The following is a 72,089-nucleotide window of genomic DNA, read 5'->3' as shown; positions in this document are numbered from 1 at the left end:
ATTGCAGTGTCTGAGCTAAAGAGAGGGGTGGTTTCATCTGCCTCTGGAAGAGGACAATGTAGAAAACCTTCAGTGGGATGGGTAAAGTGTGGAGCTGCCTGATTTGCTGTTGTGCCATGTCATGTCCCAAAATAAATAATTTCCAGGTTAAAACAGTCCCCAAATACCACCTCCCAAATTTGAGACAAGGATTTTCCTATATCAGAAACTCACCTGTCTATCACTGGATATTGATGTTCACTTGGAAGAAAATGCATAATAAGCCCCACCACACTTATGGTGGAGGATTAGATCTTTCTCTAATCCAATTGATAAAAGTAATGACTTCAGGTAGGTACTTATGAAAGCCAATCATTAAGAATGAAATCTAACCTGTTCATACTGAAGAAATCTAGATTGACTTCATGGGTAGAAATAACTTTACCATATATTCAAACCAATTGTAGCTGAATTCCAAGTATGTGTTCCTGTCTTAAGAATGCAACTTTTTAAGTTATGGCTCTCCTTTTTATAAAACAAATAAATTTCTACAGGCTGTGCTAACACTTTATGACAGATGAAAGTCAGTGTCTTTTTTTGCATAGATCCTTTCTTACATATAACACTGATCATTTTTTTTAAGGAAGTTGATCTGACATCAGCTCAAGGGTGAAATTCTTTTTATTAGTTGGTAGAAGTGTCCATGTGAGGACTCTAGACACTGCAACCAGAAGATCATATTTTAGATGAAGAATTATTTGGCATTTCTTCTTTCATCACACTGAGCCAAATTAATTATCAATTTCAGAAAAATTAATGGTTACTGAATTTGAGTTACTGTCAAGAGTTAGTTTTAAGTGGCATTTTAGACACGCTAACATTAACGAGTAAAGGACTTTTATGCGGTTTTCCAGTCTGCATCAGTGCAAAAGAGATTAGAACTGGATTGACGGAAGCATAGTTCCTTTTGAAGCACTGTGGTTTCTTTTTTGGAAGGCACTGGCCTTTCATTTGGCTACAACATGCAATAAATAAATCCAAGGTGCTTTGGCATTTGGCACTTGAAGTACATCTGAACATAGTAATGCATTAACATATCATGTTTTTGAGAAGAAGAACTAGCAGAGCTTAGTTTCCCATGGACTTGTGTCTTCTCAGCAGCCCATGCAGTGTGACCCCAGCCCCCATGCTTATTGCCATGCCCGCTGGGCTGGAGCTGTACCTGTGCTGTGCACAGTCAGGAGCTGGGAACAAGTTGACTGCCAGGCCATTAGCTATCTGCCTGTTGTCAGAGAGGTTACCTGTTCCCTAGAGGGATAGTGAACTGAGTCTTTCTTCTCTGTCTAGCTGCCAGTTTCCACAAATATTATCTGTACTATTTCTAACCTCTTTTCAACTTTAACAGAAATTGGCCAATGAATTCAAAAGCTCATAAAGGAGAGTGGGACTTATAGATGGACAAACAATGTGATGGCACAATTTATTTCCTTAGGACAACAGGCTAAATCTCCATAAGTGTAGAAATCTCTCCCAAGAGGTTGAGCCATTTTGTTTGTTTCCTGGTTTGATCTGGGCATGGAAGAAACAGCAAGTCAGCATATATTAAACCACTTCCAGTTCTGCCTAGGGGAGAGAGCCATCTGTGAGCAGTAGGATTTCTCAAAGCAATGACATTTGGTTAGAAGTTCCCCCTTTCCATCTGGCCCAAAAGAGACACGGAATGACCTTTGATTTGAAAATATTCTTGATGTTCAATTTGGATTCCTTCTGAGTTTAGTTGCTTCATTTATGAAACTCATTTTGTCCACATGTAGCCACAAGTACACAGAAGATGGTCTCATCATCAAGAGAGATGCAGTCCTGGTCCTAGTGCCTTGGTGATAGGGTTGGAGAGACTGAAGTTAGGAACAATTTCTAGACAAGGGAGCATTTTGTGGTGAAGCCCTCATTACTATGTTGTGGGCTCCCATGGCTTTCCAAAGTCACCATGCAACCAGAGGGTGTTGTGCTACTCCTTGGCTTGCCTTGTGCTCTTGGACTCATGTGGGAGGACACGTCTCCACTGCTCAGTCACTGTCCTTCAGTGGTACAGCCTGAACAACAGCAAATGGGCAGTAATTTTGTTTGCTGTAGCATCAGGACAGCAGCCATCCCATGACTTGGATCAATAAAGGTAAGAAAAAGATCATGTTGAACTCTAGTGGAACTGAAGAGACTTTTTTTTTTTTTTCCGGGCATGAACATCTGGGGACAGACACATTTCTTCTCCCGGTTCTGCCTTTTTAGGCTGATTTATTTCTCTGTTAAACTACCTCCTTGATGATGTCTCCTGCTCACTCTTCAGCTGTGGCTATTCTGTTTTCTCAGAAGAAGCATCTCCTAAGGAGAGATGCTTATCCCAGAAAAATTACCAGAGAAAAATTGGGGGGGGGAGGGGGGGGGAATGGTATTTGGAATATTGGAGAAAGTGGTGCAAATGACTTTTTTTCTAGTACTCATGGCAGCATCTGACTTGAAAGAAGAGGACAGAAGCATTTGGAGAAATTAAGCTTCATTTTTTCACGGGTACTGTCACCACCATGTGCCATTTTGCAAAGGCTGAGGTCCCCATCCCCGTGAGACATTCATCATACCAAAAGAGGCACCAAGCATGACGCTATGTGGGTTTTTGTTCCTTTTCTACTGTTTAGCTATCCCTGCTGCATATCACAGTGGAAACACTGGTTTGTTTTCCAATTGCAAGGATGGTCTGAACTCAAATACATTCCCATCACACAACTATCATACGGGCCAATGAAAGTAACGAACTCTGTACACAGGGAAGGTACAGGATGTGGTTGTACTAGCAGAGCCGGTGTGCAGGTGGCAAACCCTCTCAGCAGAGGAGCCAGGGGTCAGGAAACATGTGGAGCTAAAGGGGCGGAAAAGAAAGTAGTGAGCCTGGACTCTGTTTTCCTGATGACATGCACATCCAAGAGGAAGGCTAGAGGCTACAGAAAGTGACTTTCGCTGACTGCACCAGGCGAGTGTGGTAAATCTGCCTACTTATCTGTGTTCTCCTGGGCAGCTGGGACTGTACTTTGTAGGTCAAATGGATTAAGGAAGGGAAGCAGAATGCAAAGTTCTTTAATAGCTTTTAATCAGGACCTGCCATTTTTTTTCATACTAGCTAAAACACATATACCTATATTTTCCCACTTATTCCTTTAATAACTGGATAATGTTATTATATATCAGTAGGTGTGTCATTCTCCTAGCATATTTTGACATCCATAGCTTGGGTTTGCCTGAAATATTTTTGCACCAGTTCAATCAAAATATTTTCACAGGTTCACATGGAAAAAAAAAAAAAAAGTCTAGTGACTGAAATCATGACAAGAGGGTAGCAAATCCACAGTTAAACTGTGTGAATAAAGTAAATGGCATTATGGATGAGTCAGAGAGAAAGGAATGAGGAGACAGGATTACTCAACATAGCGACTGTTAATGCATCTGTGGATGTTAGAGAGATTCATTCTTCATTGTCTCCAGTTACTACATTTTCTGGGTTGAAAAAAAAATATTGTGATTTTTAAGAATTTAGAAATGGCAATTCTATGCTTAGATTCTCATCCTTTATAAAACAAATATTCCTGAGTTTCTAAGTCACCTAAAATAAGTCTTGCTGTCAGGTATCAGTGTCCCTGAGCTCAATGTCTTCCTTCCTTGAACTTCTCAGTTACCTTTTTCTTGGCACACGACAGTCAGCAGATGTCAAAGAATAAGGAGGTGTGTGGTGCCAACACTTTAGTGCTGGCATAGTATTTCCTGCAATAAAGGGTCTAATTTCAGGCTTATGGAGAATTCCTGCTGACTCTCGTCCTGTGGCATTTTATGGACAGAAGTCCAAAACCAGATAATCTGAAGTCCATGACAATCCTATAAGGTTTTCACCCTCAATGGTTGATTGCACCACTCATTTCTAATGGCGATAGTTGTGGCTGCAGAAGAGTCCTTCCTGGAGATTTGGCATCCCTGCCTGCTTTTGCACCTACATAGCTTACACCATGTCATTTTTGGACTCACAATTGCCATCTCACCTCTTTTCCATTGTGCAGCATTACTCTGCTAGACTCAGCTGAGAATGCTGCGGCTGAAGTATAACCTCTGCAGAGAAAGCAACACCCAGAGGACAGCCTGGCAGTGCTCCACCACATCTCCTCCTGTGTATCAGTTTTCCTGGTCTGTGCAGTGTTTTGTATCCAGGGCTTGCCTGGAAAATGTGATCCCAATGATGGAAAGAAACAGAACTGGACACTCTCCCAGGGTTGTTCCTCAGCTGAGAATGGGTCTCTGGGAAACCCTCAAGCCCCTGCCAAGGGTCTGGGCTTTCCTTAGAGCTTCCGTGGCCGTGTTAGACTTAATCAGTTCTCTCTTGAGTCTGGGCAGGAGGAAAGGAGGGTCCACATTGCTTGCCATCAGTGTTATAGGGAAGGGGCACCTTGTTTACTCCCACAAATGATAGGGTGTGAATGGTGATGCATGTCTGTAATTCAGTGGAATGAAATAATTTCAAAATGCTTATCAGCTATGTTTACTGTGTAGTTAATAAATGCTGAATTCCAGAAATATTCCTGACCTCCCACAAAGTATAGGAATATATGTATATATACACACATATCAGAGAATCACAGAATCATCTAGGTTGGAAAGGACCTTGAAGACCATCCAGTCCAACCATTGACCTAACACTGACAGTTCCCAACTACACCAGATCCCTCAGTGCTATGTCGACCGGACTCTTAAACACCTCCAGGGATGGGGACTCCACCACCTCCCTGGGCAGCCTATTCCAACGCCTAACAACCCGTTCTGTAAAGAAATGCTTTCTAATATCCAGTCTAAACCTTCCCTGGTGCAACTTGAGGCCATTCCCTCTTGTCCTGTCACTTGTTACTTGGCTAAAGAGGCTCATCCCCAGCTCTCTGCAACCTCCTTTCAGGCAGCTGTAGAGAGCGATGAGGTCTCCCCTCAGCCTCCTCTTCTCCAGACTAAACACCCCCAGTTCCCTCAGCCGCTCCCCGTACGACCTGTGCTCCAGACCCTGCACCAGCTTCGTTGCCCTTCTCTGGACATGCTCGAGTCATTTAATGTCCTTTTTGTAGTGAGGGGCCCAAAACTGAACACGGGAATCAAGGGGCGGCCTCACCAGTGCCAAGTACAGGGGTAAGATCCCTTCCCTGTCCCTGTTGGCCACACTATTGCTGACACAAGCCAGGATGCCATTGGCCTTCTTGGCCACCTGGGCACACTGCTGGCTCCTGTTCAGCCGGCTGTCAATCAGCACCCCCAGGTCCCTCTCTGACTGGCAGCTCTCCAGCCACTCCTCCCCAAGCCTGTAGCGCTGCTGGGGGTTGTTGTGGCCCAAGGGCAGCCCCCGGCATTTGGCCTTATTGAAACTGCTCCAGTTGGCCTCAGCCCATGGCTCCAGCCTGTCCAGGTCTCTCTGCAGAGCCTCCCTACCCTCGAGCAGATCAACACTCCCACCCAGCTGGGTGTCATCTGCAAACTGACTGAGGATGCACTCGATCCCCTCGTCCAGATCATCAATAAAGATGTTAAACAGGAGTGGCCCCAAAACTGAGCCCTGGGGGACACCACTCGTGACCAGCTACCAACTGGATTTAACTCCATTCACCACAACTCTTTGGGCCCGGCCATCCAGCCAGTTTTTTACCCAGCAAAGCGTGTGCCCATCCAAGCCTCGAGCAGCCAGTTTTGCCAGGAGAATGCTGTAGGAACTGGTGTCAAAGGCCTTGCTAAAGTCAAGGTAAACAACATCCACAGCCTTTCCCTCATCCAATAAGCAGGTCACCCTGTCACAGAAGGAGATCAGGTTTGTCAGGCAGGACCTGCCTTTCACAAACCCATGCTGACTGGGCCTGAGCATCTGGTTGTCCCGCCCGTGTTGTGTGATGGTACTCAGGATGAGCTGCTCTATCAGCTTCCTGGGCACCAAAGTCAAGATGACAGGCCTGTAATTTCCCGAGTCATCCTTCCGACCCTTCTTATAGATGGGTGTCACGTTGGCCAATTTCCAATCTGTCAGGACCTCCCCGGTCAGCCAGGACTGCTGGTAAATGACACACACGTATATGTATATATTATAGCTCCCATATATATATGAGGGTACAGTTATTTGTCTTTTTAGGATAATCTCAACACAGTGTTAATGTTGCAGTTACATGTGATCCTAAAATTCTCCTGGATAACATGCAGGCTCTGAGCCCTTCACCAGCTATTCACTGGCTCTAACTTCAGCCAGACTCAAGCTTCTAGTTAATATTCCTCTTCTCGTCTAGTAGAATTTGCACTTAATGACAAATGGTGTCCCAGTGGGCTCCCTGTGTGGCTTGCAGTTTTCAAAGGTCAGGCTACATGTACTAATATTTCCTTTTGGCCTTAATGATGATTCTATGAATTTTGTGCATGGCTTTTTTAGGTGTGCCCCTCCAGAAAACAGAGTGGAACATATTTTTTAATTTTTGGTTGGTGACAACATTTGGTGAGACAAACTCAATGGGGAATGAAGCCAGTGTCACAGAATCACAGAATCATTCAGGTTGGAAAAGACCTTTGGGATCCAACCATCAGCCCAACTCTACCAAGTTTTCCCCTACACCATATCCCCCAACATCTCATCCAAACGACCCTTAAACACATCCAGGGATGGTGACTCCACCACCTCCCTGGGCAGCCTATTCCACTGTCTGACCACTCTTTCTGGGAAAAAATTTTCCCTAATGTCCAGTCTGAACCTCCCCTGTTGCAGTTTAAAGCCGTTCCCCCTTGTTCTGTCACTAATCACCTGTGAGAAGAGACCAGCACCAACCTCTCTACAAGCTCCTTTCAGGTAGCTGTAGAGAGTGATGAGGTCTCCCCTCAGCCTTCTCCTCCTCAAACTAAACAGTCCCAGCTCCTTCAATTGTTCCTCACAGGATTTGTTCTCCAGGCCCTTCACCAGCTTCGGTGCCCTCCCCTGCACTCACTCCAGCACCTCGATATCTCTCTTGTATTGAGGTGCCCCAGACTGGACACAATACTCCAGGTGTGGCCTCACCAGTGCAGAGTACAGGGGCACTATCCCCTCCCTACTTCTGGTGGTCACACTGTTTCTAATACAAGCCAGGATGCCGTTGGCTTTCTTGGCCACCTGACCACACTGCTGGCTCATGTTCAGCTGCTTGTCAACTAGAACCCCCAGATCCTTCTCTTCCAGACAGCTCCAGCCACACCTCCCCAAGCCTGTAGCCATGCATGGGGCTGTTGTGGCCCAAGTGCAGGACCTGGCACTTGGCCTTGTTGAAGCTCATCCTGTTAATGTTGGCCCACTGATCCAATCTATCCAAGTCTCTCTGTAGAGCCTCCCGATCTTCATGCAGATCGACAGTCCTGCTGAACTTGGTGTCATCTGAGAACTTACTGATGATACACTCTATGTCCTTATCAAGATCATCAATAAAGTCGTTAAACAGAAATGGTCCCAACACCGAGCCCTGAGGAACACCACTTGTGACCAGCCACCAGCTGGATTGGTCACCACTCTCTGGGACCGTCCATCCAGCCCATGCTTGACCCATCAGACCGTTCGCTCATCCAGGCCATGGGCAGCCAGTTTTTCTATGATAATTATATGGGGTACTGTGTTAAATGCTTTTCAAAAATCCACATAGATGATATCCACAGTCTTTCCCTTGTCCAATAATTGGGTCATCTTGTCTGATCACATGATGTCCGTTGAAAGGTAATTTGCACCCCTGTAAATAGAATAATTTGATCAGCAAAAAAGCTGAGACATTCTCCTTGTTTCTTTTCAAACCTGATTAATTTGTATCCTGGAAGGGGAGTCTGAACAGAAGCTGAACTTGCCACTAGTGGAACAGTTCTTTTCTTTGTGACACATAATGGCCAGTATCTCATATAAGTGGGGATGAAGTAAAACAAGTAAAAAGGCTAACAGACAAATAGATAATCAGTTGTGGTGAACTTCTATACTTTGTGAGAGAAAGGCTTTTGGGACATGGATGTTAAATATCAGCTGTGTATTACAATTTTAAAGTCATTAATGACATTTAAGATATCTGCTGTGCAAATAAATTTTGACCATAGCATACTTGAGACAAGGCTTCCTCACTGATGAGATAAAAATAGTTCTTCAGAGGGACTGTGAGAGTCAAGGGTGGTAGTACTCCAAAAAGTCTGTAGAAGAATGTTAGACTGATGGAGATCCCTCCTGTGTCTGTAGCAGCCCTTGATGTGCCCTTTTCTGGACCTCATGGTTCTTTATCTTCTTACATCCCTACATTGTGGGGATCCTACATTGTGTCCTATAAGAGTATTCAGTCACCATCCAGTTATCCTGGCTGTGAAAATATTTGCGAAGAAAATTAATTACCTGGAAGGAAGCAGTTTGGACATTTCCCCAAATGCTGTTTAAATGGACTGGCAAGTACTTTAGCTGAGAAAGTAGTCACATGCTATCAACACATGCACTGTAAAATGCCATTGGCACTGATTTGGGAAAGTCATTTGACATCTTTTCAAATCATCACTATAAGGCACTGCTTGTACTTTGGCAACTATTGACACATTTCATAAGTCTTCATCAACTTGTGCTCTGAGGTGTCTCCCAGGAGTTCCTAGCTGGAACTAGGGCTGTGTGAATAATGGTTTGGAGATTGGGTGGGATTTATTCAGTTTTGTTGCTGAACACAAAAAAATGCCAACAAATCCACTCACACTCCAAGATACCTTCCAAAAAAGAAGTAGAAGAGGTATCAGTTCAGACGATCATATTAGTTTTTCCAGCTGAAAAGAAATACTGAAATGTTGTTGTAGGCTGGATGAAATTTTGCACTTGATGCAATAAATAAGTGCTTCATTTTTGGGCTGTTTTATTAAAGAACAAAACCCACTAATTGTATTCCTAACAATCATGAATATGTGGGACTTGAATAAACCTGAGAAGACTATCTAATACCTACTTCTACTGTAAAACAGAATTAAATTTCATCCCTGACAGAGATCTGTCAATTCCGATCTCAAACATCTCAACTGATGCCAGTTCCAGACTCCCCAGGCAACCTTATTCAGTGCTTAACTGCCCTGAAATTCGGAAAATGTTCCATGATATCTGAGATAAATCTCTTGCCCAGAAAATTAGACTGATTATTTCCTCTCTTACCCTTGAGCAATTGATCAGCGACCTCCAGCCTTTCCCCACTGGAAAGCTGTTATCACACCCGTCTGTCTGATCTCTTATTCTAGACTGAACTGTCTCATACTTTTCAGCTTTTCCTTGTAGGCTGGGTTTTCACAATTTCTGACAGCACTTTGCTCTCTTTTGAGCTGTCTCCAGTTTCAACTTCTAATCCTGTCCTATGAAGTACTGGCAGTTTTTTCCACTTGGTGTGATGTGTAAATTTTAGGCTGGTTTCCTAGGGAAATAGGACTTATCTAATCACGTTTATGTCTATCTGTTTATTTTTTCTGTCTACTTGACTCATAATTTTTTAACCTTCCTGCCACCTTCAAGCATACATAACAGTGGCCAAGTATCTCTAAGATATTAAGCCCATATATATTTGATTTTAAAAGTGGTAGGATGTAGGAGAGACACTTCCTTAGAGCCATCACCAGTGAAAGGCTGTAACTTGATAAAATCATTAGCAGACACCAAGGCACCCCCATGGCAGAAAGGTCCAACAAACAACCCAAGAGACTTCAGTCTGAGATTGTTTCGTATGTAACATGGGGGACACAAACCCTCTGGGAGCTGGGGTGCATTGCTTATACTCCTAATGTAATGACTTGTAAGAATACATTGGTTAGGCTGGCTTCCTGCCAGATACATTCACAATTTTTGTTTATTTCAAAACAAACCAGTAACATACATATTTGGTAGACTGTTTCCCAAGCAGTTAGACTTCCACCGCTTGTGGGAGGCTTGGCTTAAGGTCAGTAGAAAGCCTCAGGCACCATGCTATAGTGGATGGGCATTTCAGGATTCTTGACAGCGCTGTTCCACAACGAACAAAATCCTTCAGCACCTGCAGGCACGAGGGCCAGGATCCAGGCCTCTCCTCCAGGACCTTCTTTGTGAATAGCATGATGCTTGCTCCCTTGTTCTCCTTCTCTTTCGGTGAATATTAAGGGAATTGGCATAAAAATGCAGCTGTGTGGACAAAGCAACTGAGGATGATGCTTTCCATTCCTGAAGCATGGAGTTGAGGGTACACTTGTGAGATGCAAATCTCTCACGGGAGAGGATGCAGTGAGAGCATGCTGCACAAGTGAACTATTGAAAAAAGATTTTGTCCTCTTCTAGCAGTTCTGTCAACCTAGGCTTTGAGACTTTTCCCCAGACTATCAACTTTGAGCCCTCCCCCTAAAAAAGGAAAAAAGAAAAAAAAAAAGGAAAAAAAAATTACATTACATTTATTTATGTATAAAAATCTGTAACTTGTCCTTTTCACCAGTTGCCCATCTATTAGACTGACTGACCACATGTCCAGAGGCCCAGTCACTGAATTACCCTCTGCTTTCTGCTCAGAAAGTGATGCTTCAGAGCTGCTTCCTGCCACAAGTGGCAGAGACATTTCCAGAGACTTCAGCCACATAAACAAGGCATTTGTCTCTTCCGCACAAAGCCCTTGCCCCACATAGGGTTTGGTGGGGAAAACCAGCCTGGCAGGGAAAAAACGAACAGCTCCTTGAATGGTGGGTGTGTAGAACCCTGTTGTCCTGGCATGAGCAGTTATACAGAGTTTTAAGCCATGATGGGGGCGAGCAAATAGACAGTGAAAGAAATTGAATTTTTCAAATGTGTGTCCCCAAAATTCCACATGCCTTCAGCCATAATTAGATGCCTAGGAGTGAAAAGACATATCCAGGGCAAGTTAGACTAGCCTGGGCCTTGACAGCAATTAACCTGCTCCTCCAGTTTTGTTACCATTAGCATCCAGCCAAGCTAGAATAAAGCCACTTTGGGGATATCCACACATACCAAACTCCTGTTTATAGCTGGACATAGTCAAATACAAGACATGATCACAGATTCCAGCAAAGGTCTCAACATTTTTAGCATACTCTGAAAACCGGGTCATTCAAATCTTTACCTTTAGGCAACTCTGTCGGAAAATGAGTGGTTCTATGTTTTCTCATTGCTATATTTCCATGACTGTTCTCACCTGGAAGAGTTATTATTTCATTTCTAGCTGGAAGGATAGATTCTGTCCTTTGCAATGCCACTTGCAAACCAACGCATTTTCTGGGGTCTGCACATAGTGTATGTGTCATGCTAAATATATTTCTGATTTTGCATGTGGTTTTTATGAAAAGTCATGGCATTCAATAAATTAATGCCTTCTCCTTTTCTTCTTGTAGCAGCATCTTGAATGTGCTTCCACATCTGCTTTAACAAGGTTTAACAGTGTACTAGCAAAGCATGCCTGATGAAAGACACAGTAAGACCATACTGATGGGCTCTAGTGGTTGTTGCAAGGGTGCAGTCTGTTGCAATGGTGCAATCTACAGTGTAGACAGAGTTGAAGGTAGCTTTCACCCTTGCATTAAATGCTGAGGTGTTTGTAGCCCCAGCTGTGGCACAGAGATGTGACTGTGAGCTGGTCCGACCACTGGCTGCCGATCCCAGATGTATTCTGCATGGGATGTTGACCACTTGAAAACTCATTGAGCTACATGAACAAGGAAGCACATAATCAGTGTTCCCAGTGCCAGCTCTTATCTCCCCTCAGGTTGTTATTTGAATAATTAAGCAAATAAAAGACGGCCTGGCTGTTCCTGCAGCCATGGTTTCTCTGGCTGGGCTCTTGGGCTGGGCTGCCCGGGAGGTGCTGACAGAGCCGGCAAGACCAAGAGAGTTGTGACAGGTCAGGGAGGAGAGGGGAGGGGGTTGTCCGGTTCCTCTGCAGCTTTTTTGTGTCTTGTTTTTAATGAGCTTTTGGCGACCAGAGGAGCAGATGCATAAACAAAAGCTTGCTGGCCCTGTTTAGCCAAGGCGAGATTTCGTGCCTCATCCTGTTGCACAAACTTTTCCCAGGGACCCTCTATGGACAGTTTCCCCTGCACAGGGGCTGCAGCAGAAACGAGATCCAGGGAAGGAGAAAAATAACCCCAGGGGCTGGGAACACACTGATTTTAGGGTGGGAGGGCTCTGGGAGACGCTGTGTGAGTAGTGAATCGATCAGATGAAACGCAGAGTGGTGCACATGGTCTGATTGCATCCTGCCTGTTGGCTGCCAGCTCTCCTGCAAATCTCCAGGTCAGGTCCCACACTGAGCTGAGATCTGCTCAGTGTGGCATGAGGGATGAATGTTTGTGGAGCTCCTTCCATCCCCTCATTTCTTTACTGGTATTGTCTGGCCAAGGCAGGGGCAGACTTTTCTGAACTAAGACAGATTTGAAATGTCTTCATGGGCTTGCCTGTTATTTAAGCAGATGAGGGTGCTGAGATAGAGGGTGGGGTAGCTTTAGAAGCCATTGTATGTTGTTTTTGGGATCCCAGGAAGTTTCCCAGATTTAAACTGTGTCTGGGGAGGGAGAAATCCCACCCCAAACCCACTCAATAATGTGAATATATTTTGCTTCTCTCATGAGCTCCCCATAGTTCAGCACTGATAGTCTCTAGTGCAAGCTGGGCTATGCTAGATTCTTTACAAGTCTAAATGATGACACAAAGGCTGTGCAGAGATTACGGCCTAAAAGGCTGGATAAGACAGCTAACATCACTTGAATCACAGGGGTTTTGGTTTTGTAACCAGATATCTATAGTCCCATAGCTATCACGGTAGCAGTGTATTTATATGAATCTTTCACATGGACTTTAGGTGACTGTCTTCTGTGATCAGGTAGATTTTTCTCTCAGAGGTTCCCCATGGCATCTGCCACTTGAGAAAGTCCCATGAAAGTTCAAAATAGAAAAATCAGTGTAGCAAAGTACACATGATACCATATATCCCATGTTGGTAAAGGTACCTCGCATCTTTTCTAGCTCTCACTTTCCCCAGACACCTACCATTTCCAATGATTCTTGGCTATAGTTTTCACTTGATATTACTAGAGGATTAGGTCCCACCAACACCATGTATGTAAGTAATATGATTCAGATGAAAAGCCCTGCATCTGTAGAATGACTCTCCAGAGTAAAGTTATTCTTGTGCTTAAATGTTTACAGAGCTGAGGCCCCATTCAAATATCTGGAGTGTAAAGAACTTATCTTCTAGTTTGTTCACTGGTATCACAGATGTCCCTGGTACTATAGGGATGGCAGTTCATACAGTGAAGCATCAGTTCCTGCAGCATTATTCTAGTTAACGAGATTATACTGACAGTCAGGCAAAGCACTGAAGGATTGTGTCTCAATTAGGAAGCACTGTGTAAAGACTGACATCTCACTGGGATCACTCAAGGAGATAAAAACACTTTGTGCTTTTGAAATGTGCACTTCCCTGTGGATGACCAACATTCACATGTGCAAGCTCCTGACTGTTGGCTGCTCGGTTTGATATGTGCACTGACCAGCCAGGAGGTTAGTGTGTTTGAGGGGTCAGCCCCCCCCTCCTTTCCTTCCCTTCCTTCCCTTTCTCAGGACACTGCAGGGGAGGAGGCAGGGGACATGGCAAACGCCAAAGGGCTTGAGGAGGTCTAGCATTTATTTCTCTTTGCTTAGATATGCTTAGAGCAAACAGTGGGTATTTGTTCCCCTAAAGCATAGTCACCAAAATAATTTTCAACAACAAAACCAACCACCCCCCTCCAAACTGCTCACTTAATGGCAATGTCTGTGCTTGAAAACAGATCCTAAGCTGTATTGCAGTAAACTCCAGTTGCAAATTATCTGACTAAATTTCAGAAAAGTCACTTGTTAAAATCAATACTGTGTCATATTTTCTGCAGATTGCATTTTTGGAAGTTCATGTAAGAATGCAGAAAGCACTAAAGTGAGCTGCCAGTGATTTTACTGTGTTCCATGGGTCATGTAATAATTTCACGGGTGTATTTTTCAACTTAATTTTGTTTGCTTTGTTGACTAGCTAAACTGTTTTGGAGGCAAACAGTTCTTGCAGGTCATCCATCCCCTATCAGATTTTTTCTCTTTGAAGTCAAACCCAGCAAAACCAGCATCACCACAAATAAGGTGATCAAAACTGGCTCTTTAGCAGTAGGTACCCTTGGTTCTCACTATGTATTTATCACTACCACATAAACTCTATGTGCAACCTAGTCTCAGCAAGGGCCAGCTGTTTAGTAATCATTTCCAGAGTTCCCAAAATCACTTAGAAATACCAGTGACCTGACCTGCAGCACAATGGAGGTGGGGATATTAAGTGATGGCTACCAATTTTCTGGTTTAAGATCTCATAAGTATAGCAAGAACACATTTTATTTGCGCAATTGCACTCTTGAACCATATGAGTCGTCTTTGACTTTTCATGGATTTTATTGTATCTCTGGGAAAAAATCAGAATAGAAATTTGGCTTCTCCCACTCCCTGTATCTTTCTGTGAGCAACAGGGGTGTAATTTCAAAGGAAATTACACCCATCCGTCAGTACAGTAAAACAGCTTGAATTGCATAGCATGCAAAATGAAATCACTGCTTCATTAACTTATTCATTTGTGGACAAGCTCACATGCAGATTTGCAGGGAAAGAGAAGAATGTAGCATGTAGAAATACATATATGTATATGCACACATAGTTACATACATAGTTATGTGTTTGTATCTACCTGATCATCTACCTATTTATCTACGTATCTATCTGAACAGATGTATTTATGGTCATGCATATGGGTAAAGCATTAATAACCATGTGTTTATTTTTCCCAAAGGACTACCTCACACACTACTTTTTCAACAGTCACTAGTTAATAATTTTGTTTAAAAGGTATAGTTCCAGTTGGGGGGGGTTCTTTTTGGAAAAAATCAAACCTTTGGTGTGAGAGGGAAACGGTTAGTGCCACCGTGTAGCATCCTGCAGAGAGTGGGATGGGGCTGTTGGGTGGTGGGAAAGGCAGGTGTTGGGTTCCGTCGGGCGTGATGTGGACAGTTAGGCTGGCGGGCACATGCTACATGGTTCGGGGACTCACTCCCACGTTGTGAACACAACACTGACACCGCCGGAGACTTCAAACCCGGTTGGGTGAAGTCGCTGCCAGCTGCAAGCCAGCTGCGTCTCACTGCGTGTCCCCCAAAGGGTTGGTCTCTGCGGTCATTTCTGTTGCGGGCATTTCAAGAAAGCCCAGACACACGCAGTGTAAGCGCCAGACGTCTCTGAATTTCAGCGCTGACGGCCGCTGGGCGTGAGGCCCTCCTGCCGCCGAGCAGCGGGGAGAGCTCCCGGGGCCCCCCTCCAAATCAGCACCCCCGCCGGGCTCGGCCGCGGGGCCCTGGGGCGGGGCCGCGGCGCAGGCCCCGCCCCCAGACACAAGAGGGGCGGGGCTGCTCGCCGGGGTCCCGCATCCCCGCTGTGCGGTGCGGCGCGGCGCGGCTCGGCTCGGCTCGGCTCGGCTCGGCTCGGCTCGGCTCGGCTCGGCGGCCGGCCCGACGGCTTCGCGCCCCTCAGCGCCCGCGGCGGTGGGATGGAGTTCGGCGCGGCGCGGCTGCTGGCGGTCCTGCTGTGCCTGGCTCCCGGTAAGCCCTCGGGGAGCCCCGGGTGCCGCGGGTCCGGCTTGTCGGGGAGCCGCCGGGGTCCCGCAGCCCCACGGGGCCCCGGGGAGAGAGGGCGCGGGGATGATGGGGTACCAGGAGCTGCGCGGGTTTCCCTTGGGGGTGTCAGGGCTGGCAGAGCAGGTGAGGCGTTGCGACCCCCGGGGTGGGACTGGACGCCCAGCGCTGCGGGCTGGCTGGCCTCCCTGGCCTCTCCTCTCCCGTACCCCAGCCCTGCCCTGTCTGGGCGGCCGGTGCTGGCCCGTCGGAGGGGGCTGCCTGCCGTGGCATAGTGTCTTCCTCTCTTGGCTCCAGCATCATCGTTTCCGATAGCAAAATGTCCCTGAAGCCAAACGCGGGAAACTAGTCATCGGTGGAGAACCTGCTCGGCATGCCAGTGATTAAAGCGCGGGGAAATACTAAGATAGGGAAGGTCCCGGTCTGGAGGCACTTTCTTGTTGCCCGTCGTAGCTGGCCGAGCTGTCCCGGTTGGGGCTGCTGGCTCGCTCCGGTGAGGCGGGATTCCTGACAGTGATGGGAGCAGCCAGGGCGGACTGAAAATCTCTCCCTGTGGTACTCGCAAATGTTGTGCAACCCGGGTCGTTGCCTCAGACCATGTGCTGGCACCCAGGTCGCAGCCCTCTCAAGTGCAGGTGGCTCGGGGTGGGCACAATGCACAAATGAAGTCTGGTAGTAATAGATTTTTACCTAACTGCTTAGGAGGAAAGAGAGAACCTTAGAAAATCATGGGATAAAATAAGTTCATGGGATCTGGAATTTGTGACAAACTGTGAAACATTTTTTTCACATAATTCATTGGTCAGCAGTCCTAGAGAATATAAGTATATTCAATTTATTATAAGAAAAGTTGGTAATCCCTTTCCCCAGGGAGTGAGATCATCAGATGAAGGTTCACTTTGTTTCAATGTCCCACATCCTCTTGTTAGACCTTGAAGTTGGCAATGCAAGAAAACAGGAACTCCACCCTGGCTGCCTGAATTGTAGTGCTCTACAGCTAGCTCCTGACCATCTGCCTTTACTTCCTGTTATGACAGAGTTTTTGAACTTTCTGGGATGTGTAAAAAGTCATTATTTACCCTTCACTGCTAAGTAGGTGATGTGAAAGTGTCTGCTTAAAACACACTGCATATTCCTGTATATAGTGCTTTTCTGACTGAGTAGCATTTACTCTGTTTTATTGGGTTGATTTGAGGGTTCTTATACATGTTTTCACAGGTTTATTTATTTCTCTGGATCAGCCAACCCTTAGTATCCAAAAAGATGTCCTCACAATAACTGCAAATGACACTCTAAATATTACATGCAGGTAAGGGCCAATCTGTCCAGCATGATTTTGATGGTGGCAATTAATGTAGTTAATTTTTGTACAGAACCGCAGGTGATTTGGTCTCTCTCCTGTCATTGCTCCTGTTTCTCCGCACTCCCTTTGTGCCCCCTGCCTTACTTTTCTCTGACAAACTTTAGGAATAGTCTTAGAGGGTTGCAGCAAGGGAGCACGGGGCGGCTGGGAGGAGGAAGCATCAGCCTGGTCCTTGGGGAGCCCACTGGTGAGCTGTGCTCTTGATGCTCCTTTTTGGGTGCGGTGTCACTTAGATTCAGCAGAACATAAATGTCAAGTAGCTTCCTCATAGGTATTAACAATGGCTCAATTTGCGTGAATTTATCCTACATGTCTTGATGCTCCATGTGATGGGATGAAGCCCATTTCTCTCCATAGCTGTAGATACTAGCAGGGCTGGCGTTCACCACCTTGACGTTGGTACTAATGCTCACCACGTGCTTATGTTCCTCTAACATTTGCTTTCCCAGCGGTCAGAGACCACTGGAGTGGTCCTGGCCAAGCAACCAGAGCAGTATTGAGAAGCGTATCTCTGTGACAGACTGCAGCGATGGCCCCTACTGCAAGACACTTACTCTCCTCAAAGTCATTGGCAATGACACAGGGGACTACAGGTGCCTTTACAGGGACAAACAGGCAGCTACAACCATTTATGTCTATGTTCAAGGTAAGTGCTTACACAGCTCTTAGGTGGCTCTTCCCTTAGCCTTAAGAGAAAAAAGGGATATCAAGTATCTCAAAACAGTTTTGACATTAGAATTTACTAATCCTAGAATTTTTTATCTCATGAAACTGTTATTTTTCTTGTTTTCATGTTGAGTAATTACATGCCAGTGTACCAGTAGCTATCAACAGAAAAGCCTTTGTACCTCTAGTTTTGAACTGTCCTGCCATATGCAGTACTTGATTTCCTATGCTCTTTCTCCAAGAACTTAGCATACATATCTCTGCTGTGCTCTGAGCCTGTCCTCATGAATGCAGAGCTATTATTGACCTCGGCAGGAGTTTCATACAAGGGAGGATTACAGAGATTGTATCTTTATTAAAAACGACAGATCTGATCCCTTTTACAATTTGTACTACCTGAAAACATTCAAAAAAACCCTGACCCTAAAACATAAACTTCTGTACATTTTCTGACTGCGATGGTAAAATCTGTTTAGGCTGTAAGAGCTAAGTTTTCAAACTCAGGCTGTCAGCTGTGTTGGTAGCAATGCAGCTGAGCATCACAGACACTGCAAAGCCTCCAGTTATATATGCTCAGTTTAAGTAAGCTCATTCTTTGAGGCATCTTTTTACACTGATGGCTTCATACCCATTTTCTTACGCATCCTGTTTCCTTTCTTTTGGTAACTTATAGTTACCATTTTGGAAAGTGAGATGTAATTATGTACATGGGTTAGCTTGTTTTATATAAGATCAGGAACTTACTTTTTTTTTTGGTCTGACTTCGAAAAGGATGCTGCCGTTGGCAGAGCCAATGTAGCATGTCACTACTTTTAACTGATATTTCCTGTAATACTTATGCAAGGAAAGTCACACTAGGGTGAATCAGATTTTTGTCAGCACAAAGACTACAGTGTCAGGAAGCTATTCTCCAGAGTGCATACTTCTATTGCTAACTGTTTTGCAAATAATGATATTGTAAAGAAGGGGAGGGATCTGTCAAAATATGCACCCCCAGTCTCATTAGTCTCATTGCTTAAGTGTTTTACCACATAGAAAAGAATAAAACTGATTTGAGAAGAAATAAACAGGGAAAGAACAAAATTGCAAAAGTTTTCTCCATAATCACATGACAAATAATATGTTTACCAACTGAATTTTCTTCTAGATTACAGATCTCCATTTGTAACTTCAGTTAGTGATCAGCTTGGCATTGTATACATTACTAAGAATAAAACTGTGGTAGTGCCGTGCCTTGGAACTGTATCAAATCTCAATGTATCTCTACATGCGGTAAGGAAAAAGCCCGTTATTATTTTAAGAGTTACTTGAAATCACTGTGATAGAAACACATTTCTTGAAGTATAAATACGTTTCTTAAAAACTTCTTTCCATGCTTGGGAATTTTAAAGCCTGTGATTACGAGGTGCATGCTGTAAATGTACTCATCCATGATCCTGTCCTCTCAAAGTGTGGAGTGATTGCCTATAAAGTAGAGATTGCCAGAGCTGGGATTTTAAAACTAGGACTCTGTGGTTGTGGAAAATGTTGGACTTGAAAATTCAAGGTTATTTGATTTTTGAAATCTGACTATGTATTTTATCAATATTTCAAACAGAAATATCCAGAAAAGATATTTGTTCCTGATGGTAAATCAATTTCATGGAATAATAAAAAAGGCTTCACTATACCCAGTCATTTAATCAGCTATGCGGGCATGGTCTTCTGTGAAGCTAAAATAGATGATGAAAGCTACCAGTCTGTGATATACATAGTTGCAGTTGTAGGTAAGCCAAAATTTGTCTTTTCTCTATATCCAGTGACTTTGCTCACTACAACATACTGAACCAATTACATTTGGTTGGACTCTCAGTTACTCTATACTGACAATGCAGCTAATGCAAAATGTATGTTGTGATATATATATTACTATTCTTTTAAATGCAATGTATTGCGTTTTTTCTGGTACATCACTGGGATAAGTGCTTCTATTTTTAGTGTTTTACATAGATGCCAGGGATTTCTTTTTTTCCTGACAATGCAAGCCTTTTTCCTGAAATCACTCTATTCTGCACTTTATTCACTTATCCAGGATCTAAGTCATAGTTGAAGGGAACTAGAGGCAGGCAATCATCAGCAGCAGATGGAAATGAATTGCTCTGAGGAGGTACCAAGGGAATGAGAGATCTGAAGGTCACACTAGGAGCTAGATTTTCTTATTTTCTTCAGACCTAGGTCCTGACTCTCACAGGGGTTTAATGCTCTCCTGGTATATTTTGTCAGTTGTTCATCAATACTCAGAAATAACATGATGATTCTGTGGAGGCTCAAGCCTGAGCTGAAACTGCAGCTATTTCTCTTTTGGCTGAGGACACAGTGAGCATTTCAAGTGGCCAGATAGCACCAAGGCAGTCTCACCTTGCTTGGCAGGAAGGCATAGCAGCCCTCCACCCTTTACTCTCTGCAGCAGGATTTTGCTTCATCAAATTCATGAGGTCTTTCTCTGATTTGGACCAAATGCAGAATTTCTGCATTCAGAATAGTCTGTTTTGGAAATATTGCACAGAGTAAACTTTGAATAATTTTGCCAATGCCAGACAGTTATTCTTAACAAAGTTTGTGCTTACTGCTGAGGTGGAGGATATATCCCCATTAGTTTCAGGTCTCACAAGGGTAAGAAGGTGTAAGGCAGAGGAACTGTGTGGGTCACCATCTCCTGTGGGCTCCCACCAACACAGGGGCTCTGATCAAGTGTACACATCCTTCTGTGCCACTGTCTTGACGCAGCTCTTGGATGGGAAATGCTCAGGGCAGGCATAGCCCTTCCCTCCAGGCTCCTTTTTATGCCCGTCATCATGCTGCACTGGGGCATCGAGGGGCCTCATGGTAGCTGAGGTTTCAATGGGAGTCTCAGTGAATTCACCTGGAAAATTTGGTGGAGTGCTGTAAAGAAACTTCTTCTTACCCCGTGTTTTTTGTGTGCCTTTTTCTTCCTCTAGGATACCGAATTTATGACCTGACAATGAACCCACACTACCAAGTAGAGCTGGCAGTGGGAGAAAAACTTGTTCTCAATTGCACCGTAAGGACGGAGCTGAATGTGGGAATTGATTTTAAATGGGACTACCCTTCCATCAAGGTAAATCCATAATAACTTAAAGGTGCCAACATCACAACGACATTTGATTTAGATATAGTGTCACTCTCCCCTTTGTAATATTGACAAAGCAGATGATAATGCAGAAAGAAATTGCTAGTATGTACAGATGTGCAAAGGGTGACAGGAGGAATAACAATAAAATTCCCAAACACCTCTGTCTTCTATCTATTACAGGAAAAACGTGCCACCATAAGGGATTTAAAAACCACTGCAGGAGAAGTAAAGAAGTTTGTAAGCACTCTTACTATCGACAGTGTGTCCTTAGCTGACAAAGGTCGATATACTTGCGCAGCTTCCAGTGGTCGTATGAACATGAAAAACAGCAGTTACTTCATTATCCATGGTATGGCATCTTCCACTTCAGTTTTGTTGACTACTTCAGATTTGGGATTGATTACTGGGATGCAGAAGGCGATGAATCAAATGACAGAAATGAACCAAACTGCAGCTACAGTGTTTCTCTTGCACCCACTATAGGATTACTTTTATACCACAAGCTCAGCAATTGATAAGATTTTAAAGGATGCTATATGTTACTGACAGCTGTAGAATACCATAGGAAAATGGGCAGTAAAATAAATTGAGGTAATTTGTCAATCTTCTGTATTGACCTTCTTGAGGTCCTGTAAAACTGAATTTGTGTAGATGACTGTATAAGGGTTTCCTGTTCTCACTTCTAATTTAGGCTAGATTCTGGTGGCTCTGTGGGACAAGAGTCTGAGTTGGCATGAATTAAGCTAGGAAAATAAAACTTTCAGCTTTTACATTATGAATAGGCGAATCAAATGGAGTTTTGGTTGTAAGGAAATGATGCAAAGGAAACAAGTTTGTCTAAGTGCATAGATAAGTACAAGGCCACATCCTACAGCCTTTTCTCAAGCCCCTCTTGGGTACAGCCCCAGCGGCTCCACTGGCTTACTTTAGAAAAAAATTGTCAGCATGAGAATGACCCATTTTTAATCACTCAGACAGACAAAGGGGTTTATATTTTGAAAGTGACTGGTTTTCCTGAGGTCTTATTTCAGGGGCCAGAATATTAATGGATTTTCTTTTTCTTTCTTTTTTTTTTTTAACATTCTTGTTTTCTTTTTTTTAACATTCAAACTTATTATGTGGCACAGTGATTCCAAACAGACCTAATTTTCTCCTGGGTTCTTTCTACTTCTCTTCAGGAGCCAAAACAAGATCATGTGCTATAGTGAGTGTACCAGATATTTAGTCCATACTATCCAAAACCTTAGTCAAAAGGCTAATCACTGTCTTAGTCTGAATGCAAGTTTATAACTTATAACAAGTAATGTAAATTATTTCAAAGTATTCTGCGACTGAAATGGTTCAAATACATACTTGAGAAGAGGCTGAAAGTATCTAACTTTACAACATTGTAGTTTTGAATAGTATTATTTCCTGGATTGAGGAGATTGAGCCAGTTTTATGACACTAGGTCTGACAGTTGACACACCCTCCTGAGATCTGAGTCTTGTCTCAGCTTTCCAGAGCTTCTTGGTGGGGGAGCTTGTCCATTCCTCTGTGCTAGGGAAAGGATTGGGTTTTTATGGTGGGTGAATCTCTCCAGAGCTCAGTTTGGAGCCAGCTGTGCTTTACCAGTGGTGTTCTGTCACTGACCCCTATTTGTCATCTGCTGTTAAGTGGAAAGACGATCTAGTTTATTTTTTTTATTTTTCCAGAAAGTCCTTTTATTCATCTGGAGAGAATGGAGAATGTACTTGAGACAAGGCTAGGTGATACAGTCAAAATTCCCATCAAGTTTAAAGGATATCCTCCACCAGAGGTGAAATGGTAAGAATCAGGACATTGTGTGTTTGAAAGACTGAGCTATTCTTAGTCAAGGTAAATCTCTAAAGTATTCAAAGCACTCTATATTTTCTTCAGGTATAAAAATGGAAAAGCTATCAATGCAAATCATACAGTTAAACTTGGTTACACATTAGTGATCTCCGAAGCAACTGAAAAGGACGCTGGGAATTACACTGTTGTCCTTACAAACCCTACTAACAAGGTACAGAAGAGACACGTGTTTACCCTGCTTGTGAATGGTAAGTGGTGTACCAAAGGAGTACCTTTCTTTCACATGTGGATGTAGTGTATTACCATTTTTAGGACTAAATTAATCCCAGAGCTATGAAGATTTAAGTGGGCGTGGTGTCCAGGAGGATAGTACTTGAACCTCAGCCCTGGGAGGGCAGAGGTGGCCCATCTATCTTGGCTCCAGGACGTGCTGGTCCAGAGGCTGCAGGCTGCTGGTGATGTGGGGATGATACTTTGTGTGTGGATTTTTGTTTTCTGTATATTATTTCTTTGCCTCTGTGTCCTGCTCTCTTCCTGCCCTTCTTGCTGGCTGTGCTGCCAGAGACCCCTCCACCCTGCTCCATTCTGGCCCTGTCCCGCCTCACCCATCCTTCCTGCCCCTCGCAGGCTGTCCCTCCTCTTCTGCCCTGCCCTGTGCAACCCTCCTTCTCCTCCCTTCCCCTCCTCCTTTTCCTCCTCCTCTCTGCCCCCTAGGAAACAGCCTAGCCCACATGCTTTGAAGACAGCAGGTCTTGGAAAGGGCAGCAAGGCTACATGCTGTGGGATCAGGGGTGGGGAATAATATGCAGTTAGTGGTTGGGTGTGGTGGTGGGAGTCTGAGGGCTGCATTTTAAACCGGTGGGTAATGAAGGGAGATTTTACAGGAGATCCTAAACATTGTGTCTTAAGGGCCTGATCCTCAAGGTGTTGGGCAGGTTGACCTCTTCCCAACATGTCCTTGGAGATGCTCTGCATTGCACTCAGATGTGGAGCACGGTGTGAATTAGTCACTGTGGGTCTGATGTGTGCACGCAGTGACATTGGGGAGCTGTTAGTGGGAGGTGTAACCTGCTGCTCTCTCCTCCAGTCCCCCCCCAGATCGGCGAGAATGCGCTGCTGGCCCCTGTTGACTCCTACAAGTACGGCTCAACACAGGCACTCACCTGCACCGTCTACGCTGTCCCGCCGCCCGCCGCAGTCCTGTGGCACTGGCAGCTGGAAGAGGAGTGCACTTTCAGCCCCCAGTGAGTGCTAAACCCTTACCATCTTCTGTGGCTTACGTAGCTCTTGAGAGATGTGTGTATTGGGGTTTTTTTGTGTGTATCCCTTGCCCAGGCTCATTACCAAGTGCAAACCCAATGGCCAATGAAGAAAAGATTGTTGTACTTAATGGGCAGATTGTTGCAGGCAGACTCTGCCAATGTCATCATTGTCGGCAGAGGCAAGGGCCACCCACAGCGAGGAGCTGGCAGTGCCTGTTGTTGCCTTCATGCTTTCTTGAAGGGTATCTTGGCTTGAAAGGGGTTTCAAATGCAGCTATCTACGTGCCCTACCCTCAGTTCTCCCTGTGGGCTGCAGGCCCAAAACTCCATCCCAAACAGAGGAAATTTGCTGTTTATGCTAATTACAGATCCTTGTGCTTTTTTTCTTACGCTTAAGTGCTGAATGTGACGGTGCTCTTTATCTGTGTGAAAGTGTATCTTGGAGGAAGTGCACTGATTGATGTTGGGGCATGATAGAGAGAGTGCCTGACTGAGATTCACGCAGCTTCCCTTATCTGTGCCTGCCATAAGCCCAGATTTCCTTTTAAAAAAAAAAAAAAAAAGCCAGAGAAAAAAAAAAAAGCATTCTTCTTTCCTGTTGTTGTTTTTAAAATTATTTCCACTAGTTTCTTCCTTTGGTGCCTGGTTGCTTCCTACACAATGGCTACTGTCCTCAAGAAATTCTTGTAGGGAGTTCAGTGATTTCTATGTCTCTCTGTCTTCCTTTGAAATAAATTAACTTGAATCATCCATTTATGAATGGGGGTTTGTTCCCAGAATAGCCGCTTCCCTCCAAGCATTCTGATTGAGCTGACACAAGCAGATTAATTAGGAGATTCACCTTTAGGCTTGAGGGTTCCTTATTTTACAGTGCACAAAGATTTCAAAAGGTTATAGGGTTCAATTTAATAGAAGTGTTTCCAGAAACATACTCTTCCCTTTTAGATGCAAGCTTTAGCCGGTGATGCATCTGATTTATAGATAAATATCTGCATACTATAAAGAGAACACAAATCTGCTCTTCTGAAGGGCAAAAATTTGTCTTATGTAATGCATATGTTCTTACTTATATCTCAGGAAAGTTCGCTCAGGAGCCAATCCATATGCATGCAGGAAATGGAAAGTGATCTCGGAGAGAAAGGGTGGGAATCAGGTTGAAATTAAGCACCGAGTTGTTACTATTGCTGGGAAAACAAAGGTGAGCAGATTTTCTTTTCTCTTGGTTGGGGATGATTGGCCTCGTTCAGCGGTCCACATATCTGGAAATGTATCACTAGAGATGAGACTCTTTTCACCTATCGTTAAACTTGGGGATCTACACTCAGCTAGTCGTGCAAGTTCCTACTGAAGCCAATAGGCAGAGATACACACTTTCAAGTCTTTCAGGCCCTGACCACAGTGAGTCTCCATTGAGGAACATAACTTAGATTTCAGTGCTTACCTTTTAGCCGTCTGGAGTTAGGGGAGTTAATCTTGCCAATTAACAGTAATAGAGACAAGGTGAAGAGACTGAAGAGCAGAAAAAGTTGTGGGTGCAGCATGTATTAACACATATACCAAAGTCTGCTTTCTGGCAGGCTTCTTTTTCTTGTTTTCTTTTCCCTGAATGTTATACGCTTAAGGACAAAAATGTAAATGTCAGGAGGGGACTGTGCTCTTGCTGTGCCACGAATTTGTGCTTTGGAGGGGTTTTTGATTGTGTAGATACCTGCAGAGCACTTTGCTGAGCTGTTGGGGTGGTCAGGCTTATGTATGTACTTTAGCAGTGACGTAGTATGAAGTTGCATGGTTGTTCTTTTGTAGACTGTGAGCACCCTCATGATTCAAGCAGCGAATGTATCTGCTTTGTATAGATGTATGGCTACGAACAGAGCTGGGTCAAGTGAGAGAGTTATCTCCTTTCATGTGACCAGTAAGTATACCCTGTTGATGACAGACATGTTAAATTAATGTTATTTCATCTGTTTTGCTAATGATAGGCTTTTCAACACTATTGTCTGATTCCTGTCCTTTAGGATTTTAGATTTATCTAAGGCAGCCTTTGCAGTCACCACCTCAATTTAGTCAAGTGATTAATTCTACTGGCATCAGGGTAGTGATGGTCCTGTGAAAATGATGCAAAATGGGCACTGTTGTTTGGGGAGTGATTACTATTGGGCTTTTGCAGTCACTTAAAAGAGCCACAGAGAAATTATGGTAGTGTACAAAATGAGTAAAGGTGTACTGTAAAAGGTAGGGTTAACATTTTGAAACCAGTGGCAAAGAGCTGCTGTCTTCTTGAAAATCAGTCCCCTGTATTCACATGCTGAAATATTATTTTAATCCAAATCTAAAAATTAACTATAAGATAATGTTAAAAATCATCTTAGGTTGCTGTAAGTTTCTACAGGAAAAGGAACTGTATTCGTTATATAGGCCTTCCTTTGATCCATTTTAAATGTATTGCTTTTAATGAGATTGTACTCTTTAGATGATTGATTTTTTTCAGTGTTTTGTTTCCTTATTTACAACTGGATAAGATGAGGATAAGGCTATATTTGTAAAATATAGCTTTTTCAAGTTAATGTTGGCAACACAATGTGCAACCTAATAGGAGTTTTATTTTTTATCTTGCAGGGGGTCTTGAAATTAATCTCCAGCCTCGGAATCAACTCACAGAGAAAGATAACATGTCCTTGCAATGCACGGCAGACAAATTCACCTTTGAGAAGCTATCATGGTACAAACTCAGAGCTCACACTTCGCAGACTCCCTTTGGAGGGCTGCCCATGCCCGTTTGCAAGAACCTCAATGCTCTCCAGAAGCTGAATGCGACAGTTTCAAATACCAATGGTGAAAATGTCACCTTAGAGCTCATCCTCCATAATATCTCCCTTCAGGATGGAGGGGACTATGTTTGCATTGCTCAGGACAAAAAGGCTAAAACACAGCATTGCCTGGTGAAGCACCTCACTGTTCAAGGTACAGATCTCTTACTGGGAACCAAAATGGGTGGTTGTGTATGAAAATAAACGCAGTGGTATCTTCAGACCTCACATGTGTTGAGTTAATGGTGTGCTCGGTTTGTTAAATAGATTTAGACATCCATTAGTTATAACATGCAGGTCTGGGGCTTGTTCAGGCAGCAGGGTCTTACTATTTAATTAGTACCAGTGAGGAAACACTGAACGAGGCACTGTGCTGTGCAAGGAGATGAGTTCAGCTTTTGCACAAATAATGGTATGTGTTCAGCTCAATAACTTCTCAATTTTATTTTTCAAACATGTTTTTCCCTCTAGCTGTATATACATGTGTGTATTCATAGTATTAATGCTACTGCTTTGGGTCACTGACTTGAGTTTGAAGTAGTGTCTGTGATTTAAAACTGTGATGAAGTGATGCTGGTATTCAGGTGCAAGCAATGCAAGCTGATAATCAGTCAGCTTTTCACACAAGTAGTGAAGACTGTGCTTTGGGACCTAGATGTCTAGACTGATTGGGCAGATTCAGGAAAATACCTATGCATGTTCGTGTCCTGAATGGATGTTTGATGGACCAGCAGTATCAGACTTCTTGTAATGGAAATAGAAATGTGAGCGAAACAATTTCTCACCTATTCTCTCTTCCCTCAGCATCCAGTTAGAAATTAAACCACCTAAAGCAGGTTACACCAATACTGTTAAAATTTTCTTGGCTGTTATAATTCTTTCATATCATGTGGAATTTTTGCTATGATTTTAACATGAACACTGTGGCTGTTGCTGTTCTAAAAGGATTTGAGCCCTTGATACCGGCAAGCATGTAGAGTGTAATCAAGTGCTAGTACTGCAAAAACAGATGTTTTCTTTAATGGTCAGTAATTTTGCCATATTTTCAAACCAACAGAGCCCATAGCACCCACACTTGTAGGAAATCTGGAAAATCAAACAACAAACATTGGTGAAACCATAGAAGTGTCATGCATAGCAAATGGCATTCCTCCTCCAAACATCATGTGGTTTAAAAATAATGAAACCCTTGTTGAAGATTCAGGTGAGGATTGCTCCATTGTCATGAATATTCTATCACTTAAGGGCTTTCTTTCACGGGACTCATTGCTGATTTTCACCATGAAAAGTTTCATTTTGAATTTGTAACACAAAGTGGAATAAAAATAGCAGAACTAAGTATCATAATTTTTTCCAGGTATTGTTTTGAAAGATGGAAACAAAACACTAACCATACGTCGAGTGAGGAAAGAAGATGGAGGGCTATACACCTGCCTTGCCTGCAATGTCCTTGGATGCAGAAAAGCAGTGGCTTTTTTTTCAGTGGAAGGTTAGTGTTAGCTTCTCTCCAGATTATCCATGAAATCACTAAAAGGAAAATCTACTGGCTGTCCTGATCGAAGATCTGAAAAATACACCATGAGATTTATGAAAAGTCCTAACCATTCCTGTCAAGCTCAAATTTAGTGCTGTCATAACCATTGTAATCCCAGCTGTTGAGTCTGATGCTTTCTTCTCCGCAATGTTGTTTAGTGCTTTTCAGCAGAAGTTGAATCTATCTGTCTTGTGGTTGCAGAGAAAACTCTGCCAGTCTATATTACATGCAAACCTATACAACAGAGCCTACCTAAACCTGCAGATATCCTGGGACGTCTCTATTGTCTTGGTAACGTAATTGTCATGCTATGTTTTTTAACAGTTGTAACTTTTTAAACTATGTCATCGCTGTCATCTAAGAAACAGAGGGAAGACTTTGTGCAGTCTGTTGTGATTGCTGTCCCATTTCAATGATAGGATCAGGTAGCAGTTTTGGGTTAGGGGCCTCCAGTCTTAGTCCACCAAGCTCTGAAAGTAGTGTTTGAGACCCATCTCTCATTTGTTCCAGTCCTATTGTGGCACATGGAAATGAAATTCACAATGATAGATTCTAACAAGAGGTTAGTCTGCAGCCTGAATAGCTGCAACCGTGATGAACTTGCCACCAAGAGTTGCAATGAGAAACCTTGAACTAAAAGCTCCTTGTCCTTGATATTAGTACATTTTCAAAATTTAGTCACTGAATCCTTCACAAACCTCTGTCTTACAAGTTAAAGTGATTGTCCGATCTGTTCTGTTAAGGTAATTAAAGCAGTATCCTTTTATTCTTATAGGTCTCATTAGGATATTAAGATGTTGAGCAGTATGTTTACATGAGGTAGAAATTATCTGCCGCTGACATCAATGTAGATTTTAGCTGATGTGGTAAATATGGCTGGGGCATGTCTGTAAAAGTTGACAATCTGTGTAAGACTCACTGTTTCACTCCAATAAATTTATAGCACAGCTCATTGGGGTCATGCAATGAAGTGTGCTCCTGTGTAGGAAAATCTGTATGGTGCAAAGGATGAAATACAGGTGCATGATGTGGTGAACGGGAGCTGGAGAGCTGCTCCTGCACATTAATAGATGTTCGAGTGTTATCTGCTGTAGACTATTTTACTGGAAAAGGGATGTTGTAAGTCAGTCCTTATTTTCATGTGTTCTTGTAGGATTGTGTTTTTTCATGTTGTTGCTGAAGCATGTAAAGAGACAAGAGAGAGATTGTTCTCTGGGTCATTCTCACAGCACTTTATTTACTATATGATGGGGTTTTTTCGTTTCTGGGAAGTCATTCATTTTGAGTATTCTAAAACAAAGATTCCTTTTAAAAATGTGAGATTTTAGTGGTTTTATATGTGCCAAAGGTCCAGATACTGTCCTTGGAACAAAGCTGATGCTAAGAAATTGGGTGATGTGCAAAACAGCACAAAACCAAGCGTAATATTCCAACATAAAACCCCAAAATTTTTGTTTTGTTTTGCTTTCGTTTCCTTGCTCCATGTTGCACTTTTAAAATGAACCTTCAGAACAAGGACCTCCATTCTCTACTTTAATGAATGAACAAAACCAATATGCTTCCAACTATCACTCAGATATTCATTTATTTCTTCCCAGGCGCTGAAGAGAAAACAAATCTGGAGCTCATTATCCTCGTTGGCACTGCAGTGATTGCTATGTTCTTCTGGTTGCTTCTTGTCATCATCCTCCGGACCGTTAAGCGGGTAATGAAAAACTTCTCATACTGTCCTATTAGCACTGGTCTTGCATGACAAATGAGAGCTGACTTGAAGCCTTTTCTGTTGTTTCTTTCCATTGTTCTTAAATCAACAGACACATTTTTTCTCTCCATGCCATAACATTCTTGCCTGGAACCAGGGGCACAGAAATTTGTTTTTAATTGAACAGGCCCTCGCAAGAGAAAAAAATGTTTTGGCTGGTTTTGTTTAGTAAAAAAAAAAAAAAAAGGGCAAGTAATTAATGGTGATCACACTCACTGTGACATGGTGTAGGGAAATGGTAGGCTGGCATTTCTGGGAACTGGTGAAACACTACAGAGTGAGAAAATGGCACTTTGCCTGCTCATTGCCAGCCAAAAAACCTGTGCAACTTCAACTAATACCATTTTCCAGGCCAATGGAGGGGACATGAAGACCGGCTACTTGTCAATCATCATGGATCCTGATGAAGTCCCTATAGATGAGCACTGCGAACGGCTCCCATATGATGCCAGCAAGTGGGAGTTTCCCAGAGACCGGCTAAAGCTAGGTGTGCCTTCATTACACAAGCTGTTTAGTGATACTGCAGCCAGCCCTGTGCTGGGGGGTGCTTCAGGTCCTGGCTTGCCATGGGGCTGCCCTGGTGCAGGACCTCCAGGTGGGCTCTGTGGTCCTGTAGGATATAATGCATCCTCTTACCATTATCAGCCTTCTGTTATTTTCTGAGACATAAACTCTGTTTAGAGTTGCTTGTTTTTTCTGCATCTTTTGTCCACTGTGCCAAGCATATAAATTGGAGTATGTTCATGTTCTCACTTCAAGGTAAACCTCTTGGGCGTGGAGCTTTTGGCCAGGTCATAGAAGCAGATGCATTTGGGATTGACAAAACTGCTACCTGCAGAACAGTGGCTGTCAAAATGCTTAAAGGTAAAAATGATGACCAAAAATTCACCTTCAACACTGAATGTAGAGATAATTGCCAATACTGTAACCAGTAGGTAGAAAAAAATCAAAATTTTTGTACCAACGGTGTATGCAAGTTTAGCTTAACAGTTGGTGTCATGAAGCAATGATTAGGGAAAGTATATGCCTTGCCCTCATCAATAGCTGGAGTAATACTACTGTGGTTTCTTAGCCATTGCGTTATAGATCTACTCAGGTTCAGAATATAAACTTGCTCCTGCAAGTAATTTTCATGTGTCCATTTTTGCCTTATGTAGCCTGGCAGGGAGCTTTCTGCAAGTCTCAGACAATGGCTTAGGCGTGCTCCAAAATGAGTCGTAGTTTTGAACAGCTTTCTCCTCCCTTTAAATCATATTATAGTCCCTTGTATTTGCCACATAAGAGTTGAAAGCTGCGGTTCCCAGACACAATGTTCCTGAAGAGGGCGTAGCTGGGGTGGCAAACTGGGGCTGCCAGCAGCCAGGGGTGGTATCCCAGCCCTTTGTTGTACTGGAGGAAGGGTGGGAAAGCTGGGGGATTTCTGACAGTACAGTGTGAGCAGTTGCAAGCACAGGCGAGACCTGTTGTAGGCTCGTTACAATGGGAGGACCATACAGTAATGACATTAAAAATTGGAAAGCCCTGTCCCTCCAGTTTTGCAGTGCTCAGGCAGCCTTCAGAGAGCTGCCTTCTCTGCCCCTCTCTCCCCACTGCTTCAGCTCTTTCTGTCTTCTATCCCTTTGGGATGAGGACACCAGCCATGTCTCCAGACTTTTGGTGAGGCTGCAGGGTCAGGCATGTTTGGTCCTGTCCCTATCTCCCCCCAGTCTGTGGACCCACTGAACCCTTAGCATAGACCCCAGCAATGGCTATGGGACAATATTCCTAGCTCTTCTTGGCTGGGAGGGTGAATGGCAGAGTGCAAACTGCTCAAAAGGTCTGTAGGAAAAAAGGTGTTTGCTAATCTGGATTGTTTATGTCCCTGTTCTGATGTACTGCCCTTGGCAAACTTTGGACAATGTTTAAAAGCAGAGGAAAACCAACGCTGTCATGCATGTGCCTAGCTTTCATCAATGTCCTGCAGCATAAGCGATCCAGGCTACCAACCAACAGGACTTCTCACTAGATGTGCTGGAAAAATAACAGAAGAGAGTGCAGAGGAGGGGAAAACCTTTCTGTCTGTGATGCTCCTGATCTGTGTTGTTTTACCTCTGCAGAGGGTGCAACCCATAGTGAGCACAGAGCACTTATGTCAGAGCTGAAGATTCTCATTCATATTGGCCATCACCTCAATGTTGTCAATTTACTTGGAGCCTGCACAAAGCCAGGAGGTGAGTAACTTCTCAGTGGGTGAGAAGGTGCTAATGAAAACCCCATTTCTGCCATTTCTCCTGCATAGAAAATTGAGTTTCAAAATTAAGGGTTGGAAGAAATAGTCTATTTAAAAAAAAAAAAAAAAATTCTGATAAGAGTGAGTAGAACCAGAGGTGGAATAAGGGCTGAGAAGCCCTGAGTTCTACATCCAGCTCTAGCCTTCAGTTTTTCTCAGACTTTGCTTTTCTGTACTTCAGATCCACTTTTCTAGTGGGCACTCCACACATAACAAGTTGATCTTGTTCTTATCACTGTCTACAGTGTTGTTACTTCCCTCCCTGGCTTTGGATGGGCCGTGGGTGCCTCTGTGTGTGTGTAGGAGGGGAGATTGCAATTCGGAGTCAAGTTCTGGGTGGATGAATCTATTTTACTTTATAATTGGGGACAGATGTTTTGTTTGACAAACCCAGTACTGCACTCTTAATTTGGAAGAAATTCAGTGTAAAGTATCTTAGTAATAATTTTTCAGGGAAGCTGACTTGTTGGCTTACTATGGGATCAGAATTTAATTTGTAAAGTTCCATGACAGAAGTGCAGTAGTTGAGGGAAACATAATCCATAAATATTTCTTTCCTTGTTTATTCCGTAATAAAATATAGATGGCCAGTATCTGGAACCTAGGATGGAAATTTATTATTGTAGCATATGATATATGAAGCAATCTGACCTTGAAATACCACATTTGGACTGTACATTAAGGCATCTATGTCTGAAACCAAGATTCCTGTCTTAATTTTTTAGGACTTAAAATGCCTGCACAAAAATGCATGGATAATCACATGTGTACTTTATTGCAGATCGGTGGTTAATTGCACTGAAGTTCACTCAGATATGTTTGTCACATCCTTACAATGTCAATTAGTAGAGATTGGCACTTTTAAGTATGAGCACACCATTATACATTTTCACATATGAAATTAGGCTCGTGATTTTCAAAAGTATGTTCTTGCTTTTCCTTCTTTATACAGCAGAAAGGAATCATATCCCTACTTTGATTAGAGCTTTTTTATTTACCAGTATTTAAAAAACCTCTGGGTAGTAGGATGCTTTTTGAAATGTATGTTTCTAGCCAAAAATTATGCTGAGAGGTAAGGTGGGATATAAATGATCTTTATAAGGAATTGCTCTATGTGTTGTATAGGCCCACTCATGGTGATCGTGGAATATTGCAAGTTTGGAAATCTGTCAGCTTACCTACGGAGCAAGAGGAGTGAATTTGTCCCGTACAAGGTAAGGAGTCAAGGTTAACCGCATAATGTTTGATTTGGTGGGTTTTTTCCACACATAATGTTTCTGTTTCTAGTGCAGACTGAAGTGGCAGTCCTTGGGGATGCTGAATATCTAGTACTTCTCATGGGAACAAGAGATGGCAAAGACATCAGAGGTCATCTAGTCTTTCCCCTGGCCCCTGCAATGTAGCTGTTTTGTTATTGTTAGCTTAAAATGTGCAAAGGAACTGGGCTTCCACTATTTCCTTTGGCAGATTATTCTACACTTGGCCGTGTCTATCAGGAAGTTTTTTCTGATTATCAGCCGAATTTTTTCCTTTCTTAGTTAAGGTCCAGACCACCTTAAATAATTTTACTCCCTGCTTAGTGTATATATCCATCCGATATCCGTAGGTGTCTTCTATCATGTGATTATCCTTTCCACTATCCCCTTGGCTCATTGCTGAACCAGGCTATACATTATTTTGCTATTAGTCATTTTGTATTATGGATGTATCTCATGAGTTTATGTTCAGCTTTTCACTTCCCAAGTCCTTTGCTAAGGGGAGCTCCATCACAGCACCCCCTCTTTGCACTCCAGTTTGAAAAGAGGGGCAGGATGGAGGCTGGCATTTTCAAACTCATTTCTGGATGCCTCTGAGAGGGGGTCTGCTTTCTGGAGAGGGTTGGTTGGGAGGATCCATCCCCTCCGAGAGTCAGGTTGCTGGATGAAGACCATGGCTGTGTATACCCAGCACTGAGCATCATGCTCGGGACCCTACCCTTTTTCACCTGCAGGCAAGAGGGAGGCCCCTGGGCTGTGCTCTGCCATCCTGGTAGACCTGAGTCTTCCTGCAGCTGCCGTGTTTAGATCAGAGCTGCTTCAAACTGCTTGTCAGTTTTCCAAGGGGTCATTTTTCTTCATCCTTGGAGTCATTGTTTATGATTTTATATTGACAAAGGCAACTCACTGCATCCTCTTGTGAGGTAAAAAGGATAAACAAATATCCGAGAGGCCTTGAAGAAAGAGGCAGGGTTTCACAAGGGTGATGACCCTTGCTTACACAAGCGGTGGGGATGGGAATATGCAATGGAAAAATCCAACCCTGCCAGGGGAGAAAAGTCACCAAACCAAAGCAGGAGAAAATTGAAATGTGGTGGAGAAAGCCTGAGGAGCCAGTATCCTCCTTAGAAGCATTCAGTGGCTTAGGGGAAGAAGGAAGTAGGTCAGATTTTGAGGGCTGCTAGGGTTTTGGCCAAGGTAAAGGTTTAGTAAAAGGGCCTTTGCAGCAGTGGGAGGTAAATCCATAGCAGTATGGAGAGGCTCGACTGTACAAGAGGTGTTGTGGGAGCTTGTGCTTTAGAAGTGGTGGGCACCAGGGGGCTGAGAAAGCCAGCTCCTCAATGTGCATTTATTCCCCAGCATGTGGAGATGTTGCTGGGAGGTGGCTGGGAGGATGTGGGAGAAGACTAAAGCCACGCTGTGGAGCGTCAGAGGGTACTCTAGCTGATAAGCCTGTGTGGCCATGGGTTGGGGTTTGCTGGTGCTGTCACCACACCAGCCTGGTGCCCCAACCAGAGCTGACTTGGAGCAGAGTGGCCAGTCATGCCAGCACTGGGCTGCCCTTTCTGCCTTCAGTGGTGTCCATGGCACAGAATGTAGGGAGTGTCATTGCCTCTCCCGAGGAAGCTTCTGGCATGCTTTCTGCTTCTGATTTCACCCACCCTTCCTTCACATTTCTAGAATAAAAATGCCAGGTTTCGGCAGGGGAAGGAAAACTATGTTGGTGATGTCTCTGCGGACCTGAAGAGACGGTTGGATAGCATCACAAGCAGCCAGAGCTCAGCAAGCTCTGGCTTTGTGGAGGAGCGGTCCCTGAGTGATGTGGAAGAGGAGGATGGTAGGATATGTCTTCTTCTGGTGTTGGAACAGCTGTCATTGGTGGGGGCTGATGAGGGACATTGGGGACCGTGTGATTTCCAAAGATCCCTCAGAGCTGTGTGCAGGGTATTTCCTAGAGATGACCAAAACTCCCGAGCTATGGATTATCCAGTTCAGCATCCCAAACCCCTCAGCCCAATCCCAGGTAATGTCAGGCATGCACTTTATGCGTTTCCACCCAATTTTGGTCCCTTTCAGACCTCTCTGGTGTAAACACTGACCTTCTGAGCTGGGATGTTGTAAGAAGTATGTGGACCAAACTCAGGCCTTGAGATGAGGGTTTTTGCCATCAGTGTTGTAGTTCTTATGAGATTTCTTCTTAAAATTAAGAGCTGAGAAAAGTAATTGAGTTGTTTATTTCACCGGGAACTAAATGCCTAGGTATGTTTGTTGGATACATGGGTACATTATCCCTCCAGGTCACTAGAGGATGAGGTTAGGCTTCTTCTACCCTAAATTAGCAGGGCTTTTTGCCAAATTCAGGTCTTTCTCCTCATGGCATATTCTTCCCCCATAAGGACTAGGTGGCGCCTCCCTCTCACTCATTTCTAAATTCATCTACTGAAACCACAGTAAGCCTTTCCTGTGTTAGGAACTTATGAGCTGAGTTTTGGTTGTTTTTCTTTTGGGATCGTTTTGCAAATCCTTCCACTGGTGAGAACTCTGGAAATAAGCAAGAAGGTTTAGGGTATAACCCATCATCTCAAAATTTATTTTACACAGGACTAGTTTGGTGTAAAATGGGTTGTTAGTGATAATTACACAACCCAAAAAGGGCTCTGCTCTTCCAGTTCAATGTGGTGTAAGGTTAAGATGGACTTTTACCTAAGAAGCAGTTATGGCTGAAATCAGTGAAAAAGGGCATGTTTGACTGTCATCTGATTCTTTGCAGCTGGTCCCGAAGACCTTTGCAAGAACCCTTTGACCATGGAGGACCTCATCTGTTACAGCTTCCAGGTGGCGAGGGGAATGGAGTTCTTGGCTTCACGCAAAGTAAGGAACTTCTCAGGAAGAATGGCATGTTATTTATTTGTCTGTAGGAAATAGTGCTGTAAGTCTATAGAAGGAAACAGCATGTTCATCTTTGGACTAGCAGTCATCCGCAACATTTTCTTTTTGCCCTAAGACATACCTGAATCATTGATACTACAGAGTGAAACAGCCCATGCATTTATTGACGCAAATGTTAGTGATCTGTATAAGGTTTATGGGTCACTGATTCATACAAGAATGATTAAATAGTTGGGAGGAGGGAAGCTGACTTTTGAGGACGATTAAAGGAATCAGGGTCAAATCCCTGGTAACCAGAGGTAAACTAGAGTAAAGGAGTTTGCTCTGAGGAGGTTGCCTGCAGTGGAATTGGAAGGGCAGCGTGAGGAGAGACAATGCTCACCTATGAAACTTCATGGATGACTCCTTAGACAGTCTGTTGCCAAAGACACCCTAGCAGTCAATAGCACTTCACCTGCATTTTGGCTTTCTAGAAGTGCTTTTCTGTGATTTGATTCTAAATACATATAGTACATGTTTCAAAGGATGTAAATTCCAGTAAGAGTGAGGACTTGCCTGCAATTGTGTAGAAACAAAAATTACTTAGAAATAGGAAAAGGAAATAGAAGTGGGGAATATAACACTGGTCTAGAGCGCAGGCTACCTGTTCAAGATCAGACTTCAGAGTCTTTTCTAAAAACAGGTATTTGTCTACATTTCATACATCCTGGTTGGTGTGTATATGCAATGTTTTTCCAGGATCTGCAGTTCTAGTCCATTCTAGAAACCACCTTCAGGGCCTGGCTTTTTTACTTCAAGCTATTGAGGCTTGAGGTTCAAAGTCTTTGGGTTGTTGACTAAAATGTTGTTCTGCATAGGTAAAGATATGGACTTTTCTCTCTGTAGTCAAGATTAGTTTGTGTTGGAATCAAATTGGCGTTTTAGTGTGGTGTGTTTTTCAGAGGACAGAGTGGAGTACACAGTACACAGATTTGAGTGAACCTAAGTAAATCTAAAGGTAATCAGATCTGAACCTGTTTTGTGTCAGCTTCTTAGGATAATTAATTAGCTAACTTCAAAGACCCTCTCTGCATAGTGGATAAACAGATGTATGTTTGGACTTGGGAACACAAGTCTCCCTGAGCCAAATCAGTTGTGACCATCAAAAAAGCACTTAAAATCAGTAACTGTTGATGCTGAGGTTTCTTTTTCTTAAAAGGTTTTAAGAATTATCTGGCCTTTGAGGGTAAGAGAGCACATATGTGAAAGAGATCAGCCCTGTGGACAGAACTGTGACGACAGGCAGCATATGAAGTTGTTTACTTCTCTTTGCAGTGCATCCACAGGGACCTGGCTGCTCGTAATATCCTCTTGTCAGACAATAATGTGGTCAAAATCTGTGATTTTGGCTTGGCTCGAGACATCTACAAAGACCCAGATTACGTCAGGAAAGGAGATGTAAGTTTCAGATTCTCCATTCAAGAGAGAATTAATATGAAGTCAGGACTCATTTTTTTTCACCTTAAATACATTTGTGAAAATGCAGTGTTTTGCTAAACTGTGATACCTTTTTGTTTATGGAAATGCTTTCAGGCCAGACTACCCCTAAAATGGATGGCACCAGAAACCATTTTTGATAGAGTGTATACCATTCAGAGTGATGTATGGTCCTTTGGAGTTCTGCTATGGGAAATATTTTCACTAGGTGAGTCACTTTAGTTTTACTGAGCCATCTTAAATTTTAAACAACAGAGTCTGATGAAAACACTTAAAGGGTTCTTGGATCCTCTTTGGCATTTTTTTTTACTTCTTGAAAATTTCCTGTTTTTTTCCTCTGTCAAAATAAAATACTCAAATTCCCTTAAAAATGCAAACATAGGAACATGGACATGAAATGCTTCTTCATACAATTTCTTTGTGATGATATGCCTCATTTACTCAATCAGTTGCTATTTCCATCATAAATATATATTATTTGTTCATCCAACTGTACTGAATTACCTTATTAACTCAGGCCATAGCAGATTATCTGTTTGAAAATTAATTCCAGAATTTAAGAATCTAATGCGTTAAAATTACCGTTGCTCTCATTTTAGGCGCATCACCATACCCTGGAGTGAAAATTGATGAGGAGTTTTGCAGAAGACTGAAAGAAGGAACAAGAATGAGAGCACCAGACTATACAACACCAGAAATGTGAGAAACTGTTCTTCCAGATGCCCACATTTACACCACAACAGCAGATGCTAGAGCAAGCAATAGGTGCTGTTTTCTTTATGCTGATATTTTAATGGGCTTTGTTCTTCTAGGTACCAAATAATGCTGGATTGCTGGCATGGAGATCCTAAGCAGAGACCAACTTTTTCAGAGCTGGTGGAGCACCTGGGGAATTTACTACAAGCCAACGTCCGTCAGGTACATTAATTGTATTCTCTGGTTGGTGAAGCCACCAAGTGAACCCCTCCTGTCCTGCCAGCCACCATGAAATCCATACTGTCCACTGGAGTCGTTGGGGGAGCCTGGGCTTTTTCCACCACTCCTGTTACTGACCGGCAGTTGGGGCAACTTGCAGAGAAGAATGACCTGTGGGGGGAAGGTCGCAGAGTTCTGTTGTGGTAACAAAAAGCCACCTTGCCTTGCCATGACACCACCTCTGTGGTTACTTAGCTGTCTTGCTGGGGAGTTGTTGGCACAGGCTCAATTCCCTGCTCTGATGATGATTTCTGTGCATACTGCAGAGGCATTTCAGCAGGTAGCTCCTGTTGATCTTACTATGCCAAAGATGGATAGCTTAGCATATGTGAGGATGTGGGCTGCAATGCTTCTTCTGGAAAATGAGGATACAGGCATTTTTCTGCCTGTCAGAAGCTCCATGCAGATAAGTGTATTAAGACTTGTCCTGTGTGCAGGCATTGTGGTAAGAGAGCCCACTGCGTCCAGGTGAGGTACATGGGCCACCCTCCCAGGTACTCCACCTTGTGGCTCCATCTTCATGTACTACGGAAGTGGACAAGGCCAGAGCAATAGATGTGAGTGCACTGGATGAAAGAGGCTGGATTTGGCCACATGCTCTCCCTTTCTGACCTATTGGAAATGATGGGAATTACCTGCCCTTCCAAACTGTTGTGTCTTCTGTGCATAGGAAAACTCAGAAAGGATAGCATTTCTTCACTTTCCTAAAGAGCAGCTTGAATGTTATGTATCACAGACTGGCTGAGGTTGGAAATGTCTTCTGGAGGTCATCTAGTCCAATGTCCCTTGCTCAACCAGGGATACCTAGAGCTGGTTGCCCACAACCATACCCAGACAGCTTTTGAGTATCTCCAGGGATGGAGATGCCACAACCTCTCTGGGCAACTTGTGCCAGTGCTTGTCACCCTTACAGTCAAAAAGTGTTTCCTTATATGTTCAGAACACACTTTGTGTATACTTGACCATAACCTTATATGGTTGGATTGCTAATGATTTAGACCCTCTTGTCATGAATCGTAGTGTACTGTGACTAAAAAAGACAAACATGATTTACTGTCCGATAACTAATAATTAATTATGCATGTCTCAGATTGTAATCCAAAAGGGATAGATGAAAAAAAAAATGGAGAAAAGGTAGAATCAACTAGAGGATTTCTTATGGGCCTATAAATAGGTATGCAGTACCAAAGGATGCATAATCAGTTTTTTCTCTTTATACTTTAGAGCAGAGATGTAAACGAGTGGGATAATTTTTTAAAAATGGTATCCTTGCTATTCACATCAAATTAGATGCGAAAGTATTGATAGATTTCCTTTTTTGCTATCTCCATTTAATTATTTTTTTCATTTACTTCTTACACTTAATTTAGTCTTTCTGATTAATACGCTGTAGTCTAATTCAGTCTCAATTTGTTTGTTATTTTTTTCCTCAGGTTCATGTTCTTTGTGTCACTGGGTTTCAAACATTACTAAAAATTACATTTTTTAATTTCAAAGACGTCAATAAAAATTTTCATTTATACATGATGTTACAGTATGTCATATAAAAATCTCATTTTTTTAATCTAAAACTACTTGCCAGTGGTTCTTAAGTTTCCATCTTTTAATGTAGCCACTCCTGTGAAGGTGGTATAATGTTTATGGTTTAATCAAACAGTCAAGGTAGCACTGTTGGACTGATGCGTTCTCTATGTACATGTGTGTAGCTGTTTAGGTCTATGTATATCTGTAGCCCATTTAATTTTTGTGTTTTTTCACTGCATTCTACAGGATGGTAAAGACTACGTTGTCCTTCCTTTGTCAGTATCGCTGAATATGGAAGAGGATTCGGGTCTCTCTCTCCCAACTTCACCTGCTTCCTGTAGGGAGGAAGAGGAAGTCTGTGATCCTAAATTCCGTTATGACAACACAGCAGGAATTAGGTATTTTACATGGTGGACATCCTACTGGGGCCTCTGGGCAGGTTTTGTTCATGCTGGGGGCAGGGAAAATGAAAGGAAGAGACTGTAGCTGCCTGGTCCATATTTAACCTCCTCCATAGGGATAAGAAGGAATCTGTAGAGTTTTTGTAGGCAAAAACTAGTTTCTTACCTCCCCAAATGGTAGTGGGGTTTGGTGGGGGATTTTTTTGATACTCTTTCAAGATTTGGTATTATAATTCAAAAGAACCATAAGAGTATTTGTTATTTATTTTTTTTTAAATAAGAACAAATACAAAGTGTTACTGATCCAATTCACTTGTGTTCACACTCTTGTATTGCAGCTCCCTAAAATATTAATGGTAATAGATAGATCAATACCCTCCCTGGCATTTCCCCTCCTAAGGTGAAATGTTGGTAAATAGGTCATGAATGTTAAGGAGAATGTGACCTAAATAGTGTCACTGTTTGTTGTCCACTACTTGCTTCTGGAGGGCTGCTGGGGCATCCACAACAGACCAGTAGTGGTAGATGCTGTTGGCTATCATGGCAGAGTGACTTTTGGAGTTAGGAGTTTGTACTAATGTGCTTAAACAGGGCTTACGTTGGACCTTGTGAGGACCTCAGGCGTGGGATGTAAGGGAGAAAGGTATTTTCTCATCCAGTGATGCCTGAGATCAAATTCAGCCACTTAGAAGCTGGGAGCCCTGGGTTGCTTGCTGCAGTCTCAGAAGAAGGAGAAGGATAGGAGATGGATCCAACCAGCAGGGCAGAGGTAGACTCTGTTGGCAGGTTTCATGTGGTTTCCAGAAAATGGAGTCCTCTCCTTCACTGCTTGTATTATATCCACCAGAGACAACGTTCCCAATGATTTTGGGGACTGCAGGATGACATTTTTATGTGATCTTGGGAAAGACTAGGTAGGCACAGTGCATTTCACACTTCAGTTGAACTTACGGTCCTAGAGCTGAAATTTTCAACCCCATGTTTTAGTAGTGGGGTAGTCTAAAATATAAATATTTTAAAAGACAGAAAAGCATGATATAACACTGAAAACACCATATTTATTTTCCACTTCCAATACTTCCTATATGGCTTTTCCTGGACCCCGCTTCCTCTTATGAACAGAAGTAAAATCTCTCTGTCAACTAAAGAGACTTTGAACTTTTTTATCTTGTCTTACAGTATGAGAAGGTTGTGAAAGCACTTGTGGAAACCATGCTAAGAGAGGCGAAGTGGGAGCTTAAGACATGCTTAGGGGCTTTATTGTTCTGGTCACTGAAAATTATTTTGTAGGCATGGATCTTCCTATACATGTAGTGGCAAAGATTGATCTGTTCAGTGATGTCTTTTTCAGTCTTCACAAAAGTATTAACTAGGTGGAGAGGCTGATAACATCAGTCTCTAAATCAAAGCTGGGGGAGGAAAGGCAAGGACAGGAAAAACACAGCAAATATTAAAGAATATTTAGGTTGCTGAGGTAAATTAAAACCAGCAGGATCTCCTAATGTCTGTAGTATTTGGCTTAGGAAATAGATATGCAATTTTCAAACCTTGTAAGATTGTCATTAAGAACAGGTGAGGTAAAGAAGATTTAAGGATAAGGTAATGCATGTTTTAAAGATAATGCATGTTTTCAGAAAGAACAGAAAAGAAGTAACCCTTAAATCAAGTTAGCTTGAATCCTAGGTATGATCTCTAAATAAAAAATCATATAAATAATCATATAAATAATGCTAAATGCCTACAGGAAAATGAAGTAACTACAAATGGCCAGCATGGATTTGTCAAGAACAAATCAAGTCAAGCCAATCTAAGTTTCATTTTTAGGGAGAATAATTGGTCTGGCGGATAGCAGGGGAGATGGATTTTGATTTTCTGTAGGGCATATTTGGCCCTTTTTTTACTGGGACAGTCTATTACATAATGCAAACACATGTCAGGAAATACTGTCAGGACGTCAGCTGAGCCCTCACTGCCACCAGGCAGGCGTCAGACTCCGCGTGTGTCGTCTCTGCCTGCACACTAGAGAGTGGTCCTGTTTGCACAGTAGGTTGGCTTAACCAGGAGGATCTAATTCATTGTAGCCCATGTAGGCTGACTCTTGTCTGGGCCGAGCAGAGACAGGACTCCCATACCTGGGAGGTCACTCAGATCAAGAGGCTGGGATTCCCAGTCCTCACCACCCTGGTAACTGTAGTCCCAGCCATGCAGTTCTGTGCCTGTGTGGACAATTAAATGCAAGCACATGGGGAGCTTTCAGACTAAGAAGGAAAGTTGTGGAATGAAGTCCTCATCATTCAAGGTCAGGTTGTCCAGGAGGATAAGTGGACTAGATTGTTCATTAGATGTTTTTGGTCCCTGTAGGGTTGGGTGGGAAGTGGATTAGATACCACTTCAGAGTAACAGAAGTAGAAGACATGGTCAGTGCAGAGATCTTGAAAGAACTGGTTTTGTTAAGTCTAGGAGGAGAAAATGGAGAGGGAACATAGTAACAGTTTTCAGTGTATGAAAAGTTGCTCGAAAGAGGATGCTAAGTAATTATTCTCTGTCCCCAGCAATAGCACAGATTTTATTTGCAGCAAATGCTTGGGTTTAATATCTGAAAAACATTCTAAAGTGTGACTGAGCACCTGAGCAGGCTACACAGGGAACTTGTAAAATCCCCACCAGTTTAAATAAATGTCTGTCGGCAGGACATTGGCAGGACTCAGCATAGCTAGAAAATGGGATGAATGATTCTCTTAATTGCCTCCAGCTTTGCATTTCAGGTGGATGTAGGATCGTCTTCTAACTTCATGACTTTTTCTTCATGAGCTGTTAGGAAAATAAATTTGTCCTGTTAAACTGGGACAATGTCCATTTTATTCCATATCCACTTAGACAGAAAGCTGAGGGTAACTGTTTTGTTTGCTGTATTAGTACTTCCATGAAAGTCAATTTTATTTTTTTGTCCAATATTTTTTATGGATTTCATCCTGACCAGAGGGCTTCTTTTGGAGAAGAGCCTTCAAGAGAGATGTAGCATTCCCTGTCCTGATCCCCATGGTTTAAGGGCAGCAGTCTGCTGAGTCTGCTGTTGTTGTCCTAGGTCCAACCAGGGGTCTCAGAAGTGCAGTCCAAAGGAAGAGACACATGTCTGTGTTCCAGGCTTCTGTTTATTATACTTCTAAGTAAAGCATGCAGGAAGTGAAGCCCTCCCGTGTAACTGAGGAAAAGAGCTGTTTTCTCAAAGCAGTTTCTTAGAATTTGCTCAGAGATCAGGTTGTCAGGAGCAGAAGGTCAGAAACATGTCACTTTCTAGGCTGTTCGAACTTTTCAATAAATGGATATTTTGAGGTTTGCATAATATGTTTTGACAAAAGGGTTAACTTCTCTGTAGAGAGATAAAAGGATTCTAATATCATTGTGCTGTTTGCAGCCAAGTTGTGGATAGTGGACTGAAACCTTTTTTTTTATTTTGTTTTCTTTTCAGTCAGTACCGACAAGGTAGCAAAAGAAAAAGCCGCCCTGTGAGTGTGAAAACATTTGAAGATGTCCCATTAGTGACCACTGTAAAAGTTGTTCAGGAGGTGAGTTTGTCTGTTGTTTGTATGTCTTTTCCTTCTGTTGATGTCTTTTTCTTGGTTTTGTTGTTTTTTTAAATCCTTTTCCATTTAATGCATTTCTAACACCTTTGCAGGAAAACCAGACAGATAGTGGGATGGTTCTTGCATCTGAAGAGCTGAAGACATTGGAAGAGAGTGATAAACAAGTGAAAATACCCTTTAGGTAAGTCTCAGGTTGCATGTAGGATTGAATGTGACCTTTTGCTTGCAAAAAACCTGATTGGTTTGTCAAAAATTTTAAAAAATATAAAGAAAAATTGTGCACTGTATGTCTGGTCACCTGCATTTAGTACCGGTAGAGGAGAGGTAATGCAGCTGTTGGAAGCATCAGCCAGCACTACAGAAAGGACTTGTATTTATCAGCTGCAAAAGCATCAACCACCTCTGGAAGGAACCGAGATGGTGCACACAATTGAAAGTATTTGTGAGGGCCTGTCTGCAGTGACAAAGAGCTTTTCTTTTTCCTTTTTCTTTCTTTTTTTCTAAAGCTGACTCTTGAGTTTTCAGGATGTACCTGGGTGTATTTTCAGAGCATTGTACAGGGGTTTCATTGTGCAGTTCACAGGAAGCACAGTGGCCTTCACAGAGCTGGAACCTCACATATGCTCTCTGAGAGCTTCTCAGGAATTATTTTTTCCCGAACAACTTCAGTGCAAACAAAGGTAGATTGCAGTTACAATTGCACCACAGCTGAAGTGTGTGAAGCCTCTCAAAGTTTTCTCTCCACTTCATCTGTGGTCACAATCTAACTCCTTATAACTTCATAAACATAAATAACTTTTTCATGTGTTAGTGAAGTTAGGGTGTGTAAAAAGGTCTCTCCTTATAATCAAATGCATGTTTAAAAAGGCTTGAAGCCAGCTTTGCTAAGTGCACCATTTTGCTGTGGTTGTTGCTATGATGGAAAGCAACTGCCAGCAGGAATAGCCCACCTACCCTCCAGAAGAGTCTCCACAGCTCTCTCAGTCCTCTTTCTGCTTGTTTTTTGCAGCACACTGGTGCCCAGCAAGAGTAACGAGTCCGTCATGTCTGAAGCCTCCAACCAGACGAGTGGGTACCAGTCAGGGTACCACTCGGATGACATGGACACCACTGTGTACTCCAGCGAGGAGACCGAACTCTTGTGCGCCCGGGAGGCTTCACCCCCGCTCTGCCGCGTGCGCGGGCCCAGCTACGACGGTGCTGCACAGGTCGCCTCCCCCCCGCTCTAGGGCGAAGCCAGCGGCTCCAGGTCCCCCCGGGATGTGCCTTCCTTGCCTGGGCTGGTGGTATTCAGGTTTGATGTATAGAAAGATGGCATCTGTGCGACTAAGAAAAGACATTTATTTTTCCTGAAGAGGATGCAGAAGCATCTGGCAGCAAAACTGCGCCGTGCTAGGCTGCAGGGCGCTTTCCTCAAGAAGTGGTGGTGGCTGAGGGTGGAAAGCCCTGGCTGCAGTGTGTGGGCTGTGCTGACCCGATGGCAGAGGCAGCATGGTGGCCTTTGGGACCCCGGTGACATTCTGAGCCTGATGCAGGCAGCGGCACAGCGTTCAGCTTAACTGTTTCTAGTTGTACGAAATAACGGCACAGCCCTGCTCTTCCTTTTTTTTTTTGTTTTTTCCCTTGCTGCTGGACTCCAGGAAGGAAGCAGCATAGCACTGGCTTCTTGTTTCTCAGAGTTATCCCTTGCTTGCACCTCCACAAACAAAAAAAGGAACCTCCAGCTCAAAGCTCTGGCACTTGCTGACAGCCTGAGACTAAACATAGGCTGGGCTAAATATAGCTGGAGGCAATGGTCTCTGTCGTTGGCAGAGAAAAAAAAGTTGCTGTACCAGACCTCATGAGCTGCATTTGTTTGCAAGATTTGTGCAGTGAGGTTGGTTAGTGGGGAGAAGGCAGAGCACTGAGCCAAGTGACAGGACATGGGTGCCAGGAGCATGCCTCACTTCTGGGGATGGCTCTGTCCCCTGTCCTCTCCAGCACCCTTGACACATGCCAGGTGCCTACCTGCTTCTGAGCTAGCCTGAAACAGTTTTAGAAAATACCCTCTCTCTGAATCACCACGGGGGCAGCCTCTACAACAGGTAGAAAAGGCAGAGTAATCTACCTTAGGACCACAGTGAGCCCTGTGGTCCTGGTGGGGCATCCTAAGGGCACCCTACCATATCTCATCCCCCCTCCCTCAGATGTAGGTCTAACTCTTTCCCTTTGCAAACTCAAAGTCTGTTTGCAATGGCAGAGATCTCAGTTTATGTAGTCTTGGGAATCTGTGACTGGTTTCATGGCAGCTCCGATTTTCTCTGAGTGGTGAGATTGTGCCTAATTGTTGGACAACTTCTTACCTATGCTCTTGTAGTCCAAGAGCTCTATTGATAGACACAATGCAGGCTACAAGATTTTAAAATGTAAAGCTATTTCTACTGAGTTCTTTTTTGTATTTTTATAATTATTTTTGATTGTTTGTACTTACTATAATGTCAAATGTTGGGAACCATGAATATAAGGCATATACAGTATTTATAGCCTCTTTATGTAGAAATAAATGTAATATATTAAAATATAAATATATATATTATATATTCACATTTGTATCAGTGTTCTGTAGCATTACAAGAGTCACAACATTTTTAATAGCTAAACTTTTCACTTTATTAAAAAGGGACTGGAAATTTAGAGGTGGGGCTACGAGTAGGTCTGTTTGCTTTTGTTGCATGTATTTTCTTATATCCTTTCTATTGACAGGGAAGTTCATCAAGTGCTACTTATTTTAAGTGCCATTTAATGAATCTAGTTATTTATACCATTGTACAGGTCTATGAACATTTCTGTGGGTACTTATAGTAAAGAAACTTCAGTGAATTTTAGCAGTTGGCAGTAAGTGCCTTTAGAGAAATGGTCAGAGGAATAGACTGCTTGTACAGACTGAATCTCCTCTAAAAGACTTTATTATGTTCAGTTATGGAATGGCTGATCTAATTGTATTGTGGCTTTTGCCTTGGGAGTAGCAGTTCCCTTAAAGCCTTATTCATCTTTTCCCACTCGTGTTTCATCCATATCACTTAGAGCTGAAATGTTGTCCCTGCTCTTGTGTAGCAACACCTTCCTTTATTTTAAATCTGTACTTAAAGCTCACACCTTTTCACTCTGGTGTCCACTTTTTGACTATTTGTGTAGTGAGAGCACTTGTCTAGGAAGTGGGAGATCTCACTGCTAAACTCTTCTCAGGGTGAATATGGAACTAATACCTTCCACACACTACATGCATGCCCCAGCTACAAGGCTGTAGGATGTCAAGCTTCAAATGTTTCTCCATTTCTCTTCCTGAATCTAAAGCACTTTACAGCCAGGAAAGCAGGAGCTGGGAGACCAGGTAGAAAGATATGGGAGAGGCTTCCTAAATCAGCTGCAAGGGCTTCTAGGAAAGACCTGTGTTTTCCTGGGTATATTTGACATTTATCTTGCTTCCCAGGCAAGAGTCTAGCCAGTAGAGTATTCTCAACAGAAAATGCTACAGTCTTTAACATCCCCCCTCCCCAATATTCTTCAATATCTTTTATGAAAGTGTTCTTCTCTTTACTATTTTATGATGGACATAAAATACTGACTCTGACAGAAGCTTGATGAGTACCCTGCTGAGTCACATGTTGGAGAGTCCTGACAAAGAGATGGAGATGGATATCTGTCATTGATGTCCATCTGCCCTAGATCTGGAGCCCACAAGGTTTGGGATGTTCAATTTAGACATCTCATTCTGTAGTTTTGTTTCCTCTACAGCTTTGTGTAACACATGATAACATGTAGTCACATGCGTCACTGTGTGTTTGTACTGACTGATGAAGTTGCAGTATAGCCATCTCAGCTAATGAGTTCTCACTTATAATCCTTCTCAGCCAATGAAACTCTCTTGTAAGTCCAAATCATGTTAAATATGCCTGGAAAATGTGGGAACTAGCACACACCTGCAGTAGGAAAGGAAATTAACTTCTTTAAAAAAAACCAAAAGACCAAAACAACACCAAAACCCCATATACATTCAGTTTCAGGAGCACGCAAAGGTTCTATAAATGTGTTCATATATTTGGCATCCAATAACACAATTCTTTTCTTAGTCCATGGCTGTTACATCCTTTAAAACACCTGGGCTTTTTGTTGTATTCTGGATTCAGCACGTTCAGCTAAACCCCAGTCAGGCCACATCTGTCTTAGCAGATGCTTTAAATTCCAAAAAGGATATTTTCAATGAGATGACAGGCATATTGTGCACAGATTTTCAAATGCCTTGCAGACCATTCCCGGCTTTATCTGCATTTTGCATCCATGCAGCAAAGTGTCGGCATTTGTATCAGCATCCTTATCTGTGAAATGTGTGGGAGATTCCAGCCCGGATCTGAGCCCAATGAGCTGCAAACAGAAGGGACACTCATGAGATTATAGATCCAAACATATCACTGTGAGCAGCTGTGTAGGAGTGGGGAGAAGCAATGATAGGGTTGACTCCTCTTGTTCAGAAGAACTGCCCGAATGGACTAATTGCTGGTGGATTTGGATGTGGGGAATCAAGGACAGCCATCTCTAAAATAGGCAGTTTCGTGGCATGAAGATGGCTCAGTTCTTATCAGTGTAAACACAGCCTATCTGAAGAATGCAGGGTCATTCAAGCATGGTAGCTAGGTCCTTCTCCCTGCAAAATATACTGTAGTATGTATCTCATTCTTTGCATGGAAATGTCTTGGCAAATCCAGTCCTTGCCTAAGCTTTTCTTATTAACGCATGTCCATCACAAGCAACTGTATTTCACACAAGCATAAAAGTAGTTATGATGATCCTCCATGTTTTCTGATGTTATTTGTCCCCAAGCACCATGCCTGGGAACTTTTGGGAGGGAGTGCTTGTTAATTCTAAAAGCAGCATATGACTAAAAAAAGACTACGATCACACAGCTGTTGAAATTAGGGACAACTATTTCTTGCTAAGTGCATCTCTTTTTGATGGTTCTAAGGCTGGAAAACATAGTTGGGTAGCATGGATAAGCTGGAATTTGCTATTTTTATGTGAAACATTCCCAAGCCATGAATCATCTGAGGTTTCCCCTCATCACTGATACTTGAGTACACACCCTGTGTTACCTCGCAGTATAAGACCTCACAAAGCAACAGCAAGGGCAAGGAAAACAAAGTTAACGTTTGTTCTTCCTAATTGACAAATTTATTAGGGACAGAAGTTAACCAACACAGACCTTTTCTTTGGACTTCAGCCCTGGATCTTCATTCTGCCTGGCTGAGCATTGCATTCTGTGTCATAATATATGTCCTCAGCTCCTCAACCCCTGACATTTGGGCTGATTAAGTCCCAGAAGGTCATTGGGAAACATAGCAGGGAGTCTGTAACATATGGTGCCGATAAACATCTTGGCATCAGAGATAAGGAGCTGGTCAATGTAATCAGGAAGCTCAGGTTTTGTTACCATAAAAACTATACAATGTAAAGCCTAATCCCTACACAGATTTAATTAGCTGTTAAATCTATCAGGTTCATGATGAAGGGTCTTCTGGTTACAGAGATGTTATTCACTGACTGCCACCAATTTGTTCAAATGTGAAGTATCTCTGCCTTGCAGCTTGTTAGGATGACATGTTATGGTGAATGATGGCTATTCTGTAAATTTGGAAGGGGGGGATAAATGATTTCGATTTCCAGGTCCAGCTCTAGCATTAGACACAGGCTTTGGTGCCAGAAAAAAATGGCAGTGCAATGTGGTTTCCTGAGTCTAGGTCAAAAAAGGCTTTCTTAAAAGGTGGAATATGTGAACTGAGGCTTAATTTTATTTTCCAAGGGTGGCTGAAGCTGTTCAGCATCCCACAGACCTGTTTCCCTGGGCTTCATGCTGCTCTCTCTTTTGGTATAATCATGCTAAGTGATGTGATTATGCTAGCAATGCTTTCACAGAAGAGTGGAAATGTAGCTACTTTTAGTTTTATTTCTCTTGGTCTGTTTTCACACTGAAGTCAAAAGCATGACTGCAAGTCATTGTAGACAGACATAAGATAGTTTTCATGCTGCCAGGCTAAGCAGCAGTACCGGTGAGGGTTCAGCAGCCTGGGCTGTGGGGCACACAGCAAAGCCCATGCTGCTGACACCAAGCTCACCAGCAGAAAGCCAGCCGCAGGGTACACCTCTGTACGAGGCAAAGTCACACCTTCACCTGCAGTGCATCCGCGTTAAGGAATTACTGCAGAGATGCGAGTCATACGTGGTTAATGGAGTTTCTTACACTTTTGGGTGTACTACACTAACCCGTGATTATACCTGTGCCATGCACCGCAGTGGCAAAGATTATCTGTGGCATTTCATCTTTGATTTCAGAATATTATTTCCACAATCTCTTCCCAGACTTGACTGAGGCTGTAGATCACAGTTTGTTTTCTACCATTTGTTCCTGGTGTACTAGAACCTTGTTTAACCCCACAACTGTTTGGAACCAGTGGGTAGCAGCAGCTTTGGATTTGGGATGGACATTCTTCCTGGACTCGGCAGTGCTGTGTTGGCATGGAGCAGGAGAAAGGATCTGGAATTTTTGATAATTTTATATGTCCTTTACAAATAAGCATATGTCCTTATACCGGAGAGTTGTACTTTAGCACCAGGAACCCAAGCAAGAGAAAAGGGGTTTTGCTCATTAGAGACCATCAGGTTGCACCATAGGACTGGAAGACCAGCATTGCTTACTGCTAGTCATCTGGAGGCTGCTTTGCAGCGTGTATTTCATGCAGAAACAGGGGCCCTTTACCCTTAAAGTTTGCTAGTGACTCGCAGACTTGCAGAATGCACTGGTTATTACTCTGTTCCCTGTGTTCAAGCTGTAGTTCAAGAGCTGAGGGCAAGGCATTTGAACCAGCAATGGGCCCTTACGTTTAATATCCTTTGGTGGATCTCCCACTTGCTTTGTTGAACCCACATAAAACACTTAGCATCTGCGACATCCTCCTGCAAGGACTTCTTGTAGAAGGATTTTCACTTGATGGCCCCAGCTATTTTCCAGTACACTGACCAAGTATTCCCTACGCATTTTCCCCATGTTATTTAAGATTTTATGGACAGCTATCCCCTCAGTTATTTCCTTCCATGCCAGACTATTCCCAGCCCATAGTAAAATCTGTTTGCATCTCCCAAAACCTGTAAATAGGGTCCCTTGGTGAGAAGGTGACATCTGCTTGGCATGATTCCCAAGCTGGTCTCCACAAGATAACCAGCTTCTGTCAAGAGGAAGGAGGGTGTGGGACAGCCAGCAGAGGACAGAGTTATGTCAACTGATTTGCATGATGGATGTACCATGGCATCGGCAAACATCAGTCAATGTCAAGACCCGACTTTGCTGGCATCTTCTCAGCATTGTTATTTTTGGTTGGTGAGATGTTTCCAAGGGTTGGGCTGGACTTGTGCAGCGTCGCCCCATTCCCAGGCTGTTTGTGCTGGCTCCTGGCTGGCTGCGGGGAGGGATAAGATGCAGAAAGCAGAGGCTGTATGGCTCAAATGCAGCACAAACAGGGGGACCATTTACCACCACAAACTAGCAGAACAGAATGAAAGCAGGGCCTATATTATCAGTTACTTACTGAGTCAAGACTTGGGGGTATAAAAACTCTCTTTAAACTTTGGGTAATACCCATAAAAGGAGCCCTTAGGAAATAACTTCACAAGTGGAACTTTTTGGTTGCATTTATGTGTAGTTTTAAATTACAATCACAAAGACATCTTTATATTGTCTGATAAAATTCTTAAACTGGCAACAACTATTTAACATTACAGTTTAGTTAAGTACTGAAACAGCAGGGAGTGTGCAGCTAAAGCGATAGAATTATTAACGTATGGTTCAGTAATGCTATCAAAACAATGGCTTTAGGCATTTCAAGCCTGCTCTTAGGCTAATGTCACTATTTTTTCAGGAGGATTATTAAGTTTTATTAGCAATTTGCATCTCAGTATAATTATATGGATATTAAAGAAATCAATATTGTATAATGTGGAGTCCCTTAACGGCTATACAGTTTGTTGAGTCTGTTATGGGACCAGCTTTGAACTCAATTTAAGGAGTAATCTTTATAATTCTGCTGGAATTAGGCTTTGCATGATGAGATAGATGACTTAGACATTGAAGAGAGGATTGCAAAATCTGTCCTCAGTCTTGAATCTTTGCATTCAAGTGACAGTTTTACTAGCAGACTACAGAAAATCATTGCTGTATGTTTAAACATTTTCCCACCATTCCAACTCCTAAACATCATTAAAAATCCTGACCACTACATAGCTTTCAAGCTAATCGATGTATTCATATAAATATGTATATTTAAATCACCATGTCATAAACATTTTTGTCACTCATTGCAAAAATTCACTGATCTAAGGTCATCTAAGGTGGAGAACTGTCTGCCACAGAAGCATCTGTGAGAGATTTCTCATCTGAATTAAGTGATTTTTATTTTTCATTATATAGTGTTTTTTCTTTTTTAAGAGCATTTCATTAGGTCTGGGTATGTGACAGTTAATCAGAGCTTAAGTATTGTTACTTTCTTTTGTGTAAAAAGTATATATGCAGTATATATACTTTCAGCATAGCTCAGCCCAGTGTTTCTCTGACACTTACTCTGACCTAAGGTGGTGATGTCACCAGAAGAAACTGCCCTATCTTTCCTCAGGATCCTCAGGCTTAACCCTTACCCTATGCTGCACGGTTTTTGCACCAGTAAAGAAGCTGCCTGACCACAGAGTGAATCTAACCAAACAACAGACCTGACTGAAAACAAATAGGGTTCTGGTTGGTTGGTTGGTTGGTTGGTTGGTTGGTTGGTTGGTTGGTTGGTTGGTTGGTTGGTTCTCAGGTTACTTTGAACTCAAATTTCAGTCCCAGGATGCAGTTTGCTAAGCACTGCAGCTACAAAAGGACATGGCAGCTGCAGTAGGGAAAGCACTGGGTGCTGGCAGTGGTGGAGAGGCTTCATTCCTTTCTCCAGCTAACACTGCTTGTGAAACTAAAGCTGTTGTGGCCTTTTCCAGAGACAGCACAGTGTGTCTTGTGGCTGTAAGCAGGTACCAGCAGAGCTGCAAAGGTGGAAAGTGACCTGCTGCTCCATCTGGAGTATTTCTCAAAATGTCAAGAAAGGTATCTTTCCCTGTTCACTATGTACTGCTTTCTTCTTCACTGGCTGAAAGAATTTCAAATAAACTTGGACATATTCCTGCAGATACTTAAAGTCCTCAGCAAAAAAAATTCTCTGCATTTATTTTATTTGTGTTACTGTGCTGGTTTAAGCCCTTCCGGGACCGGAGAGCACGTTGCTGTTGCCCCTTCCCCACCCTCAGCCAGTCGGGCTGGAAGTTAAGCACAGACCCCGGGCTGAAATAAGAAGAAATTTAATACAACAGTGTGATGAACAATCTGAACAGCAACAGTGGCAATGATAACAACAATAAACAGCAATAACAGTGAAACAAGACAAAAGGTATACAGAGAAACACCGCTAAATGGTCATGGAACAAGCCCGCCGCGTGAGTCGCAACCCCCAAAACCAAAAGCGAAAGTAAAAAGGCTCCGCCCCTGGACCTGACGTCAGCATGGTATGAATAACCCGGCTGGAGATCCCTTCCCCCTCTCTCTCTGCTGGGGAAAATTTGACCCTATCCTAGTTGAACCAGGACAGTTACAAAGAATGATAACACTACGCTAGCTCATTGCATAAGTTGTAAGTATCTCACAGAAGGAGAAGAGTTGTAGGAAAAAGCTGATTTCTGTCTCCCTCAGCACAAGAATTATGTGTTTTTGTGAGAATAACAGGGGACAAGTTCAAAACAAATACAAGAATATAGTTTTCATCTGTACTCAGTGAACATGTGAAATTCTTTTTGAAAGGCTGCTAATATTTACATCAGTTCAGAAAACTGTGAAGCAAATTAATGGAAAAGCATTCAGAGGTACTAAATATGAAGATGCCAACACAAATTCAATAAATGTGTGAGCTGCAAATCGTGGGAAACTGACTTAGGATATTTGGGAGAAGTTTCCTATGTGCTTATCCTGCACTTTTACTCTTCCTTCGGCTACCACTATCAATGGCTAAACCTCATAGAAGGGTGCTTTCATATACTGTGGTATGACCCCCATGAAGTTTTTAAGTTAACTTGTAAGCTCTTACAGTTAACTAAAACATTGGCTTGACACATTAACTCTCTGCAAGAATTACAGTTTTCAGGCTGCAGGTAAATGACCATACGTGTGTGTTTTTCATAAACTGCTCTGCACTGAATATCATGTAGGTTAGTAAAGGAAATTCTGCTAAAATTGCTCTAAGTGGTCCTTGGAAAGTTTGTCTCCAAAGAGAGAACAAAGGGGCAGTGATCAGACACAGTACCTCAGGTGTGGCTGCAGCCTGCAGCCTGATTTCAGTGATGCTTCAGTGCCACTGTGTACCAGCTGCACAGATCATACCTTGTGTCAGCAGCTTGTTGAAGAGTCTTGATATCTGAGTGAGAGACTTTAGGCCCTGATTTTCAGCCTTTTTGTTGCAAATAAACAATGCATTCCTGACATTTCAAGTACACAGTCAGAATATCCTCAGCTCCAGCAGGCTGCTGACAAGTTGTGCAGAGGAAATCTACTACAGCCTCAGGAACTGATGGGTTTCCTACTCATTGACTAGTGCTAAATATATATATCCTGTATTTCCACATAATCTTGGTAAAGAAGTCAACCTGTTTACTCTTTAAAAAAAAAAAAACCCAAACCAGCAAAAAACATAAGGTGAATGTAAAGTGGTAATTAATAAAGGAAAATATAAATCACATTTTTCTTACCACTCCATGCTTCTAGCTCAAAGTCCGCTGAACACTATGTCAACCTGTGTTCAAGCAATGCACAGAGAGGGAAAACTCATTGCCATCATTGGGAATCATGTGCAGTTGGTAATTTTACAAGGAAAAATTTCCTGGAGACTAAAGCATGGAAGTGCTAAACATCTGAAAGTCTGTGAGATGTACTTCGGTGTCTTTGGATGTTGCCTTGCCATATTAACCTTTAATTGATACTACAAAATGTAGCTAGATATAGTGAGCTCAGTCCTGAAGCTGGTGGGACTTGCATCCACAGCTTCTCTGCAGACAAATAACTGCGCTGAAGATGAGACTGAGCAGAAAAACACCATCAGATCTGAAGCTTGGTATTTGGTGCTTGGTATTTGAGCTCAACTGCACCAAATACCTGGCAGTATTGCTACATCTCTGTCAGACGATCCAGGGATTGTACAAGCTGTGTGTGCTGTACGAGTAAGAGAACTTCACAGAACTGTAACACAGCAGTTAACCTGTATGACTTCTTCCAAGTCTTTCTTGTAAGGCTTAAGAAACTGAGCGGACAGCCTGATAAAGCTGCACTCCAGGAAATCCAGCTCCCTGTTTCAGTTTACACCTCACTATCTGTGTGCTTTTCCAGCAAGCCACTGTTTTACTTGAAGTCTTGTCCTGTGTGAGAGATATATGAGCTTGTAAACAAATTTCTTCTGCAAATATGGCTGTAAGTCTGGGGTGGGGGCCCAGGAAATTTCAGAAACAACCTACTTTGCTCCACCTTTAAAAAAAAATTTACCTTAAAAAGTTTAAGATTAGCCCTTAGGTTGTTAGTATTTGAATATTTTTTTCTTGCTTACTCCCTTGCTTCACATGCACACTGATACCTTAACATTTCGGTCATCCTTCGCACTATCTTTAGATACAGCCTTTAGAGCAAGGCTGTATAAACTTGGTCTGACTTTCCTTAATTATTGCTGGGGATAGATGGAGATGTAAGGCTGTGACTGACATTGTCAAAGCAGGAGCTAATCAGTCCCTGAGAACAAATGTTTACTGATGTTTACTGTTCTGCTAGGAAAGCAGTAGAGGAAACTCAGGTTACAGCCGGATTTCTCTAATCTCAGTCCTCCCCAGATAAGGGTGTTTTAAAATAAAACTCATTAGAGGAAGAATATGTTACTATTACCTGAGATTGGAATAAAAGGGGAAAGCAGACATTTCTGCCCTCTCTGCCTGGAACCAGCAAAGGTGAACTGGCTGTGACTCCCAGTCTTGTGGTCAGATTTCTTAGTGCATAATAAATCACAAACTCCATTTGAAGCCTTTGCCCATCACTGGAGTATACATAAAATAGTAATATGGAAAACTAATGGATTAAAATGGTCAGAGGATTAAAAAGTTACTGCAGGGGGCAGGAAGGGAGGATAGGCAGACAGTGTGGTTACATGACAGTGATTTCCTGCCTGGGGTCTGCAAGAACCATCAGAGCAATGTTAGGCAAAAGGTTAAATGCCATACATAACATGCCAAAACCATTTAATACTTTTTTTAGAGAGGTCAGGGAAAACTTAAGAGTTTTCTCTGAAGTTCACTGGATTTTTGCCATCATACAAACCTCCTCCCCGTGAGGAACATCATCCTGCCAAAGGAACTGGGTGAAACTCTGTCCTCATTGAAATCCAGGAGTGTTTCACCTTTTATTTTAATCCACCCAAGATTTTACTTGCCGTTTCTGCAAGATCTCACAAACTGTGCATAGAAAAATCACCTTTCTCACAGTTTCTGAAGCCCATGGGACACTATCTGTGGAAAAAACCAAGGCAAATTAGACAACAATAACCCAGGCTTCTCCCTACAAAACAGCAGTCCCCTCCCAGTGCAGCTAAAGGAAGCAACAAGCCAGATGAGGAAGGTAAACTTGGGATCTGAAAGGAAGGAGTCTCTGGTATTTATAAAAGTCAGAGGTTCACACGGAAACTTAGTTACAACACTGATCCTCTGCAGTCTATTTCAGGACACGCAGCCCTTTTTCAGCTATAGTATTTGACTCATTAGTGTTGGAATATTTCTCCTCTTTTTAACTCTTTGAGTGGAAAACCTTGTACTGATTTGAAAATGTATTGACAGCTACAATATATGAAGTGAGAGCTGAGCACTGAAATTCATTGCCTGAGTGGTAATGGAGAGAAAAATAAACCACAGCTTCAGCATGTGATCTGTAAGCAATGGAGCCATTTGATCCATCATGGACTTCTGTGATTAACAGACCCATGGCATAGGAAAAGAGAAAGGGAAACTGCCTGCAGCAGGCACTGTGATGAAGTGCAGAGAATACTGATGCATACTGTATTTCAAATGTTAATATCCTCTGAAGGAACAGTATGGGCTCTATTTAATGCCTTCTCACAGGATCATGGGGTAACTCAGGTTGGAAAGGGCTGCAGAAGGTCTCTAGTCCAGCCTTCTGTTGAAGTAGGACCAGATCTGAGATCAGATGATAGTACACTTCACCACTCCCTTCGGGTCATTGATAATGTTAAACACAAGAGGTTCCAAGATAGACCCCTGTAGTACTCCCCTCATTATCAGCCTCTAGGTGGAGGATGACCCATTAACCCTCTAAACCTGATTATCTGACCGACTTTTTAGCCATCTAGTTATCCCACCATCCACACTGTAATGTACTAACTTGGGATTCAAGAACATTGTGAGCAACAGTCTCAAAAACATCACTAAAGTCCAAGTAAATGACATTCACTGTTTTCTCCTCACCCATAAAGCCAGTTATTTTACTGTAGAAGACAATCGAGTTGGTCAGACATGACTTACCATTGATAAATCCATGCTAACGGTTCCCAGTCACCCTCATTCCCTTATATTGTTGAGGAATGGCTTCAAGAACAAGGACATGGCAGTATGGAAAAACTGTTTAGAGATGAAAAGCATGTTATGTCTGCACAAGATAGATGTTGCTTGAGTTGCTTAGCTACTATCTCCTGCCTGGAACTGAAGCTGCCCCCCTACCTGCGAGAATGCATATGTCAGCAAAAGATTACTCCAAGAACCTACCCAAACCGGCTCAGCGGTTTGGCCCGGACCCAGGGTGCAGTGGAGGCTGCACAGGACTTCGGGGTGAAAAGGTCAGCAGTGAGGAAGAGGAGAAACTTCCTCTTCACGATCACCGACCAGCCCTTTACGCCCCCTGCCCAGGACATTGATAGCTCATTGCGCAGGCATAAAATGGAGGAGACCTAATTACAATAAGAAGCGAAGACAGGCAGAGATAGAACATAAATATGTATAGGCGTTCTATGTATATGTGATACTTAGTGAATATAAGGATGTAAGCAAACAGAATAAAGCTGAAGTTTGCTCTATCATTCACATTGAATCGGCAGCTTGCTTCCTCTGCTCGTCGAAAGTTTGTGGACTACATATATGACCAGAAATATCTTCAAAGAGGTCTTGCTTCAAGATTTTCCCAGGGATCAAAGTGAGACTGACTAGTCTGCAGTTCCCTAGATTGTCCTTTTGGCCTTTTTTGAAGATGTGTGTAGAATTTGCTTTTCTCCAGTCATTAGAAAGAGGCCTCTCCCAATTTCAATGACTTTTCAAAGACGGTAGAGAGGGACCTTGCAATGACAACAGCCAGTTCTCTCAGCACCTTGAGATACAGTCCATCTGGTCTCTTGGTATGACCATCTTTTATCTGGCAAACATTTAGATCCTCTATATATTGGTTGTTAGTACTAGCAACCTGCATTATCAGTGACAGTACTGAGAAAGTGCTAAATAGGGTGTTGGAATTGGAAAAACATACACAAAAGAATTCTTTTTGTGACAGTAGGTGAGTGGGGATAGCTTTCTTTATCATCAAAGAAGTCAAACTAAAGCAAAGGTTGATCTCATCATCTGTTCCTTCAAACTAAGAATGAATTCTCTGCCAAGGCTTCAGAATGGTCTAAATCTGTAGTGGCTCCACATTTTAACCAAAAGCTTTTTCACCTCATTTAGTGGTATGGATACCCTCCCATGCAAATGCTGTTTAGGCATAAAAAAGATGCAGGCTCAAATATAATCTGTGGAAGGTGGGTAAATCTTTCATCATCCCAGAGAATATCTTGTTTTTTCGACATTGTACCTGGGCAATTTCATGCAAGTAAGTACTCTTGGTTGTGTCAACCAACAGAAATTGTCTGTAAGGCTATGTCTGCATTAGCATCAATGCAGCCCTGTAGAGTCAATCAATTGGTGCCAAGGACTGAATGACCACTTTGTATGTGGGGAGAGGAGTTTGCTTCGAATCATTTCTAAACTGATCTTGTAGCTTGAATGCTCATTAGTAGCTGGAACATGTCAGTTGTGTTTCTAGAGCTCACCTTTCTGTCCAGTGTCATCTGAAGGGACCCCAGTTTTCACACTCTGTGATAGTGCCCCAATGTGACCAAGGTTCACCCATGGGGGGAGTAGAAGATTTGCTTCCAAAATGTTCCTTCAGAAAGGAACAAAAATGCTAATGTCAGTGCAGCCTGAGTCACTCACTGTTAATTTTGTTCTTGACTGTAGGAGTTTCTATATCACTGTTAATCCAGGTCTCTCTCCTTGCCCAGACCCTTCCTAAGGCTTGTTAATATAAGCCTTTAGCTTTTCTCAACAAATTAGTTTGAACTTTGTAACCTCAAAGGTTAAGCCTGCTACTCAGTGACTATCTTACATTATCTGCCTTTATAAACTGGAAGAGGGCCTGTGTCATCCCAGCTGTACATGTTCGCTGCACTCCTGGCAGGTTTTTAAAATTGCAGGTTACACCCGTTTATCATCTGGAATGAGAAAAACAATGTGACTCTCTGTTGCAGCACTGTGTTAATCTGAGAGCTCAAGCTCAGGATCGTGAGATCCTCAGGAGACCACGTTTCAACTTGGTGTCCTGATTTGTGGGCTCTAATTGTTTTGAAAACAGAACTGTCACCAGCATCCCTTGAAAACAGAGCTCTGGGCTTTAACTATGCTGTAGCAGTCACTTGATATTACTGCTAAAATGAGAGTGCATGTCGATGTTAATTGAGGTCAGAATCAGATGTGTTTTATTGGCTTCTGATTGCTACCCCTACAACAGTTATTACTACTCCTCACCTTTCTATAACCTCCTTGCTCATCCATAAGGTGGATATCAGTTAAGCTGCTTTTTTCCCATCATAATAAATGATGAGAGAAGATTAATGGAAGTGTTGTCATTTCACCAGCATAATATCAAGGTAATAGTGCTGAAAGAGATATTACAGCATTTCCCTGGTTTAAGACAAAAATAAATGAAAGACAAAAAGGAAAAGAAAAAAGGAAAAAAGGATTATGCACTTAAATCAGTCCTAAAACTTAAAAGCCAGAACCCCAAAAAAGAATAAGGGAGAGGGGGGCACCTGTCAGCACCATGACCTTGAGCAATCCTGCCTTCGGGTCTAACAATAAGCACTTTTCTCTGCTTTAACTTTGGGAAGACATGCCTGAAAACAGTCACAGGCACATACATTCAGGTATGGTTGTGTTGTAGGGAATTTGAAATATAAGTTTATATTATATTATATTATATTATATTATATTATATTATATTATATTATACTATATTATATTATACTATATTATATCATATCATATCAAAATATATTTTATATTTGATATATAATTTGATATATAAGTAGTGTGATGTGCTGGACAGAAATACTGGGGACTGTCATACCATTCCAGATCATTCCAGGCCATCTCAAGCAAGATCCTGAGATGGTGGGGGAATGAGCTAACACAGGCTAACAGGAACCTCACAAAATTCAATAAAGACCTTCAAAGAACCATGATGTTCTGCGTCCTGGTGCAGTAACCGCACACAGTAGCACAGGCTGTGTCCAGTTTTAGGGAAAAAGGGAGGCTTGCTGGACGAAAAGCTGAACACAAGCCATCAGTGAGGAGATGCTGAGGGAGCTGGGTTTGTTTATCCTGTGAAAGCAAAGGCTCACGGACACCTAACTGCTGTCTTCAGCTGTAGCATAGAGAGAAGTTAGAGCTAGGTTCTTCTTGGAGGTACAGTATGAAAGGACAAGAGGCAATGGTCACAGGTAAGAGCAAAGGGAATTTCAGATGGGTATAAAGAAAAGCTCTTCACCATGAGCACTGGAGCAGGTTGCCTGGAGAAGCAACCTTGCAGATTTTATAAATCTGATGGAGACAAGGCCCTGAATAATCTGATATAACTTTGAAGTTAGCCCTGGTTTGGGCAGAATGATGGACCAGATGACCCCCAAAGCTCCCTCCAATCCAAAATTATTCTATGACTCAAAGTGTTAGGTTGAACTGGGAAAATGTTTCAGCAGAAATCTTTCCATAGAACACTTCTGCTATAGTAAAAATGAAACTGTTTCATAGCATCACGTGTATTTTGACATGGAACTTTTCTAAAATCTCAGAAATGCTTCTGAACAACTTCAAAATGAAATAAGACATATTATTTCATTGTTACATATCATTTATTGTTACATTATCTGTATGCATTTTTTACAAATTCATACTACATATATATGTATATTTTCTATTGTAACACTGAACTACTGTGGGAAGGATTCTATATTATCAAATGTCTGTGATAAGGTCTGACTGTTGTTTCCAAATTCACACCATTTGGAATACTTTGTGCAAAAATGTACACACTTCTTGTTATTTTCTGAGAAAAAAAGTCAGACTTACCTGAAAAGGGACAGATAGATAGAAATTCTATCATCTATAAATCATATACTAACACACAGAAGTGATAAAATGTATCACACCAAATACATCCCACTTGTATGTTGCCTTGCACAGAAGCCACCCATGTTTTTGTTCCAGAGAGAAAATCTGCTGTTCTTACCAGTTGCTTTCAATTCTGATCTCTTTATCATCTGACTGATAAAAGGGATGTACCACCAGACTGAGGCAGGAAGTCTTTTTCTGTTTCATGATTCCGAAGATATGCAACATCCACTTTTCAAAGCATTTGGTGAATTTCTCCAACACAGTAAGATCTTCTTTTGCATCAGCTAGTGAAGTCCCAGGAATGCATCCCTAAAGGGAATGATGAACTCAACCCTCATCCCCCTCATCCCTGCAGGGCAGTTTGAACAGCTCTAGGTTTTGTGTACGGCATTGGCACTCTAGCAGTTGAAAGTGCTTCCCAACACCGCATCCCTCATTCGGTAAAACAGATGATTTCTTCTCTTTCTGCTCCTGCTAGCTTGCATTTATCTGATCATCTGGTTTTGCTTCCATTTTTCTAAGTCAAGTTCCTGTTGTGTTTTTACTCTTATCAGTAATTTTGATTTATTTAGATTCAAGATTTTATAATGGAGCATAAGAGGAGACAAGTTTTGCAATAACCTAATTCACATGTGCAGGGTCATAATGGAGTTTGAAATCATGCTTGAACATTCACTTCTCTGTCCCTGGTAGGTAAGGCTGAGAAGCCAACAACCACAGGCTCAGAGGAGGAGACAACTGGCCTGGAAAAATTATGTCCTTCACCTCCTGGATGAAATGAGGACAGGTAAAGATGAGTAGGCAGGGTAGCAGATATGTTTCTGCTGGCTGGTCCTACTACCCAAAGAGACTGGAGGAGTGCAGTGAAAAGGAGCCAAAAATAACAGTGGAGTGAAGGCTGTCTTGTTGCATTGGCCAAGATGAACATTATAGTTAGTAAAATCTCTTCAAGAGGCTTCGGAAGAGATAATAAAGTGTACGACAGAGACCTCTCACTACCTTTCACTCAGCCAATTTGGGTAGTTGGAAGCCTAAATTTTTTATTTTTTGTCCTTTACTGTCTTTTCCCACTAGTAGCGAATTAACTGAAAAAGCGTGACCAGGATGGAGCTCTCTCTGGCTGGTCAGGGCTTTATGTCCTAAGTAGAAGGGACAAGTCCCAGGGGCTGAGGGGTATGAAATGAGATGTTCTTGGAGAGATGAGATTTTAACACTGAGCCATGTCCAAGCACTTCAAGAATAAGGGTTCATAGACTTGGTTGTGGACAAACTGATTTTACCATCACCATTTAGATGTCATGAGCATTCACCTCATCTCTCCTGGAATTAAGCTGCATGTTTTTAAAATAAAAAATTGTGTTTACCTTGTTAATAAAATGACTGGCAATGTCCTGATCTTGAGGTGTAATGTTTTCACAGGAAAAATGTGAAAAATAAAACCTGGTAATTAATGGGAAGAAACAAGTAATTCATACATAGAACAACTGAGCATAAATGAAGAACGGCACCTTAAACTGATCTGTTAAAAGAAGACCCTTGGAAGAAGAAAATCATCACTCATCTTTGCACGTCTTTGATTGAAGTTACTTTAGGGATCATCTTTCAGAAGGAAAACAACCTTAGCATATACACCACTTTAGCCAATGTTTATTCAAGACAAAGCATGAGGACACAACTTAGGTGTGTATAAACAGTTAATTTCATGGGGAATTAGTCTGTATTTCAGGGATCAACAGGGCAGCAAGGTACAAAGTGCTTCAAGCTACCACTGAAACACAGAAATATCTATGGCAAAAGTTTAAGTAGAATATGTAATGTTATTCCGAATATTTATCTTTGTAGTACTTTTTCCACTGTCATATAAATTTTTACCTGTAATGACACCCAACAACAGCTGAGGTAACAGAAAAAATGAAGATAAAATGAAAGAAGTTGTACTTGTGCAGGCGCCCATGAAGCTGTTCGTGTGAAGGTTTGAAAAGGTCCTCTCCCCTTTTACAGGTGGGAAAATGAAGTGCAGAGATTAGAAATGACAGGATGAGCCCACCGCTGTTGTGGCAGCCGAGCCCCACACTTATGTCCATGCCTATTCTGGAGCTAGGTCTATCTTGGTGACTGGGTGAAAAGACTCCCACATACCAAACTCCACAGCCTCTTCAGCAACATTTGCAGACTCTTAGGTTTTGTAGGCTGGAATGTACTAGGAACCACCATTGTCTTCAGTGGTGAAAAAACTCTGTACTGCAGAAAAAGCTGCATGAGAAATATCTTCCTGCTTCCTCATGGGTCTTCTACACGGGGATCTTACTGGGAGCAGGAGAACCCATAACTACCCAGTGGCCACAGGAAAACTCATTTCTTGCTTGAAAAACCTGAGAGAAAGTCTTGAGTACCAACTGAAAGCAAACAAATGTTTAAGACTAAAATATTTGTTTTAATAACATTTTACAGAAAACCTTATATTTAAAGGAAACCTGTATCTCTTTTAGGAAAAAAATATCCTTCATTTTAATCCTTCCCAAGTAGAAAAAACACGGCATGAATAACATCTTTATTGATTTTTGGCAGAAAAAAAAAAAAAAAGTGTATTTAAAATATAACCAGTAGTCAAGATTATGTCTGAAGGGACATACATTTTAGCAGTGTATTTTCTGTCTCCACTTTTTCAGAGTAATAGAAGAAGTTGATGAGAATTAGAGCCAAAAGCTGCCTCCAGGTTATTCCTCTAGCTGCTCTGTTTTCACTTGTAATCTTTGGTACTTGCAAAGGCAAAAATCAGAAGAAAGAGTATGCAAAGCAATCGGGAGCATGACTTTTCTCTGCCTGGTCTCTGCATTTAGGTGACTGTTACTCACTGGGCATTTACCTGCTAGTGTGCAAGTCCTCATATGTTCTGATTGCCCCAATTTATAGCAAGTTTGCACTGTATTCGTTTGTTGTGTCTATGCAATAGTAATAAACTACTACTGGGATGAAGTGGATTTTCCACTTCAGCCGATGCTGAGAGGTAAGATTTGCCTGCTGGAATCTGCAAGTGAACTTCACAGTTGCAGAGAAAGACCTGCCCTCCCCATCTCTGAAGGTGACCTTTTCCTTCAAGAAACCTCTCCCAACAGCTCGCAGTTACCGAGTGAGGGGACTGTTCCTCGCATACAAGCTTCAGGGCTTTGACATGAAACCACACATGCAAACCTGCCTTTTTCTGTCTAGGAAACTGATAGCAACAGTGGAACACGAGATTGTTGTGGTCTCAGTGGCTTCTGCTAGCTGAGGTGCCATGCTTGAAATCATAATGACAAATGAGGTGGTGGTATGTATTTGCATACATACCCCTGATGCATATTTTAAATTGGAGTGTAGTCTGTATTTAATGGTTTTTTACATTTTTTAAAATCTCTGCCATTTCCAGCAATACTTGTGGGGAATTCCCCTGGAAATACCCAGCTTTTCAGAATGACACATTTTTCTGGACAGTAATTATCCAGGGGAATATTTATCTTGTTCCTACTTACTTATTACTTTTAAGTTTAAGATACTTCTCTGGGGTTTTGAAGTCAATCTTTCACATTACGTCCTATAACAGTAGCTTTCACATAGAAATGTATTACATAAAAATAAATACAAAATAATCAAAAAAGCATAAAATTTATCACATAAATTTTATATTTCAGGCAAATAAATAAAATCTGGAGCTGACCAACTGTGCTTCTATATGATATGGCATTTAACACAAAAAACCCAAGTCAACAAGACCATCAGGGTTCTTACTTCCAGGAAGCAATCTATTTTTAATATTACAAATGCTTTCCTGTTTTCTTTTCTCCAAGTTTTCTCCAGTACATTTGAAATTCAAGGGTTTAAATTTTTTTTTTTTTTTTCCCTTGGCCATGGTATGCAATCAGGGAGAGAGATCAACATTTGTTATTTATTTTAAGAAAGTCTCTGCACTATATCAACTGAGCAGGATAACATTGATAGGCTTTATAGTTCACAAATGTCACCCTTGTTCTAGGTGAAAAGCTACTACTGCTGGAAAGCTCATGCTCTGCATGTGCATCTAGTGTACGTGGGATACATGTTCTGAGACTGAGAGTGGTCAGGATATCTACTGATCTTCAATTAGATTATCCACGTTTTTATTTTTAGTTCTTATTGAATTGGAAGAAAATATAGCTCAGAAATAAACCATCAAATGGCTCCAACTGAGATAGTGATAAACAGTTGTTTTTACACACAACAAAAAGCAAAGTAAACACAGCCCAGGTCTGCTCTGGTAACGATGCTAGTAATACAGCAAGAACGTCCTTTTCAAATTCTTGTCCAGACTGCTGCAACAGAGAGAGAGCAGAGTGCACTTAGAGAGATTTCTCCAGGCTTTATGCAATCTCCATGGCAGCTGCAGCACAGTCTGAGGGTTCCAGGGGAGCAAAGAGAAGTATGGATATGCATGGCTGCACGTACAGCAGGTACTCTTCTCATACACATGATTGGCCAGCGTATGGGGTCCTGCACATTAGGAGGAAAATACAGTGATGGAGTTGATTGCCTTTCTTGTATATTGAATATCTGTAAGAAAATCACATTCCTTGTTTCAGCTCCACAAGAAGTTCAGCTGGCAAAGCCAGCCAAGATACTGGTGTCAGAATGCAGCTTGATCATTCTCTGATTTTGCTTTGCCAAGAATCTTTCTCAGTGAGCAGGTGCTATAACAGTTTCCAAAAGCAGGTGAACTGGTTTTGCTGAATATTGGCCAAACACTGCACAAACCACTCTTTAAAAATAGTCCTCATGTTTTGATTTGCTACTGTATTATACTACTCGTGGCCTTTATTGCAAAGTCAGAAGCTGTAATGATGTCCAAATGGATTTTTGAGTTCACCTCTGCACTGAGTAATAAGATGTCTGGTTTTCAGCCCATTTTTGTCAGAATCCTTCAGGATCCAGAAGATCTTGCATGTCTTGTCTTAGGACTACAGTGTTTGCTGTCCTTATGCATTGTGTACTCAGTAGAGAAAAGCCTACATTTGTTCTTTACACATCCAGACTTAACCATAAAGCTGATTTTCATATCCTCAGATGCTTCTCCTTCTGCTCAGTGTTCACTACAGAGAGTGATTTGTGTTTGTGATGCTTTATCCTCTTCTGCTTTGTTACCATTTCTTTATTTTTGAAACTGAATGGTTGCCCATTACAAAATGAATTCGATTGTTTTCTGGTTCTTCATGCTTTGCCATGAGTCATACCAGAACTGCTGATACTCAGCAAGATGCAGAGCTGGAGTTACTAGGCTCATAATGATCTGCCCTCATCTTCCTTGCTAGCACCTGCTTCCTTTCCTGAGGCACTACTACAACAAAAAATGTAAGTAATGTGGCAAATTCCAGAGCCATTTAGAGTCATCTGGCATCCATCCACTGACTTTGGTCCACAAGCTGTAGACCAGCTGAAAGCCTGTGAGTTGGTTCCTTGCCAGTTTATCCTGGAAATCCTTGGTAGCTTTCTTATCCGCTATGAATACGTGACTTTGGTGGTCCTCCAGCAGCTCAGGTAGAGTCATCTGTTTCCCTCCCAGCCCTAAGCCCCCATGCCTTTGTCTTCACCCTCAGCTGTTTCCCTGGGTTGTTCATATTCCTGGCTGTCTCCAAGCCACATGCTGATGGTCTGTACACAACCCAGATGATTCAGTCTGTCTTCCAGGGGACTGTTCTGCCACACCGTGAACATTTCTGTTAACCTTCCAACTGATTACAATGAACAGAGATTAGCAGATTTCTGATCTTCAGGAATGACCTAGATGATGTGACAGAGTGCACACTCAGCAAGTTTGCAGGCAGTACAAAATCAGGATGGGTGGCTGATACACCAGATCATTGTGCTGCCATCAGTGGGACCTGGACAGGCCAGAGAAATGGGCTGGCAGGAGCCCCGTGGAGTTCAACAAGGGGAAATGCAGAGTCCTGCACCTGGGGAAGAAAAACCCCGGACGCGAGTACAGACCTGGGACCAAAAGAATTGAAAACAGTTCTGCAGAGATCACCCTGGATGTCCTGGTGGACACCAAGTTGAATATGAGCTAGGAATGTGCCCTCGCACCCAAGTTCAACAGCCTCCTGCACTGACTGCACTGGGAAGACTGTCTCCAGCAGGTTATAAGGGAGATCTTTCCCCTCTACTTATCACTGGTGAGACTGATCTGGAGTGCTAGGTCCCGTTCTGGTTTCCCCAGTACAGAAAGCACAGGGACATACTAGAGTGAGTCTGAAAAAGGGCCATGAAGATGATTAAGGAACAGGAGCACCTTTCATATGAGGAAAGGCTGAGAGAGCTGAGACTCTTCATTCAGCCTGGAGAAAAGAAGTCTCAGGAAGATATTTGCTATGTGTTTACATACCTGATGTGAAGGAGTAAAGAAGAGGGAGTCCGGCTTTTCTCAGTGGTGCACAGTGGCAGGACCAGAGGCAATGAACACAAACTGAAACACAGGAAGTTCTCTCTGAACATCAAGAAACACTTTTCCACTGGGAGGGTGACCAAGCACTGGCCCAGGTTGCCCAGAGAAGCTGTGGAGTTGCCATGCTTGGAGATATTAAAAATCTGACAAGCATGGCTGTGAGCAACCTACTCTGAGCAAAGGGGTTAGACTGGGTGATCTCCATAGGTCCCCGCAAACCTTGCCCATTCTGTGATCTTTGCAGTATCTGTAGCGGGGTGATTCAGCCTGTCTCCTTTCCGTGGTTAGAAACAGATTGGAAAACAGTCATAATAGCCATAAAATTGATCTGGTTCTTTATTCTTGTGGATAATGTCTACCATAGCTTGCAAAACTGCTGGCTTCCTTTGAGAAATATTTCTGTTTGTTTCTTACATCCTTGTAGGAGCTCATTTCTTCTAGCAAGGTCAAGCTGGGTTTCCTAGTGCCTCCACATTTCTAGTCCATATCAGCCAGACTGCTGTCCTTGCTTTTCCAGACTGGGAGTATTGCAATGGGGCTTCCCATTTCTCCATTAGTTTGTTGATTTTACCCATGTTTAAAAAAAGCATCCCAGGCAAAATAACTTTTCTGTGCTATTTTTGTGAAGCCTTCAGATTCTGTTTGAATCTTTTTTGCTAAACATGCCCTTCTTTAAATTCATACATCATGGACCAATTTTAAGGTATGTGAGAACCTCTACTATTTGTTCATTCTTCGTTCAAGAGGACCACAAAGTCCTGTTATTTTTCCACAAGAAACCAGTCACAGTTCTTGACACTAGCTAGTATTAGACGAAACTCACAGTTCCCCAGGAAGAGAAAACAAAGGGATGGAGACAGATATCAGATAAAACCTTGGTTTCTCTCAAGAAATGCATTGCTCCTTTTTCCTGAATTTTCCTGAATTCAGATAGGAAAGAGATTAGATCTTTTACCCAGAAGTCATTGCTCAAACATACGACTCAACCAGTCAATTTATCTGTTTCTGGGGGTAGTGATAGGAAACTTCAGTGTATAATGCTCCTCTATCTTTATTAGTAGTAGCTCTTGCCTTTCTGTTGCTCTTCTCCCAATACCTGTTTAAGAAACAATGCCTGGCACTTGACATTGCTAGGTGACTTCCTAGAACAAACAAACATACAATGTGAGCCACAGAAACAAGTGAATGCTTTGGTTAAAGCTCCCTGTGTCCTCCTGTTTCACTAGTGGCTGCTTTGACTTGTCTGCCTAGAAGAGTTTGACAGCTTCTTTTTATTTTTCTTCAGTAAAAATAGACCAAATCTAGGGAAGTTATCCATCATATATTAAGGTGTACTTTACTATCATGGACCTGGGTTTGACAGACTCTGGACTTGGTAAAACCCAGATGTCACAAGCAATGCTCTATTCCCCAGACCTCACCTATTTGTGTAGCATCTGACAATCTCCAGAGAGACTGCACTTTCAAACAAGAAATCACTAGCAACTAGATACACAAAGCATTCATGATTAGCACAGATTAACTCCAAAACAAAATACACTGAAATAGGAACTATTAAGCAGTAATATGGACTTTTTTTTCTTTTCACTGTTCAGGAATTTACATGATAGAAGTAACCCATGTCTCTCCTTGATTCCAAATTACTGACTACCTAGCTGCAAAGGTGTAGGCACTGACCACAGCTGTTTAATACAAAACACTGCTCTGCACTGGCATTGCAAGCAAGTTTCTATGGCTGACATTCTCTACTGTATGCATTAATTTTTAATTCCTTCACTTTCATTATCTGCAAGTAGTGATTTTTCCATTACATTTGTAAAGGCGTAGCAAAAAAAAAAAAAGTATGAAACAACAAATGGCCACTGGGCAGGAAATGAATCACTCTGGCTTTGAGTGTGCTAACTACAGATACTGCAAATATACAGAAACACTTTGAAAACTTTCCAAGGACAATGCTCTGTTAAAACTATAATATGTATTCTGGGGATCTGGATGTATTATTAAACAACTCTGAAAACAAAAAACAAATGAAGCATGCAGTAAAAAACCTGGGGATGTGTTTAAATGGGAACTTTTGTTTCAAATAGGCTGACATCTACTACCCTCAAACAGCACTCTATAGCCAGATCTCCATTCTCCTTTCTAGGAAGGACTCATCAGACAACTGAATGAAAGTCAGGTTAACTCTTGCCAGAGAACTGTCTTTTTTTCTGCACATCAGTATCATCCCCAAAGGATGCTGCAGTAACATGTTGACATGTTTTGTCAGAGAATATGTGGCTATTTTTTCCCAAAAGAAATAGTAAAGGGTTCCTCCATGCCCTGTTGTGACACTTGGCATTTTTCAGAGCACATCTCTGGTCATTTGCCATCACATGGTTGATTTATGTAATGTCCCCAGCTTGATTTGCTTGATGGGATCCCACTTGCTCAAGAGCACTGAAGATACATAATAAAGATCAAAGTTTGTCTCGGAAACTTTTCGGTCTCCTTTACTCCTACATTGTAACCAGAGTGGAATATTTAAATAAAGGCTGCAAGCTATTGGCAAAACTTAATTCTAATTCAACCTCATTGACTCCATTCAAGTGATGGGGAACATAAGCAGTTTGGATAGGATCCATTAATTCCCAACATTTTACACCACGTCATTAGTAGAGATTATGTTTATTTCATTATCTTTTTAGGTATTTTCAGAGGATTATCTAAAAATCAAATAAACTATTGACCTTCTGGAGGCTTCGCTGTGACTCCTGTTTGAGCTGTCCAGATCTGGCTTGGATAATAGGTGACTCAACCAGGGGGAAGAAAACCAACAAAGTAAAACATCTGTGGTTCATTTTGAAAACATCATAACAAACAGTATAAAGTGTGAAAGTTCAAGCGGCTTTATTTGAACAGCCTAACTGAGACCAACCTTGCTGTGTTTCTTTCCCCTCAAATTGCAGCACAGAGTTAGGTTTGTCATAGCCGTTTGGCCTTCACTTGGGGCTGCAGCTGGGTCAGCTCTCAAATACAGAATTGCTGAAGAGTTTGTTATTTAAAAAAAAAGCCCAAGGGGATAAAAACCAGTAAGTAACAGCTGTTACTTAGTCAAAAGAAAATTTTAAACTAAGATATTTTGGCCATGTTTCAGATACAAGCATGGCAACAAGAGTAAGGAGTATGCGGGTTTGGTTGCTACTCCCTTCCCCACTTGACTGCATGCTTCTCCGTCACATGGAGTGAGGAGCACTGTGTGCTACACAGCCTGGGTGGAGATGGCCAAGGAACCATTACACAAACTAGCTCAGGTTCTTTGACAGATTTGGCAACATTACCTTAACCTCTATCCAGCTAGCACGCCTGGCTACTCAGCAGGATGCAATGGCTGTGATGACTCAAGGACCTTCAATGACTCCTTTGTAACCAGCCTGGCTCTACTAGTGAGCTGGAGAGGATCATGGTAATAATTTGGTACATGTATGAGAACCTCAAGTTTCACTGAGCCATATTAACGTAGAGTCTGATGCTCAGTGTATAGCCAACATGAGGAGTGATAGACCTATGTGGGTGGGTTGTGGCATGCCATCTGACTCTGGGTGCTGCTGGGGCACTCCCTCTC

At 42.4% G+C, this 72,089-nt stretch overlaps 1 protein-coding gene across 1 annotated transcript; it reads left to right on the top strand.

The window, feature by feature from the left end:
* The first annotated feature begins 15,505 nt into the window (after window positions 1-15,505).
* Window positions 15,506-46,998, top strand: KDR (kinase insert domain receptor). Its single transcript, XM_074904832.1, has 30 exons — window positions 15,506-15,672; window positions 16,924-17,014; window positions 17,518-17,714; window positions 18,882-19,006; window positions 19,332-19,500; window positions 20,713-20,852; window positions 21,048-21,216; window positions 22,562-22,673; window positions 22,767-22,930; window positions 23,770-23,926; window positions 25,022-25,142; window positions 25,748-25,856; window positions 26,561-26,905; window positions 27,809-27,955; window positions 28,109-28,240; window positions 29,884-29,990; window positions 30,399-30,534; window positions 30,807-30,911; window positions 32,144-32,257; window positions 33,442-33,530; window positions 35,253-35,409; window positions 36,343-36,443; window positions 37,776-37,898; window positions 38,034-38,145; window positions 38,537-38,636; window positions 38,750-38,855; window positions 40,683-40,834; window positions 44,307-44,403; window positions 44,514-44,602; window positions 45,431-46,998. The coding sequence occupies exons 1-30, from the start codon at window positions 15,621-15,623 to the stop codon at window positions 45,648-45,650; spliced, it is 4,038 nt and encodes a 1,345-aa protein (XP_074760933.1). The 5' UTR covers window positions 15,506-15,620; the 3' UTR covers window positions 45,651-46,998.
* Window positions 46,999-72,089: the final 25,091 nt, after the last annotated feature.

The sequence above is a fragment of the Athene noctua genome, chromosome 4 (assembly GCF_965140245.1).
Source record: "Athene noctua chromosome 4, bAthNoc1.hap1.1, whole genome shotgun sequence".
Classification (NCBI taxonomy): domain Eukaryota; kingdom Metazoa; phylum Chordata; class Aves; order Strigiformes; family Strigidae; genus Athene; species Athene noctua.
This window is presented reverse-complemented; position numbering and strand designations above follow the sequence as displayed.

Coding starts and splice junctions, on each gene's coding strand:
- KDR (XM_074904832.1), top strand. CDS start 15,621: ATGGAGTTCGGCGCGGCGCGGCTGCTGGCGGTCCTGCTGTGCCTGGCT. Junction 17,015..17,517: donor ACTCTAAATATTACATGCAG/GTAAGGGCCAAT, acceptor TTGCTTTCCCAG/CGGTCAGAGACCACTGGAGT. Junction 25,857..26,560: donor TATCTCCTTTCATGTGACCA/GTAAGTATACCC, acceptor TTTATCTTGCAG/GGGGTCTTGAAATTAATCTC.